The sequence below is a fragment of the Pristiophorus japonicus genome, unplaced genomic scaffold (assembly GCF_044704955.1).
Source record: "Pristiophorus japonicus isolate sPriJap1 unplaced genomic scaffold, sPriJap1.hap1 HAP1_SCAFFOLD_256, whole genome shotgun sequence".
Classification (NCBI taxonomy): Eukaryota; Metazoa; Chordata; class Chondrichthyes; family Pristiophoridae; genus Pristiophorus; species Pristiophorus japonicus.
In genome coordinates, this window is record NW_027252296.1 from 817,614 (window position 1) to 889,702 (window position 72,089).

General features: G+C 48.9%; 1 protein-coding gene across 1 annotated transcript; it reads right to left on the minus strand.

Moving 5' to 3' along the window:
- Window positions 1-26,294: 26,294 nt before the first annotated feature.
- Window positions 26,295-45,749, minus strand: LOC139247093 (uncharacterized). Its single transcript, XM_070871506.1, has 6 exons — window positions 45,585-45,749; window positions 43,846-44,273; window positions 42,094-42,432; window positions 39,709-39,907; window positions 31,004-31,271; window positions 26,295-27,199 (listed from the first exon to the last, which is right to left on the minus strand). Exons 1-6 carry the CDS (start codon window positions 45,747-45,749, stop codon window positions 26,295-26,297), a joined length of 2,304 nt encoding a protein of 767 aa, XP_070727607.1.
- Between the last annotated feature and the right edge of the window lie 26,340 nt (window positions 45,750-72,089).

The window sequence follows — 72,089 nt, forward strand, 5'->3', positions numbered from 1 at the left end:
TTGTATTTTCTCCTTGAATGAATTTTGTAAGGGATGCTTTATATAAAAAACACAGTTAGACTTCAAGGTATGCTGGCCTTGAGTTATGGAGATAGGAAAGTGAGATAATGAACACTGGAGAGTTAAGTGCTGGGTATGTTTGTTTATACCGGTGTCAAAAGCCTGCACTTGTTTATACTGCCCTGTCACAATGCAGGATGGTTTGTATCAAAAGCTTAGCCTTCGATAGTAAAAGCTTTGTAGTGCGAAAGCATGTGTTGTAAAGTGACGTAATTCGTAAGATAAATTAACCTCACTGAAGATACCAATTTGAGAAGCTGGTTAAAGACAGGGGTCTTAAACACTTCTCCCAAAGCTTTGTGTCCGATTTAATAAACCTCTCTTTATATATTAAACAGTCTCGGAAATATTTTTCCACAAAACCTGCAATTCCGACTCTGACCAGCACGTGCTACTGGTAGCAATCCTGAGATTTATACTCCGTTACACCCCACAACCCTCACTGTAACACTGATATAGGCCACAAACCTCACTGTAACACACTGGTATACCTCACACCTCTCACTGTAACACTGATATACCCCACACCCCTCACTGTAACACTGATATACCCCACACCCCTCACTGTAATACTAATATACACCACATCCCTCACTGTAACACTGATATACCCCACACCCCTCACTGTAACACTGATATACCCCACACCCCTCACTGTAACACTGATATACCCCACACCCCTCACTGTAACACTGATATACACTGCACCCCTCACTGTAACACTGATATACCCCACAACCCTCACTGTAACACTGATATAGGCCACAACCCTCACTGTAACACACTGGTATACCCCACACACATCACTGTAAAACTGATATACCCCACACCCCTCACTGTAACACTGATATACCCCACACCCCTCACTGTAACACTGATATACCCCACACCCCTCACTGTAACACTGATATACACTGCACCCCTCACTGTAACACTGATATACCCCACAACCCTCACTGTAACACTGATATAGGCCACAACCCTCACTGTAACACACTGGTATACCCCACACACATCACTGTAAAACTGATATACCCCACACCCCTCACTGTAACACTGATATACACCACGCCCCTCACTGTAATACTGATATACCCCACACCCCTCACTGTAACACTGACAGACATCACACCCCTCACTGTAACACTGATATACCCCACACCCCTCACTGTAACACTGATATACCCCACACACCTCACTGTAACACAGATATACCCTACACCTCTCACTGTAACACTGATATACCCCACACCCCTCACTTTAACACTGATATACCCCACACTCTCACTGTATCACTGACATACCGAACAACCCTCACTATAATACTGATATACCCCACACCCCTCACTTTAATACTGATATACCACAAACCCCTCACTGTAACACTGATGTACCCCACACCCCTCACTATAACACTGATATACCCCACACCCCACATTGTAACACTGATATACTCCACACCCCTCACTGTAACACTGATATACACCAAACCCCTCACTGTAACACTGATATACCCCAACGCCTCACTATAACACTGATATACCCCACACACATCACTGTAAAACTGATATACCCCACACCCCTCACTGTAACACTGAGATACACCACAACTCTCACTGTAACACTGATATACGCTGCACCCCTCACTGTAACACTGATAGACATTACACCCATCACTTTAACACTGATATACCCCACACCTCTCACTGTAACACTGATATACCCCAACCCTTCACTGTAACACTGATATACACTGCACCCCTCACTGTAACACTGATATACCCCACAACCCTCACTGTAACACTGATATAGGCCACAACCCTCACTGTAACACACTGGTATACCCCACACACATCACTGTAAAACTGATATACCCCACACCCCTCACTGTAACACTGATATACACCACGCCCCTCACTGTAATACTGATATACCCCACACCCCTCACTGTAACACTGACAGACATCACACCCCTCACTGTAACACTGATATACCCCACACCCCTCACTGTAACACTGATATACCCCACACACCTCACTGTAACACAGATATACCCTACACCTCTCACTGTAACACTGATATACCCCACACCCCTCACTTTAACACTGATATACCCCACACTCTCACTGTATCACTGACATACCGAACAACCCTCACTATAATACTGATATACCCCACACCCCTCACTTTAATACTGATATACCACAAACCCCTCACTGTAACACTGATGTACCCCACACCCCTCACTATAACACTGATATACCCCACACCCCACATTGTAACACTGATATACTCCACACCCCTCACTGTAACACTGATATACACCAAACCCCTCACTGTAACACTGATATACCCCAACGCCTCACTATAACACTGATATACCCCACACACATCACTGTAAAACTGATATACCCCACACCCCTCACTGTAACACTGAGATACACCACAACTCTCACTGTAACACTGATATACGCTGCACCCCTCACTGTAACACTGATAGACATTACACCCATCACTTTAACACTGATATACCCCACACCTCTCACTGTAACACTGACAGACATCGCACCCTTCACTGTAACACTGATATACCCCACACCCCTCACTGTAACACTGATATACCCCACACACCTCACTGTAACACTGATATACCCTACACCTCTCACTGTAACACTGATATACCCCACACCCCTCACTTTAACACTGATATACCCCACACCCCTCACTGTATCACTGACATACCGAACAACCCTCACTGTAATACTGATATACCCCACACCCCTCACTTTAATACTCATATACCACAAACCCCTCACTGTAACACTGATATACCCCAACCCCTCACTATAACACTGATATACCCCACACCCCATATTGTAACACTGATATACTCCACACCCCTCACTGTAACACTGATATACACCAAACCCCTCACTGTAACACTGATATACCCCAACCCCTCACTATAACACTGATATACCCCACACACATCACTGTAAAACTGATATACCCCACACCCCTCACTGTAACACTGAGATACACCACAACTCTCACTGTAACACTGATATACGCTGCACCCCTCACTGTAACACTGATAGACCTTACACCCATCACTTTAACACTGATATACCCCACACCTCTCACTGTAACACTGATATACCCCAACCCTTCACTGTAACACTGATATACCGCACACCCCTCACTGCAACACTGATATACCCCACACCCTTCACTGTAACACTGATATACCCCACACCGCTCACTGTAACACTGATATACCCCACACCCCTCACTGTAACACTGATATACCCCACACTCCTCACTGTAACACTGATATACCCCACACCGCTCACTGTAACACTGATATACCCCAACCCTTCACTGTAACACTGATATACCCCACACCGCTCACTGTAACACTGATATACCCCAACCCTTCACTGTAACACTGATATACCCCAACCCTTCACTGTAACACTGATATACCCCACACCCCTCACTGGAACACTGATATACCCCACACCCCTCACTGTAACACTGATATACCCCACACCCCTCACTGTAACACTGATATGCCCCACACCCCTCACTGTAACAATGATATGCCCCGCACCCCTCACTGTAACACTGATATACCCCACACCTCTCACTGTAACACTGATATACCCCACACCCCTCACTGTAACACTGATATACCCCACACCCCTCACTGTAACACTGATATACACCACACCTCTCACTGTAACACTGATATACCCCACACCCCTCACTGTAACACTGATATGCCCCACACCCCTCACTGTAACACTGATATACCCCACACCCCTCACTGTAACACTGATATACCCCACACCCCTCACTGTAACACTGATATGCCCCACACCCCTCACTGTAACAATGATATGCCCCGCACCCCTCACTGGAACACTGATATACCCCACACCCCTCACTGTAACACTGATATACCCCACACCCCTCACTGTAACACTGATATGCCCCACACCCTTCACTGTAACATGGATATACACCAAACGCCTCAATTTAACACTGATTGACCCCACAACCCTCACGAAAACACTGATATACCCCAACCCCTCACTGTAACACTGATATACCCCACACCCATCACTGTAACACACTGACATACCCAACACCCCTCACTGCAACACTGATATACCCCACGACCGTCACTGTAACACTGATATATGCCACACCTCTCACTGTAACACTGGTATACCCCACACCCCTCACTGTAATACTGATATACCCCACGCCCCTCACTGTAACACTGATATACCCCACGCCCCTCACTGTAACACTGATATACCCCACACACCTCACTGTAACACTGATATAGCCCACACCACTCACTGTAACACTGATATACCCCACACCCCTCACTTTAACACTGATATACCCCACACCCCTCACTGTATCACTGACATACCGAATAACCCTCACTGTAATACTGATATACCCCACACCCCTCACTTTAACACTGATATACCACAAACCCCTCACTGTAACACTGATATATCCCAACCCCTCACTGTAAAACTGATATACCCCACACTCCACATTGTAACACTGATATACCCCACACCCCTCACTGTAACACTGATATACCCCACACCCCTCACTGTAACACTGATATACCCCACACCCCTCACTGTAACACTGATATACACTGCACCCCTCACTGTAACACTGATATACCCCACAACCCTCACTGTAACACTGATATAGGCCACAACCCTCACTGTAACACACTGGTATACCCCACACACATCACTGTAAAACTGATATACCCCACACCCCTCACTGTAACACTGATATACCCCACACCCCTCACTGTAACACTGATATACCCCACACCCCTCACTGTAACACTGATATACACTGCACCCCTCACTGTAACACTGATATACCCCACAACCCTCACTGTAACACTGATATAGGCCACAACCCTCACTGTAACACACTGGTATACCCCACACACATCACTGTAAAACTGATATACCCCACACCCCTCACTGTAACACTGATATACACCACGCCCCTCACTGTAATACTGATATACCCCACACCCCTCACTGTAACACTGACAGACATCACACCCCTCACTGTAACACTGATATACCCCACACCCCTCACTGTAACACTGATATACCCCACACACCTCACTGTAACACAGATATACCCTACACCTCTCACTGTAACACTGATATACCCCACACCCCTCACTTTAACACTGATATACCCCACACTCTCACTGTATCACTGACATACCGAACAACCCTCACTATAATACTGATATACCCCACACCCCTCACTTTAATACTGATATACCACAAACCCCTCACTGTAACACTGATGTACCCCACACCCCTCACTATAACACTGATATACCCCACACCCCACATTGTAACACTGATATACTCCACACCCCTCACTGTAACACTGATATACACCAAACCCCTCACTGTAACACTGATATACCCCAACGCCTCACTATAACACTGATATACCCCACACACATCACTGTAAAACTGATATACCCCACACCCCTCACTGTAACACTGAGATACACCACAACTCTCACTGTAACACTGATATACGCTGCACCCCTCACTGTAACACTGATAGACATTACACCCATCACTTTAACACTGATATACCCCACACCTCTCACTGTAACACTGATATACCCCAACCCTTCACTGTAACACTGATATACACTGCACCCCTCACTGTAACACTGATATACCCCACAACCCTCACTGTAACACTGATATAGGCCACAACCCTCACTGTAACACACTGGTATACCCCACACACATCACTGTAAAACTGATATACCCCACACCCCTCACTGTAACACTGATATACACCACGCCCCTCACTGTAATACTGATATACCCCACACCCCTCACTGTAACACTGACAGACATCACACCCCTCACTGTAACACTGATATACCCCACACCCCTCACTGTAACACTGATATACCCCACACACCTCACTGTAACACAGATATACCCTACACCTCTCACTGTAACACTGATATACCCCACACCCCTCACTTTAACACTGATATACCCCACACTCTCACTGTATCACTGACATACCGAACAACCCTCACTATAATACTGATATACCCCACACCCCTCACTTTAATACTGATATACCACAAACCCCTCACTGTAACACTGATGTACCCCACACCCCTCACTATAACACTGATATACCCCACACCCCACATTGTAACACTGATATACTCCACACCCCTCACTGTAACACTGATATACACCAAACCCCTCACTGTAACACTGATATACCCCAACGCCTCACTATAACACTGATATACCCCACACACATCACTGTAAAACTGATATACCCCACACCCCTCACTGTAACACTGAGATACACCACAACTCTCACTGTAACACTGATATACGCTGCACCCCTCACTGTAACACTGATAGACATTACACCCATCACTTTAACACTGATATACCCCACACCTCTCACTGTAACACTGACAGACATCGCACCCTTCACTGTAACACTGATATACCCCACACCCCTCACTGTAACACTGATATACCCCACACACCTCACTGTAACACTGATATACCCTACACCTCTCACTGTAACACTGATATACCCCACACCCCTCACTTTAACACTGATATACCCCACACCCCTCACTGTATCACTGACATACCGAACAACCCTCACTGTAATACTGATATACCCCACACCCCTCACTTTAATACTCATATACCACAAACCCCTCACTGTAACACTGATATACCCCAACCCCTCACTATAACACTGATATACCCCACACCCCATATTGTAACACTGATATACTCCACACCCCTCACTGTAACACTGATATACACCAAACCCCTCACTGTAACACTGATATACCCCAACCCCTCACTATAACACTGATATACCCCACACACATCACTGTAAAACTGATATACCCCACACCCCTCACTGTAACACTGAGATACACCACAACTCTCACTGTAACACTGATATACGCTGCACCCCTCACTGTAACACTGATAGACCTTACACCCATCACTTTAACACTGATATACCCCACACCTCTCACTGTAACACTGATATACCCCAACCCTTCACTGTAACACTGATATACCCCACACCCCTCACTGTAACAATGATATACCCCACACCCATCACTTTAACACTGATATACCCCACACCTCTCACTGTAACACTGATATACCCCAACCCTTCACTGTAACACTGATATACCGCACACCCCTCACTGCAACACTGATATACCCCACACCCTTCACTGTAACACTGATATACCCCACACCGCTCACTGTAACACTGATATACCCCACACCCCTCACTGTAACACTGATATACCCCACACTCCTCACTGTAACACTGATATACCCCACACCGCTCACTGTAACACTGATATACCCCAACCCTTCACTGTAACACTGATATACCCCACACCGCTCACTGTAACACTGATATACCCCAACCCTTCACTGTAACACTGATATACCCCAACCCTTCACTGTAACACTGATATACCCCACACCCCTCACTGGAACACTGATATACCCCACACCCCTCACTGTAACACTGATATACCCCACACCCCTCACTGTAACACTGATATGCCCCACACCCCTCACTGTAACAATGATATGCCCCGCACCCCTCACTGTAACACTGATATACCCCACACCTCTCACTGTAACACTGATATACCCCACACCCCTCACTGTAACACTGATATACCCCACACCCCTCACTGTAACACTGATATACACCACACCTCTCACTGTAACACTGATATACCCCACACCCCTCACTGTAACACTGATATGCCCCACACCCCTCACTGTAACACTGATATACCCCACACCCCTCACTGTAACACTGATATACCCCACACCCCTCACTGTAACACTGATATGCCCCACACCCCTCACTGTAACAATGATATGCCCCGCACCCCTCACTGGAACACTGATATACCCCACACCCCTCACTGTAACACTGATATACCCCACACCCCTCACTGTAACACTGATATGCCCCACACCCTTCACTGTAACATGGATATACACCAAACGCCTCAATTTAACACTGATTGACCCCACAACCCTCACGAAAACACTGATATACCCCAACCCCTCACTGTAACACTGATATACCCCACACCCATCACTGTAACACACTGACATACCCAACACCCCTCACTGCAACACTGATATACCCCACGACCGTCACTGTAACACTGATATATGCCACACCTCTCACTGTAACACTGGTATACCCCACACCCCTCACTGTAATACTGATATACCCCACGCCCCTCACTGTAACACTGATATACCCCACGCCCCTCACTGTAACACTGATATACCCCACACACCTCACTGTAACACTGATATAGCCCACACCACTCACTGTAACACTGATATACCCCACACCCCTCACTTTAACACTGATATACCCCACACCCCTCACTGTATCACTGACATACCGAATAACCCTCACTGTAATACTGATATACCCCACACCCCTCACTTTAACACTGATATACCACAAACCCCTCACTGTAACACTGATATATCCCAACCCCTCACTGTAAAACTGATATACCCCACACTCCACATTGTAACACTGATATACCCCACACCCCTCACTGTAACACTGATATACACCAAACCCCTCACTGAAACACTGATATACCCCAACCCCTCACTATAACACTGATATACCCCACACACATCACTGTAAAACTGATATACCCCACACCCATCACAGTAACACTGAGATACACCACAACTCTCACTGTAACACTGATATACCCTGCACCCCTCACTGTAACACTGATATACCCCACACCTCTCACTGTAACACTGATATACCCTGCACCCCTCACTGTAACACTGACAGACCTCACACCCCTCACTGTAACAATGATATACGCCACACACCTCACTGTAACACAGATATACCCTGCACCTCTCACTGTAACACTGATATACCCCACACCCCTCACTTTAACACTGATATACCCCACACCCCTCACTTTAACACTGATATACCACAAACCCCTCACTGTAACACTGGTATAGCCCAACCCCTCACTATAACACTGATATACCCCACACCCCTCACTGTAACACTGAGATACACCACAACTCTCACTGTAACACTGATATACGCTGCACCCCTCACTGTAACACTGATAGACCTTACACCCATCACTTTAACACTGATATATCCCACACCTCTCACTGTAACACTGATATACCCTGCACCCCTCACTGGAACACTGATATACCACACACCTCTCACTGTAACACTGATATACCCCACACCCCTCACTGTAACACTGATATACCCCACACCCCTCACTGTAACACTGATATACCCCACACCCCTCACTGTAACACTGATATACCCTACACCCCTCACTGTAACACTGATATACCCCACACCCCTCACTGTAACACTGATATACCCCACACCCCTCACTGTAACACTGATATACCCCACACCCCTCACTGTAACACTGATATACCCTACACCCCTCACTGTAACACTGATATACCCCACACCCCTCACTGTAACACTGATATACCCCAACCCCTCACTGTAACACTGATATACCCCACACCCCTCACTGTAACACTGATATACCCCACAGCCCTCACTGTAACACTGATATACCCCACACACCTCACTGTAACACTGATATACGCCACGCCCCTCACTGTAACACTGATATACACCACACCCCTCACTGTATCACTGACATACCGAACAACCCTCACTGTAATACTGATATACCCCACACCCCTCACTTTAACACTGATATACCACAAACCCCTCACTGTAACACTGATATATCCCAACCCCTCCCGATAAAACTGATATACCCCACACTCCACATTGTAACACTGATATACCCCACACCCCTCACTGTAACACTGATATACACCAAACCCCTCACTGTAACACTGATATACCCCAACCCCTCACTATAACACTGATATACCCCACACACATCACTGTAAAACGGATATACCCCACACCGCTCACTGTAACACTGAGATACACCACAACTCTCACTGTAACACTGATATACCCTGCACCTCTCACTGTAACACTGATATACCCTGCACCCCTCACTGTAACACTGACAGACCTCACACCCCTCACTGTAACACTGATATACCCCACACCCCTCACTGTAACACTGATATACCCCACACACCTCACTGTAACACAGATATACCCCACACCTCTCACTGTAACACTGATATACTCCACACCCCTCACTTTAACACTGATATACACCACACCCCTCACTTTAACACTGATATACCCCACACCCCTCACTATAACACTGATATAACCCACACACATCACTGTAAAACTGATATACCCCACACCCCTCACAGTAACACTGAGATACACCACAACTCTCACTGTAATACTGATATACGCTGCATCCCTCACTGTAACACTGATAGACCTTACACCCATCACTGTAACACGAAAATATACCCCACGGTCCTCACTGTAAAACTGATTTACCCCACACTGTAACACTGATATACCCCACACCCCTCACTGTAACACTGATATACCGCACACCACTCACTGTAACACTGATATACCCCACACCACTCACTGTAACACTGATATATGCCACATCCCTCACTGTAACACTGATATACCCCACATACCTCACTGTAACACTGATATACATCTCCCCCTCACTGTAACAGTGATATACTCCACACCCCTCACTGTAACACTGATATACCCCACACCCCTCACTGTAACACTGATATACCCCATACCCCTCACTGTAACACTGATATACCCCACACCCCTCACGATAACACTGATATAGCCCCAACACCTCACAGTAACACTGATATACCCCACACACTTCACTGAAACACTGATATACCCCACGCCCCTCAATGTAACAGTGATACACCCCACACCCCTCACTATATCACTGATATACTCCACGCCACTCACTATAACACTGATATACCCCGCACACCTCACTGTAACATGGATATACCGCACACCCCTCACTGTAAAACTGATATACCGCACACCCCACAATGTAACACTGATATACGCCACACCCCTCACTGTAAAACACAAATAACCACCACACCACTCACTGTAACACTGATATACACCACGCCCCTCACTGTTACACTGATATACCCCACGCCCCTTACAGTAAAGCTGATATACCCCGCACACCTCACTGTAACACTGATATACCCCACACCCCTCACTGTAACACTGATATCTCCAACACTCCTCACTGTAGCACTGATATACCTCTCACCCCTCACTGTAACACGGATATACCGCGCACACCTCACTGTAACATTGATATGCCCCACACCTCTCACTATAACACTGATGTACCCCACACCCCTCACTGTAACACTGATATACCCCACACCCCTCACTGTAACAATGATATAACCCACGCCCCTCACTGTAACACTGATATACCCCACACCCCTCACTGTAACGCAGGTATATCCCACACCCCTCTCTGTAACACCAATATAACCCACGCCCTTCCTGTAACACTGAAATACCCCATGCCCTCACAATTAAACTGAGATACCCCACACCCCTCACTGTAACACTGATATACCCCACACCCCTCACTGTAACACTGATGTACCCCACACCCCTCACGATAACACTGATATAGCCCCAACACCTCACTGTAACACTGATATACCCCAAGCCCCTCACTGTGACACTGATATACCACACGCCGCTTACTGTTACGCTTTTATACCCCGCACACCTCACTGTAACATGGATATACCGCACACCCCTCACTGTAAAACTGATATACCGCACACCCCACACTGTAACACTGATATACGCCACACCCCTCACTGTAAAACACAAATAAACACCACACCACTCACTGTAACACTGATATACCCCGAACCTCTCACTGTAACACTGATATATCCCACGCCCCTCACTGTAAATCTGATATACCCCACACCCCTCACTGTAACAATGATATACCCAAAGCCTCTCAGTGTAACACTGATATACCCCACACCCATCACTGCAACACTGATATACCCCACACCCCTCACTGTAACACTGATATACCCCACACACCTCACAGTAACACTGTTATACCCCAAGCCCCTTACTGTAACACTGATATATCCCGCACACCTCACTGTAAAATAGATATACCGCACACCCCTCACTGTAAAACTGATATACCCCATACTGTAACATTGATATACCCCACACCCCTCACTGTAACACTGATATAGCCCCCACACCTCACAGTAACACTGATATACCCCACACACTTCACTGAAACACTGATATACCCCACGCCCCTCAATGTAACAGTGATACACCCCACACCCCTCACGATATCACTGATATACTCCACGCCACTCACTGTAACACTGATATACCCCACACCCCTCACTGTAACACTGATATACCCCACACCCCTCACTGTCACACTGATATATCCCGCACAACTCATGTTTGCACTGATATACCACACACCGCTCATTGTAACACTGATATACCCCACACCGCTCACTGTAAAACTGATATACACCACACCCCTCACTGTAACACTGATATACCCCGCACCCCCTCATTGTAACACTGATATACCCCACACCCTTCACTGGAAGACTGATATACCCGACACCCCTCAATGTTACACTGATATAGCACACATCCCTCACTGTAACCTTGATAGACCCCACGCCCCTCACTGTAACACTGATATACCCCACACACCTCACTGTAACACTGATATACCCCACACCCCTCACTGAAACACTGATATACCCCACGATCCTCACTGTAACACTGATATACCCAACGCTCCTCACTGTAACACTGATATACCCCACACCCCTCACTGTAACACTGATATACCCCACGCCCCTCACTGTAAAACTGATATACCCAACGCCCCTCAATGTAACACTGATATACCCCACACTCCTCACTGTAACACTGATATACCGCACACCTCTCACTGCAACACTGATATACCCAACGCCCCTCACTGTAACACTGATATACCCCACACCCCTCATTGTAACACTGATATACCGCACACCTCTCACTGTAACACTGATATACCCCACACCCCTCACTGTAAGACTGATATATCCCACACCCCTCACTGTAACACTGATATACCCCACACCCCTCACTGTAACACTGATATACCCCACACCCCCGCTGTAACACTGATATAACCCACGCCCCTTCCTGCAACGCTGAAATACCCCACGCCCCTCACAATTAAACTGAGATACCCCACGCCCCTCACTGTAACACTGATATACCCCACACACCTCACTGTAACACTGATATACTCCACACACCTCACTGTAACACTGAGATACCCCACACCCCTCAATGTAACACTGATATACCCCACACCCTACAATGTAAAACTGATATACCCCACACCCCTCATTGTAACACTGATATACCCCTCACCCCTCACTGTAACACTGATGTACCCCACGCCGCTAACTGTAACACTGATATACCCCACACCCCTCACTATGACACTGATATACGCCACACCCCTCACTGTAACACTGATATACCCCACACCCCTCACTGTAACACTGATATACCCCACACCCCTCACTGTAACACTGATACACCCCACACCCCTCACTGTAAAACTGATATACCCCACACCCCTCACTGCAACGCTGATATACCCCGCACACCTCACTGTAACACTGATATACCCCACACCCCACACTGTAACATTGATATACGCCACATCCCTCACTGTAACACTGATATACCCCACGCCCCTTACAGTAACGCTGATATACACCAAGCGCCTCACTGTAACACTGATATAACCCACACCCCTCACTATAACACTAATATACACCACATACCTCACCATAACACTGATATACCCCACACACTTCACTGTAACACTGATATACCCCACGACCCTCACTGTAATACTGATATACCCAACACCCCTCATTGTAATACTGATATACCCCACACGCCTCACTGTAACACTGATATACCCCACACCCCTCACTGTAACATGGATATAACGCACACCACTCACTGTAACACTGATATACCCCACACCCCATACTGTAACATTGATATACGCCACACCCCTCACTGTAACACTGATATACCCCAGGACCCTCACTGTAACATTGATATACACCACGCCCCTCACTGTTACACTGATATACCCCACGCCCCTTACAGTAAAGCTGATATACCCCGCACACCTCACTGTAACACTGATATACCCCACACCCCTCACAGTAACACTGATATCTCCAACACTCCTCACTGTAGCACTGATATACCTCTCACCCCTCACTGTAACACTGATATACCGCGCGCACCTCACTGTAACATTGATATACCCCACACCCCACACTGTAACACTGATATACCCCACACCCCACACTGTAACACTGATGTACCCCACACCCCTCACTGTAACACTGATATACCCCACACCCCACACTGTAACACTGATGTACCCCACACCCCTCACTGTAATATTGATAAACCCCACACCCCTCACTATGACACTGATATACCCCACACACGTCACTGTAATACCGATATATACCACAACCCTCACTGTATCACTGATATACCTAGTACCACTCACTGTAAAACTCAAATATACACCACACACCTCACTGTAACACTGATATACCCCACACCCCTCACTGTAACACTGATATACACCAAGCGCCTCACTGTAACATGGATATACCCCACACAAATCACTGTAACATTGATATACCCCACGACCCTCACTGTAACACTGATACACCACACATCCCTCACTGTAACACTGATATACCCAACGCCCCTCAATGTAACACTGATATACCCCACACCCCTCACTGTAACACTGATATACCGCACACCCCTCACTGTAACACTGATATACCCCACACCCCTCATTGTAACACTGATATACCCCACACCCCTCACTGCAACGCTGATATACCCCGCACACCTCACTGTAACATGGATATACCCCACACCACTCACTGTAACATTGATATAAGCACGCCCCTCACTGTTACACTGATATACCCCACGCCCCTTACAGTAACGCTGATATACCCCACACCCCTCACTGTAACACTGATATACTCCACAACCCTCACTGGAACACTGATATACCCAACACCCCTCATTGTAACACTGATCTACCCCGCACACCTCACTTTAACATTGATATGCCCCACACCTCTCACTATAACACCGATATACCACACACCCCACACTGTAACACTGATATACTCCACACCCCTCAATGTAACACTGATATACCCCACACCCCACACTGAATTCCTGATGTACCCCATGCCTCTAACTGTAATACTGATATACCCCACACCCCTCACTATGACACTGATATACCCCACACACCTCACTGTAACACCGATATATACCACAACCCTCATTGTATCACTGATATACCCCACAAACCCCGCTGTAACAATGATATACCCCGTACCACTCACTGTAAAACTTAAATATACATCACACCCCTCACTGTAACACTGATATACATAGTACCACTCACTGTAAAACTCAAATATACACCACACCCCTCACTGTAACATTGATATAACCCGCGACCCTCACTGTAACACTGATATACCCCACACCCCTCACTGTAACACTCATATACACCAAGTGCCTCACTGTAACACTGATATACCCCATACCCCCACTGTAACACTGATATACCCGACACCCCTCAATGTTACACTGATATACCCCAAGCGCCTCACTGAAACACTGATATACCCCACACCCATCACGGCAACACACTGACATACACTATATCCTTCACTTTAACACTGATATACCCCACGTCCCTCACTATAACACTGATATACCCAACGCCCCTCAATGTAACACTGATATACCCCACACCCCTCACTGTAACACTAATATACTGCACACCTCTCGCTGTAACACTGATATACCCAACGCCCCTCACTGTAACACTGATATACCCAACGCCCCTCAATGTAACACTGATATACCCCACACCCCTCACTGTAACACTGATATACCCCACACCGCTCACTGTAACACTGATTTACCCCACACGCCTCACTGTAACGCTGGTATATCCCACACCCCCCCTGTAACACTGATATAACCCACGCCCCTTCCTGTAACGCTGAAATACCCCACGCCCCTCACAATTAAACTGAGATACCCCACACCCCTCACTGTAACACTGATATACCCCATACCCCTCACTGTAACACTGATATACCCCACACCCCTCACTGTAACACTGAGATACCCCACACCCCTCAATGTAACACTGATATACCCCACACCCCACAATGTAACACTGATATACAGCATACACCTCACCGTAACACTGATATACCCCACGACCCTCACTGTAATACTGATATACTCAACACACATCACAGTAACACTGAGATACCCCACACCCCTCAATGTAACACTGATGTACCCCAAACCCCTCACTGTAACACTGATATACCCCACACCCCATACTGTAACATTGATATACGCCACACCCCTCACTGTAACACTGATATACCCCAGGACCCTCACTGTAACATTGATATACACCACGCCCCTCACTGTTACACTGATATACCCCACGCCCCTTACAGTAAAGCTGATATACCCCGCACACCTCACTGTAACACTGATATACCCCACACCCCTCACAGTAACACTGATATCTCCAACACTCCTCACTGTAGCACTGATATACCTCTCACCCCTCACTGTAACACTGATATACCGCGCGCACCTCACTGTAACATTGATATACCCCACACCCCACACTGTAACACTGATATACCCCACACCCCACACTGTAACACTGATGTACCCCACACCCCTCACTGTAACACTGATATACCCCACACCCCACACTGTAACACTGATGTACCCCACACCCCTCACTGTAATATTGATAAACCCCACACCCCTCACTATGACACTGATATACCCCACACACGTCACTGTAATACCGATATATACCACAACCCTCACTGTATCACTGATATACCTAGTACCACTCACTGTAAAACTCAAATATACACCACACACCTCACTGTAACACTGATATACCCCACACCCCTCACTGTAACACTGATATACACCAAGCGCCTCACTGTAACATGGATATACCCCACACAAATCACTGTAACATTGATATACCCCACGACCCTCACTGTAACACTGATACACCACACATCCCTCACTGTAACACTGATATACCCAACGCCCCTCAATGTAACACTGATATACCCCACACCCCTCACTGTAACACTGATATACCGCACACCCCTCACTGTAACACTGATATACCCCACACCCCTCATTGTAACACTGATATACCCCACACCCCTCACTGCAACGCTGATATACCCCGCACACCTCACTGTAACATGGATATACCCCACACCACTCACTGTAACATTGATATAAGCACGCCCCTCACTGTTACACTGATATACCCCACGCCCCTTACAGTAACGCTGATATACCCCACACCCCTCACTGTAACACTGATATACTCCACAACCCTCACTGGAACACTGATATACCCAACACCCCTCATTGTAACACTGATCTACCCCGCACACCTCACTTTAACATTGATATGCCCCACACCTCTCACTATAACACCGATATACCACACACCCCACACTGTAACACTGATATACTCCACACCCCTCAATGTAACACTGATATACCCCACACCCCACACTGAATTCCTGATGTACCCCATGCCTCTAACTGTAATACTGATATACCCCACACCCCTCACTATGACACTGATATACCCCACACACCTCACTGTAACACCGATATATACCACAACCCTCACTGTATCACTGATATACCCCACAAACCCCGCTGTAACAATGATATACCCCGTACCACTCACTGTAAAACTTAAATATACATCACACCCCTCACTGTAACACTGATATACATAGTACCACTCACTGTAAAACTCAAATATACACCACACCCCTCACTGTAACATTGATATAACCCGCGACCCTCACTGTAACACTGATATACCCCACACCCCTCACTGTAACACTCATATACACCAAGTGCCTCACTGTAACACTGATATACCCCATACCCCCACTGTAACACTGATATACCCGACACCCCTCAATGTTACACTGATATACCCCAAGCGCCTCACTGAAACACTGATATACCCCACACCCATCACGGCAACACACTGACATACACTATATCCTTCACTTTAACACTGATATACCCCACGTCCCTCACTATAACACTGATATACCCAACGCCCCTCAATGTAACACTGATATACCCCACACCCCTCACTGTAACACTAATATACTGCACACCTCTCGCTGTAACACTGATATACCCAACGCCCCTCACTGTAACACTGATATACCCAACGCCCCTCAATGTAACACTGATATACCCCACACCCCTCACTGTAACACTGATATACCCCACACCGCTCACTGTAACACTGATTTACCCCACACGCCTCACTGTAACGCTGGTATATCCCACACCCCCCCTGTAACACTGATATAACCCACGCCCCTTCCTGTAACGCTGAAATACCCCACGCCCCTCACAATTAAACTGAGATACCCCACACCCCTCACTGTAACACTGATATACCCCATACCCCTCACTGTAACACTGATATACCCCACACCCCTCACTGTAACACTGAGATACCCCACACCCCTCAATGTAACACTGATATACCCCACACCCCACAATGTAACACTGATATACAGCATACACCTCACCGTAACACTGATATACCCCACGACCCTCACTGTAATACTGATATACTCAACACACATCACAGTAACACTGAGATACCCCACACCCCTCAATGTAACACTGATGTACCCCAAACCCCTCACTGTAACACTGATATACCCCACACACCTCACTGTAACACTGATATACCCCACACCCCTCACTGTAACACTGATATACCTCACACCCCTCACTGTAACACTGATATACCTCACACACCTCACTGTAACACTGAAATACCCCACGCCCCTCACTGTAACACTGATATACGGCACACCCCTCACTGCAACGCTGATATACCTCACACACCTCACTGTAACACTGATATACCCCACACCCCTCACTGTAACACTGATATACCCCACACCCCTCACTGTAACACTGATATACCCCACACCTCTCACTATAACACTGATATACCCCACACCCCTCACTTTAACACTGATATACCCCACACCCCTCACTGTAACATGGATATAACGCACACCACTCACTGTAACACTGATATACCCCACACCCCTCACTGTAACACTGATATACCCCACACCCCTCACTGTAACATGGATATAACGCACACCACTCACTGTAACACTGATATACCCCACACCCCACACTGTAACACTTATATACCCCACACCCCTCACTGGAACACTGATATACCCCACACCCCTCACTGTAACATGGATATAACGCACACCACTCACTGTAACACTGATATACCCCACACCCCACACTGTAACACTGATATACCCCACACCCCTCACTGTAACACTGATATACCGCACAACCCTCACTGTAACACTGATATACCCCACACCCCTCACTGTAACACTGATATACCCCACACCCCTCACTGTAACATGGATATAACGCACACCACTCACTGTAACACTGATATACCCCACACCCCTCACTGTAACACTGATGTACCCCACACCCCTCACTATGACACTGATATACCCCACACACCTCACTGTAACACCGATATATACCACAACCCTCACTGTATCACTGATATACCCCACAAACCCCGCTGTAACAATGATATACCCCGTACCACTCACTGTAAAACTTAAATATACATCACACCCATCACTGTAACACTGATATACATAGTACCACTCACTGTAAAACTCAAATATACACCACACCCCTCACTGTAACACTGATATACCCCACACCCTCACTGTAACACACTCACATATCCCACACCCATCACGGCAACACACTGACATACACTATATCCTTCACTGTAACACTGATATACCCCACGTCCCTCACTATAACACTAATATACTGCACACCTCTCGCTGTAACACTGATATACCCAACGCCCCTCACTGTAACACTGATATACCCAACGCCCCTCAATGTAACACTGATTTACCCCACACGCCTCACTGTAACGCTGGTATATCCCACACCCCCCCTGTAACACTGATATAACCCACGCCCCTTCCTGTAACGCTGAAATACCCCACGCCCCTCACAATTAAACTGAGATACCCCACACCCCTCACTGTAACACTGATATACCCCATACCCCTCACTGTAACACTGATATACTCCACACACCTCACTGTAACACTGAGATACCCCACACCCCTCAATGTAACACTGATGTACCCCAAACCCCTCACTGTAACACTGATATACCCCACACACCTCACTGTAACACTGATATACCCCACACCCCTCACTGTAACACTGATATACCTCACACCCCTCACTGTAACACTGATATACCTCACACACCTCACTGTAACACTGATATACCCCACACCCCTCACTGTAACACTGATATACCCCACGCCCCTCACTGTAACACTGATATACGGCACACCCCTCACTGCAACGCTGATATACCTCACACACCTCACTGTAACACTGATATACCCCACACCCCTCACTGTAACACTGATATACCCCACACCCCTCACTGTAACACTGATATACCCCACACCACTCACTGTAACATTGATATAACCACGCCCCTCACTGTAACACTGATATACCCCACGCCCCTTACAGTAACGCTGATATACCCCGCACACCTCACTGCAACACGGACATACTGCACACCCCTCACTGTAATACTGATATACCCCACACCCCTCACTGTAACACTGATACACCCCACACCCCTCACTGTAACACTGATATACGCCACACCCCTCATTGTAACACTGATCTACCCCGCAAACCTCACTTTAACATTGATATACCCCACACCTCTCACTATAACACTGATATACCACACACCCCACACTGTAACACTGATATACTCCACACCCCTCAATGTAGCACTGATATACCCCACACCCCACACTGAATTCCTGATGTATCCCACGCCTCTAACTGTAATACTGATATACCCCACACACCTCAGTGTAACACCGATATATACCACAACCCTCACTGTATCACTGATATACCCCACAAACCCCGCTGTAACAATGATATACCCCGTACCACTCACTGTAAAACTCAAATATACACCACACCCCTCACTGTAACACTGATATACCCCACACACTTCACTGTAACATTGATATACCCCGCGACCCTCACTGTAACACTGATATACCCCGTACCCCCACTGTAACACTGATATACCCGACACCCCTCAATGTTACACTGATATAGCACACATCCCTCACTTTAACATTGGTATACCCCACGATCCTCACTGTAACACTGATATACCACAAGCGCCTCACTGTAACACTGATATACCTCACACCCATCACTGTAACACACTCACATACCCCACACCCATCACGGCAACACACTGACATACCCCATATCCATCACTGTAACACTGAAATACCCCACGCCCCTCACTGTAACACTGATATACCCAACGCCCCTCAATGTAACACTGATATACCCCACACCCTCACTGTAACACTGATATACCCCACACCCCTCACTGTAACGCTAAAATAGCCCACGCCCCTCACAATTAAACTGAGATACACCACACCCCTCACTGTAACACTGATATACTCCACACACCTCACTGTAACACTGAGATACCCCACACCCCTCAATGTAACACTGATATACCCCACACCCCTCACTGTAACACTGATATACTCCACACACCTCACTGTAACACTGAGATACCCCACACCCTTCAATGTAACACTGATATACCCCACACACCTCAATGTAAAACTGATATACCCCACACCCCTCATTGTAACACTGATATACCCCACACCCCTCATTGTAACACTGATATACCCCACACCCCTCATTGTAACACTGAGATACACCACAACTCTCACTGTAACACTGATATACCCAACGCCCCTCACTGTAACACTGATATACCCAACGCCCCTCAATGTAACACTGATATACCCCACACCTCTCACTGTAACACTGATATGCCCCACACCACTCACTGTAACACTGATATACCCAACGCCCCTCAATGTAACACTGATTTACCCCACACCCCTCACTGTAACGCTGGTATATCCCACAACCCCCGCTGTAACACTGATATAACCCACGCCCCTTCCTGTAACGCTGAAATACCCCACGCCCCTCACAATTAAACTGAGATACCCCACACCCCTCACTGTAACACTGATATACCCCACACCCCTCACTGTAACACTGATATACTCCACACACCTCACTGTAACACTGAGATACCCCACACCCCTCAATGTAACACTGATATACCCCACACCGCACAATGTAAAACTGATATACCACACACCCCTCATTGTAACACTGATATACCCCACACCCCTCACTCTAACACTGATATACCCCACACCCCTCACTGTAACACTGATATACCCCACACCCTTCACTGCAATGCTGATATAGGCCGCACACCTCACTGTAACATGGATATACCGCACACCATTCACTGTAAAACTGATATACCCCACACCCCACACTGTAACATTGGTATACGCCACACCCCTCACTGTAACACTGATATACCCCAGGACCCTCACTACAACACTGATATACATCACGCCCCTCACTGTAACACTGATATACCCCACACCTCACTTTAACATTGATATGCCCCACACCTCTCACTATGACACTGATATACCCCACACACCTCACTGTAACACCGATATATACCACAACCCTCACTGTATCACTGATATACCTAGTACCACTCACTGTAAAACTCAAATATACACCACACCCCTCACTGTAACACTGATAGACCTAGTACCACTTACTGTAAAACTCAAATATACACCACACCCCTCACTGTAACACTGATATACCCCACACCCCTCACTATAACACGGATATTCCCTCCACACCTCACTGTAACACTGATATATCCCACACCCCTCACTGTAACACTGATATACCCCACACCCCTCACTATAACACTGATATATCCCACACCCCTCACTGTAACACTGAGATACCCCACACCCCTCACTGTAACACTGATATACCCCACACCCCTCACTGTAACACTGATATACAGCAAGCGCCTCACTGTAACACTGATATACCCCACACCCCTCACTGTAACACTGATATACCCCACACCCCTCACTGTAACACTGATATACATCAAGCGCCTCACTGTAACACTGATATACACCACACCCCTCACTATAACACTAATATACACCACACACCTCACTGTAACACTGATATACCCCACACCCCTCACTATAACACTAATATACACCACACACTTCACTGTAACACTGATAAACCCCACGACCCTCACTGTAATACTGATATACCCAACACCCCTCATTGTAACACTGATGACCCCCACACCCCTCACTGTAACACTGATATTGCACACATCCCTCACTGCAACATTGATATACCCCAAGCGCCTCACTGTAACACTGATACACCCAACGCCCCTGAATGTAACACTGATATACCGCACACCTCTCACTGTAACACTGATATACACCACACACCTCACTGTAACACTGATATACCCAACGCCCCTCACTGTAACACTGATATACCCCACATCCCACACTGTAACAATGATATAACCCACGCCCCTCACTGTAACACTGATATACCCCACACCCCTCACTGTAACGCAGGTATATCCCACACCCCTCACTGTAACACCAATATAACCCACGCCCCTTCCTGTAACGCTGAAATACCCCACGCCCTCACAATTAAACTGAGATACCCCACACCCCTCACTGTAACACTGACATACTCCACACACCTCACTGTAACACTGAGATACCCCACATCCCTCAATGTAACACTGATATACCCCACACCCCACACTGTAATACTGATGTACCCCAAGCCGCTAACTGTAACACTGATATACCCCATACCCCTCATTATGAGACTGATATACCCGACACCCCTCACTGTAACACTGATATACCGCACAACCCTCACTGTAACACTGATATACCCCACACCCCTCACTGTAACACTGATATACCCCACACCCCTCACTGTAACATGGATATAACGCACACCACTCACTGTAACACTGATATACCCCACACCCCACACTGTAACACTGATATACCCCACACCCCTCACTGGAACACTGATATACCCCACACCCCTCACTGTAACATGGATATAACGCACACCACTCACTGTAACACTGATATACCCCACACCCCACACTGTAACACTGATATACCCCACACCCCTCACTGTAACACTGATATACCGCACAACCCTCACTGTAACACTGATATACCCCACACCCCTCACTGTAACACTGATATACCCCACACCCCTCACTGTAACATGGATATAACGCACACCACTCACTGTAACACTGATATACCCCACACCCCACACTGTAACACTGATGTACCCCACACCCCTCACTGTAACACTGACATACCCCACACCCCTCACTGTAACATGGATATAACGCACACCACTCACTGTAACACTGATATACCCCACACCCCTCACTGTAACACTGATATACCCCACACCCCTCACTGTAACATGGATATACCCCACGCCCCTCACTGTAACACTGATATACCCCACACACCTCACTGTAACACTGATATACCCCACACCCCTCACTGTAACGCAGGTATATCCCACACCCCTCTCTGTAACACCAATATAACCCACGCCCTTCCTGTAACACTGAAATACCCCATGCCCTCACAATTAAACTGAGATACCCCACACCCCTCACTGTAACACTGATATACCCCACACACCTCACTGTAACACTGACATACTCCACACACCTCGCTGTAACACTGAGATACCCCACACCCCTCAATGTAACACTGATATACCCCACACCCCACACCCCACACTGTAATACTGATGTACCCCACGCCGCTAACTGTAACACTGATTTAGCCCACAACCCTCACTGCAACATTGATATTCCCTACACACCTCACTGTAACACTGATATACCCCACACCCCTCACTGTAACACTGATATACACCAAGCGCCTCACTGTAACACTGATATACCCCACACACCTCACTGTAACACTGATTTAGCCCACACCCCTCACTGTAACACTGATATACCCCACGCCCCTCACTGTAACACTGATATACCCCACACACCTCACTGTAACACTGATATACCCCACACCCCTCACTGTAACACTGATATACCCCACACCCCTCACTGTAACACTGATATACCCCACACACCTCACTGTAACACTGATATACCCCACACCCCTCACTGTAACACTGATATACCACACACCTCACTGTAACACTGATATACCCCACACACCTCACTGTAACACTGATATACCCCACACACCTCACTGTAACACTGATATACCCCACACACCCCTTACTGTAATACTCTGATATACCCCACACCCCTCACTGTAACACTGATATACCCCACACACCTCACTGTAACACTGATATACCCCACACCCCTCACTGTAACACTGATATACCCCACACACCTCACTGTAACACTGATATACCCCACACACCTCACTGTAACACTGATATACCCACACCCCTCACTGTAACACTGATATATCCGACACCCCTCACTGTAACACTGATATATCCCAACCCCTCACTATAAGACTGATATACCCCACACACATCACTGTAAAACTGATATACCCCACACCCCTCACTGTAACACTGATATACCCCACACCCCTCACTGTAACACTGATATACCCCACACACCTCACTGTAACACTGATATACCCCACACCCCATTGAAAATGCCCCGAGCCAAGTCGCCATCTTAGCGCAGTGCAGAGCAGCTCGTACACAAATTCAGACTGAGTCTCTGCTTCTTCTCAATATTTAATGCATTTCACAATCAGAATAAAGGGATATTTCACCAAATTCTTCAACTGCTCTCTGAACTTACTCTGGGTCACGGCATAAATCGCCGTGTTTGTGCAGCAACTCAGGAGTTGCAGCATGAATCCCAGATTCATGATACAAAGAGGTAGATATATATATATCACATGGCGCAGTGAAAACAGCAGTACATGAATAAAATACAACATATACATTGACCATAACAGGATGAAATTGCCCGAGATAAGAAACAGTAAAATGATGGATTTCCTACGACTCTCCATCTCAGGGTCTTTGTGACTCCCCCCACTGCTGGGACCCTGGAGTCTCCTGCGGGCCCTGCTGGCCACTAAAATGTGTCTGATGGTGAAAGTGTTGAGCAGCAGGATCAGAACAAATGGGACACATGGGTTGAGGATCTGATGAAGGATCGCGATTGATGCCCAGACCAGTGAATTGGGAATATAGTCTGATTCAAAACAAAACCAGGGGATGTTGGTGAGTCTGTACGAACCTGTATAGAAAAAATACCAGGTGATGTCCTTTAAACCACTCAGCACAGTCACTGTTCCCAGAACCACAGTCGCCGTTCTCTCGGTGCAATATTTAGTTTTCAGCTTCTGGCAACAAATGGCCACCAATCGATCGAAGGTGAATGTGACGGTGAACCAGACAGAGCAGTCTGTGACTGTACAAAGCAGGACAGCGTGGATATTACACACGGGGAGGGACAACACGAATTGAAACTGTTCCTTATAAACAGTGGGAATGTGCCTCAGTATCAAGTCGATGATAATGACCAGAAGATCCGCCGTTGCCATGGCCACCAGGTAGCGAGTGACACATTTGGAGAGCCCGCACTTTCCCCGGGACAGGATCACAATCGTCACTGAGTTAACTGTGAGTAAGGGGAATAAACAGGTAAATTATACATCAGGCTGGCAGCAAGAGCAGCAGTTCAATGGGATTTGGGGTGAAATAGAATCAGACAGATTTACAGCACGGAAAGAGGCCACTTTGGCCCATCGTGTCCGTACCAGCCGACCAAGAGCTATCCAGCCTAATCCCACTTTCCAGCTCTTGGTCTGTAGCCCTGTAGGTTACGGCACTCTAAGTGCACATCCAAGTATATTAGATCTGGTACTGTGAAATGAGGCAGGATTAATAAACGATCTCATTAGGAATGAGTGAACATAACATGGTTGAATTTCAAATTCAGTTGGAGGGTGAGAAAGTTGGTTCCCAAGCCAGGGTCCTAAACTTAAATGAAGGAAACTACAAAGGTATGAAGGCAGAGTTGGCTAAAGTGGACTGTGAAAATAGACTAAAGTATGGGACGGTTGATGAACAGTGGCAGACATTTAAGGAGATATTTCAGAACTCACAACAAGAATATATCCCAATGTAAGAGAAGGGATAACCATCCGTGGCTAACTAAGGAAATAAGGGATAATATCAAATTAAACACAAGGGCTTACAAAGTGGCCAAGACTACTGGAAGGCCAGAGGATTGGGAAACTTGTAAACGTCGGCAAAGAACAACTAAAAACTGATAGAGAGTGAAGAGATTATGAAAGTAAACTAGCACAAAATATAAAAACAGAGAGTAAGAGTTTCTACAGGTACATAAAAAGGAAAAGATTGGCTGAAGTAAATATTGGTCACCTGGAGGATGAGACTGGGTAATAAATAATGGAGAACAGGGAAATGGCAGAGACGTTGAATAAATATTTTTTATCGGTCTTCATGGTAGAAGACACTAAAAACATCCCAGTTGTGGATAATAAAATGGCTATCGGGAGGGAGGAACTTAATACAATCACTATCACTGATGAAGTTGTAATTGGTAAAATATTGGGACTAAAGTTGGACATGTCCCCTGGACCTGATGGCTTACATCGTAGGATTTTAAAAGAAATGACTGCAGAGATAGTGGATGCATTGGTTGCAATTTACCAAAATTCCCTGGATTCTGGGGAGGTTCCAGCGGATTGGAAAACTGCAAATGTAACACATTTATTTAAAAAAGGAGGCAGACAAAAAGCAGGAAACTATAGACCAGTTAGCCTAACATCTGTCGTTGGGAAAATGCTGGAGTCCATTATTAAGGAAGCAGTAGCAGTGCATTTGGAAAAGCAAAATTCAATCAGGCAGAGTCAGCATGGATTTATGAAAGGGAAATCATGTTTGACAAATTTGCTGGAGTTTTTTGAGGATGTAAGGAGTGGCTGGATAACGGGGACCAGTGGATGTGGTGTTTTTGGATTGACAGAAGGCTTTCAATAAGATGCCACATGAAAGGTTACAGCACATTATAAAATTAATGGGGTTGGGGGTAATATATTAGCATGGATAGACGATTGGCTAACTAACATAAAACAGAGATTCGGGATAAATGGGTCATTTTCCGGTTGGCAAACAGTAACTAGTGGGGTGCCACAAATACTTACAATCTATATTAACAGTGTGGAACAAGGGACCGAGTGTAATGTAACCAAGTTTGCTGATGATACAGAGATGGGTGGGAAAGCAAATTGTGAGGAGGACACAAAAAATTTGCAAGTGGATATCGACAGACTAAGTGAGTGGGCATAAATTTGGCAGATGGAGTATAATGTGGGAAAATGTGAGGTTAGCCACTTTGGCAGAAACAAGAGACAAGCAAATTATAATTGAAATGGAGAATAATTGCAGATGGAATATAATGTGGGAAAATATGAGCTTATCCACATTGGCAGAAACAATAGAAAAGAAAATAATTTAAATGGAGAATAATTGCAACTACTGAAGTACAGCGGGACCTGGGGGTCCTTGTGCATCAATAATCCAGACTTGAATATAGTGGGTATGAATAAGAAGTTTGCAGATGATACTAAAACCGGCTGTGTGGTTGATAATGAAGAAGAAAGCTGCGGACTGCAGGAAGATACCAATCAAGTGGTCAGGTGGACAGAACAGTGGCGAATGGAATTTAATCTGGAGAAGTGTGAGGTAATGTATTTGGGCAGGGCTAACAAGGAAAGGGAATACACAGTAAATGGTAGAATACTGAGCTGTAGATGAACAGAGGGACCTTGGAGTGCATGTCCACAGATCCCTGAAAGTAGCAGACCAGGTAGATGATGAGCTTAAGAAGGGATACAGAATACTTGCCTTTGTTAGCTGAAGCATAGAATACAAGAGCAGGGAGGTAATGCTTGAACTGTATAAAACACCGATTAGGATATAGCTGGAGTATGGCATGCAGTTCTGGTCACCGGATAAAAAGGAAGGACATGATTGCACTGAAGAGTGTACTGAGGAGATTTACGAGGATGTTGCTGGGAGTGGAGAATCTAAGCTAGGAGGACAGATTAGATACGCTGGATTTGGTTTCATTGGAACAGAGGAGGCTGAGGGAAGACCTCATAGAAGTGTATAAAGTTATGAGGGGCCGAGATATAGTGGATAGAAAGGGCCTATTTCCCTTAGCAGATGGGCCAACAACCAGGGGCATAGATTTAAAGTAATTGGTAGAAGGTTTAGAGGGGGTTTGAGTGGGAATTTCTTCATGCAAACGGTGGAGGGGGTCTGGACCTCGCTCCCTGCAAGGATGTTAGAGGCAGAAACCCACATCACATTGAAAAAGTACTTGGATTTGCAATTGAAGTGCTTTAACCTGCAGGGCTACAGAACTAGAGCTGGAAGGTAGGATTAGGCTGGATAGGTCTTGGTCGGCTTGGACACGATGGACCAAAATGACTTCCTTCAGTGCTGTAAATGTCTATGATTCTATGAAATACTAAAAGTTATAATGTAGGTACAGCAAGTAATCAGGAAGACAAATGGAACGTTGGCCTTTATTGTAAGGGGGATAGAGTATAAATGCAGAGAAGTTCTGCTACACCTTTGCAAGTGTTGATAAGGCTACACCGAGAGTAATGCGTACAATTTTGGTCTCCATATTTAAGGAAGGACATATTTGCGTTGGAGGCAGTTCAGAGAAGGTTCAATAGGTTTATTCCAGAGATGAGAGGGTTGACTTATGGTGTTTGCTTGAGTAGGTTGAACTGATACACCTTGGAGTTGAGAAGAATTAGAGATGATCTTATTGAAACATATAAGATAATGAGGGGGCTTGACAATATGGACACAGAGAGGATGTTCCCACTGATTGGGGAGACAAGAATAAGGGAGCATAATCTTAGAATAAGCGGCCATCCATTTAAAACTGAGATGAGAAGGAATTTCTTCTCTCAGAAGTTATGGATCTGTGGAATTCTCTGCCCCAGAGAGCTGTGGAAGCTGGGTCATTTAATATATTTAAGGTGGAGAAACACAGATTTTTGAGTGAGAAGGGAACAAATCATTACGGGTAGCGGGCAGGGAAGTGGAGCTGTCCATGATCGGATCAGCCATGATCTTATTGATTGGCAGAGCAGGTGCGAGCGGCCAGGTGACCTACTCCTGCTCCTATTTCTTATGTTCTTTTATTCTAAGAGAGAACGGAATTTGTAACTGGGGCTGAGGATATTGGCTTCAGTCATTCCAAAATGTTAATGACAAAATAGTAATAAAGTAAAATGTAGTTCACAGATCTAATTGCTGCAGATAGATACCTACCTGTATCACCAACAGCAGCAAAGATGAGAGAGTAAATTACAAGAATAGTAATGCAGTTAGTAAAGGTTTGTAGAGTTAATAGCTGGATACAGAGACTTACATGGAACACCCACAGCAGCAAGGAGAGGGTAGTAAAAGTATTGGAGAATCTGAAGAGCAAAGTAGATCCGCCATTTTAATGATCGCCTTTCATAACGTACGTAAAATTGTTCAATCGAGATCATGAGACCCCTGTCCATTGTTGGTACATTCCAATCCAATGTTCTCAGATTCCGATCCATTGTTGTAATATTCCAATCCAATGTTCTCAGATTCCGATCCATTGTTGTAATATTCCAATCCAATGTTCTCAGATTCCGTCTCCCGCTCTATGGAACAGCGCGCTGATCACAGTTAATGCCGGAGGCGATGCTCTCACTGACAGTATGGAAGAAAACATTGAAAGGAATCCCTTATTAATAGAAAAGAGAAACCCGTCACTGATACAATTCGGGTCCATGGAGATTGACATTAATTACAGTCACTGAACAAACAACTTCAGTTAACCCGTGGAGACTGACATTACTTACAGTCACTGAACATACAACTTCAATTATCCCGTGGAGACTGACATTACTTACAGTCACTGAACATACAACTTCAGTTAACCCCTTTCAATCCAACACTTTATGTACCACAGTAAAATAGAACATTTACCCGGTGAGGATGAGAAGTCTGATGGTTGCTGAGGGAAGGAATGATGGAAATACTGCAGGCTCTGGCCAGAATCTTTCAATCCTCCTTGGATATGGGAATGGTGGCAGTGACCTAGAGGGTTACAAATGTTGCACCGTTTACAAACAGAGAGAGGAATGTACCTGAAACTACAGACCAGTCAGCGTAAAGTCTGTGCTGGGGAAACTTCTACTGGCCATATTCCAGGAAAAAATGTTCTTGCATTTGCAAAAACATGGATTGATACATGAAAACCTGCAGAAATTGTTTTAATGTCAAAGTGTGTCTGACAAACTTGATTGAGTTATTGATGAAGTATCTGAGAGGGTTGATGAGCATAGTGTGGTTGATGTTGTGTATATGGACTTTCAAAGGGGTTTGATAAAGTGCTGCTTCATACATATTTTTCTTCATTCTATCTTTTGCTTCTGCCCCATTCTACTTCCCTCTGTCTCCCTGCATAGGTTCCCATCCCCCTGCCATATTAGTTTAACTCCTCCCCAACAGCACTAGCAAACACTCCCCCTAGGACATTGGTTCCGGTCCTGCCCAGGTGCAGACCGTCCGGTTTGTACTGGTCCCACCTCCCCCAGAACTGGTTCCAATGTCCCAGGAATTTGAATCTCACCCTGCTGCACCACTGCTCAAGCCACTTATTCATCTGAGCTATCCTGCGATTCCTACTCTGACTAGCACGTGGCATTGGTAGCAATCCTGAGATTACTAACTTTTGAGGTCCTATCTTTTAATTTAGCTCCTAGCTCCCTAAACTCGTCCCTTTTTTACCTATATCGTTGGTACCTATATGCACCACGACAACTGACTGTTCACCCTCCCTTTTTCAGAATGCCCTGCACCCGCTCCGAGACATCCTTGACTCTTGCACCAAGGAGGTAACATAGCATCCTGGAGTCTCGGTTACAGCTGCAGAAACATCTATCTCATCCTCTGACAATTGCATCCCTTATCGCGAAAGCTCTCCCACTCTTTTTCCTGCTCTCCTGTGCAGCAGAGCCACCCACGGTGCCATGAATGTGGCTGCTACTGCTCTCCCCTGGTGAGTCATCCTGCCCAACAGTACCTAAAGTGGTGTATCAGTTCTGCAGTGGGATGACCGCAGGGGACCCCTGCACTATCTTCCTTGCACTGCTCTTCCTGTGGGTCATTTCTATCTGGCTGTGTACCCTTTTTCTCCGGTAAGACCAACTCACTAAACGTGCTATTCACATCATTCTCAGCATTGAGCATGCTCCAGAGTGAATCCACCTGCAGCTCCAGTGCCTCAATGCGGTCCGTCAGGAGCTGCAGGTGGATACACTTCCCGCACACGTAGCCGTCAGGGATATTGGAAGTGTCCCTGACTTCCCACATAGTACAGGAGGAGCATTACATGGCTCTGAGCTCTCCTGCCATGAATTAAACCCTAGATAACCTTAATCTGGCAACAACAAGGCTGTAAAGTTAATTACTGATAAAGAAAACAAAAAGAAAAAGAAAAACTGCTTACCGATCACCAGCCAATCACTTAACCCTTTGGCTGTGGCGTCACCTTTCGATTTATTTCTACTTCGTGTTTGCCTGCTCTCCCTGCTGCAGCTGCACAAGCCAAGCCTTAGTGACCAGGGACTCCTGCTGTGCCTTTATAGGCCTCTCCTCCGACCTCCCGGTGAAGCTATTCCCCACTGGCCTTAGTGACCAGGGACTCCTGCTGTGCCTTTATAGGCCTCTCCTCCAACCTCCCGGTGAAGCTATTCCCCACTGGCCTTAGTGACCACGGACTCCTGCTGTGCCTTTATAGGCCTCTCCTCCAACCTCCCGGTGAAGCTATTCCCCACTGGCCTTAGTGACCACGGACTCCTGCTGTGCCTTTATAGGCCCATCCTCCAACCTCCCGGTGAAGCTATTCCCCACTGGCCTGTGACCAGGGACTCCTGCTGTGCCTTTATAGGCCCATCCTCCAACCTCCCGGTGAAGCTATTCCCCACTGGCCTGTGACCACGGACTCCTTCTGTGCCTTTATAGGCCCCTCCTCCAACCTCCCGGTGAAGCTATTCCCCACTGGCCTTAGTGACCACGGACTCCTGCTGGGTCTTTATAGGCCCCTCCTCCAACCTCCCGGTGAAGCTATTCCCCACTGGCCTTAGTGACCACGGACTCCTGCTGTGCCTTTATAGACCTCTCCTCCAACCTCCCGGTGAAGCTATTCCCCACTGGCCTTAGTGACCACGGACTCCTGCTGGGTCTTTATAGGCCCCTCCTCCAACCTCCCGGTGAAGCTATTCCCCACTGGCCTTAGTGACCACGGACTCCTGCTGTGCCTTTATAGGCCTCTCCTCCAACCTCCCGGTGAAGCTATTCCCCACTGGCCTTAGTGACCACGGACTCCTGCTGTGCCTTTATAGGCCTCTCCTCCAACCTCCCGGTGAAGCTATTCCCCACTGGCCTGTGACCACGGACTCCTGCTGTGCATTTATAGGCCCCTCCTCCAACCTCCCGGTGAAGCTATTCCCCACTGGCCTTAGTGACCACGGACTCCTGCTGTGCCTTTATAGGCCCCTCCTCCAACCTCCCGGTGAAGCTATTCCCCACTGGCCTTAGTGACCAGGGATTCCTGCTGTGCCTTCATAGGCCTCTCCTCCAACCTCCCGGTGAAGCTATTCCCCACTGGCCTTAGTGACCACGGACTCCTGCTGTGCCTTTATAGGCCCATCCTCCAACCTCCCGGTGAAGCTATTCCCCACTGGCCTGTGACCAGGGACTCCTGCTGTGCCTTTATAGGCCCATCCTCCAACCTCCCGGTGAAGCTATTCCCCACTGGCCTTAGTGACCACGGACTCCTGCTGTGCCTTTATAGGCCCCTCCTCCAACCTCCCGGTGAAGCTATTCCCCACTGGCCTTAGTGACCACGGACTCCTGCTGTGCCTTTATAGGCCCCTCCTCCAACCTCCCGGTGAAGCTATTCCCCACTGGCCTTAGTGACCACGGACTCCTGCTGTGCCTTTATAGGCCCCTCCTCCAACCTCCCGGTGAAGCTATTCCCCACTGGCCTGTGACCACGGACTCCTGCTGGGTCTTTATAGGCCCCTCCTCCAACCTCCCGGTGAAGCTATTCCCCACTGGCCTTAGTGACCACGGACTCCTGCTGTGCCTTTATAGGCCTCTCCTCCAACCTCCCGGTGAAGCTATTCCCCACTGGCCTTAGTGACCACGGACTCCTGCTGTGCATTTATAGGCCCCTCCTCCAACCTCCCGGTGAAGCTATTCCCCACTTGCCTTAGTGACCACGGACTCCTGCTGTGCCTTTATAGGCCCCTCCTCCAACCTCCCAGTGAAGCTATTCCCCACTGGCCTTAGTGACCAGGGATTCCTGCTGTGCCTTTATAGGCCTCTCCTCCAACCTCCCGGTGAAGCTATTCCCCGCTGGCCTTAGTGACCACGGACTCCTGCTGTGCCTTTATAGGCCCCTCCTCCAAACTCCCGGTGAAGCTATTCCCCACTGGCCTCAGTGACCACGGACTCCTGCTGTGCCTTTATAGGCCCCTCCTCCAACCTCCCGGTGAAGCTATTCCCCACTGGCCTGTGACCAGGGACTCCTGGGCCTTTATAGGCCCCTCCTCCAACCTCCCGGTGAAGCTATTCCCCACTGGCCTCAGTGACCACGGACTCCTGCTGTGCCTTTATAGGCCCCTCCTCCAACCTCCCGGTGAAGCTATTCCCCACTGGCCTGTGACCAGGGACTCCTGGGCCTTTATAGGCCCCTCCTCCAACCTCCCGGTGAAGCTATTCCCCGTTGTCCCCCATGGCTTAAATGGCCTACCCTTATCCTTCGACTGTGACCCCTGGATCTGGACTTCCCCAACATTCTTCCTGCATCTATCCTGTCTAAACCCGTCAGAATTTTATATGTTTCTATGAGTTCCCCTCTCATTCGTCTAAACTCCAGTCAATACAGGCTCAGTCTACCCAGTCTCTCCTCATATGCCAGTCCTGCCATCCCGGGAATCAATCTGGTGAGCCTTCGCTGCACTCCCTCAATAGCAAGAACGTCCTTTCCCAGATTAGGAGACCAAATCTGAACACAATATTCCAGGTGAGGCATCATCACAGCACTGCACAGCTGCAGTAAGACCCCGCTGCTCCTATACTCAAATCCCCTAGCTATGACATTTGCATTCTTCACCGCCTGCTGTACCTGCATGCCAACTTTCAATGACTGATGTACCATGACACCCAGGTCTTGTTGCCCCTCCCCTTTTCCTAATCTGTCGCCATTCAGATAATATTCTGCCTTCCTGTTCTTGCAGCAAAGTGGATAACCTCACATTTATCCACATTATACTGCATCTGCCATGCATTGCCCACTCACCTAACCTGCCCAAGTTACCCTGCAGCCACTTAGTATCCTCCTCACAGCTCACACCGCCACCCAGCTTAGTGTCATCTGCAAACTTGGAGATATTACACTCAATTCCTTTGTCTAAATCATTGATGTATATTGTAAATAGCTGGGGGCCCAACACTGAGCCCTGCGGCAACCCACTAGTCACTGCCTGCCGTTTATCCCGACTCTCTGTTTCCTGTCTGCCAACCAGTTCTCTATACTCTATACATTACCCCTAATACCATGTGCTTTGATTTTGCACACCAATTTCTTGTCTGGGACCTTGTGAAAAGCCTGTTGAAAGTCCAAATACACCACATCCACTGGTTCTCCCTTGACCACTCTACTCGTTAAATCCTCAAAATTTCTGGAAGATTTTGTCAAGGTTGATTTGCCTTTCATAAATCCATGCTGACTTGGACCGATCCTGTCACTGCTTTCTAAATGCGCTACTATTTCATCTTTAATAATTGATTCCATCATTTTCCCCACCACTGATGTCAGGCTAACCGGTCTATAATTCCCCATTTTCTCTATCCCTCCTTTCTAAAAAAGTGGTGTTACATTAGCTATCCCCAGTCCACAGGAACCGAGTCAGAGCCGATCGATTGTTGGAAAATGATCACCAATGCATCCACTATTTCTAGGCCCACTTCCTTAATTACACTGGGATGCAGACTATCAGGCCATGGGGATTTATCGGTCTTCAATCCCATCAATTTCCATTGCACACTTTCCTGACTTATAAGGATTTCCTTCAGTTCCTCCTTCTCGCTAGACCCTAAGTCCCGGAGCATTTTTGAAACGTTATTTGTGTCTTCCTTTGTGAAGATGTAACCAAAGTATTTGTTCAAATGGTCTGCCATTTCTTTGTTCCCCATTATAAATTTACCTGAATCTGACTGCAAGACTCTGTCTTCACTAATCTTTTTCTCTTCACATATCTATAGAAGCTTTTGCAGTCAGTTTTTATGTTCCCGTCAAGCTTCCTCTCATACTCTATTTTCCCTCTCTTAATTAAACCCTTTGTCCTCCTCTGCTGAATTATAAAATTCTCCCAGTCCTCAGGTTTGCTGCTTTTTCTGGCCAATTCATATGCCTCTTCCTTGGTTTTAACACTCTCCTTAATTTCCCTTGTTATCCATGGTTGAGTCACCTTCCCCATTTTATTTTTTACTCCAGACAGGGATGTACAATTGTTGAAGTTTATCCATGTGATCATTAAATGTTTGCCATTGGCGATCCACCGTCAATCCTTTTGCCCATCTATTTTTGCCAATTCATGGCCGTATACCATCGAAGTTACCTTTCCTTAAGTTCAGGACCCTAGTTTCTGAATTAACGGTGTCACTCTCCATCTTAATAAAGAATTCTATCATATTATGATCACTCCTCCCCAAGGAGCCTCGTACAACAAGATTGCTAATTAGTCCTTTCTCATTACACATCACCCAGTCCAGGATGACCAGCCCTCTAGTTGGTTCCTCGACATATCGGTCTAGAAAACCATCCTTAATATACACCAGCAAATCTTCTTCCACCAAATTGCGACCAGTTTGGTTAGTCCAATCAATATGTAGATTAAAGTCACCCACGATAACTGCTGTACCTTTATTGCACACATCCCTTATTTCTTGTTTGGTGCTGTCCCCAACATCACTACTACTGTTTGTTGGTCTGTACACATCTCCCACCAGCGTTTTCTGCCTGTTGGTATTCTGCAGCTCCACCCATACCGATTCCGCATCATCCAAGCTAATATCCTTCCTTACTATTGCATTAATTTCCTCTTTAACCAGCAATGCCATCCCGCCTCCCTTTCCATTCTGTTTATCCTTCCCAAAATGTTGACTACACCTGGATGTTGAGTTCCCAGCCTTGGTCACCCTGGAGCCATGTCTCCCTGATACCAATTACATCATATCCATTAACTGCTATCTGCACAGTTAATTCGTCCATCTTATTCCGAATACTCCTCACATTGAGGCACAGAGCTTTCAGGCTTGTCTATCTCACACACTTTGCCCCTTTAGATGTTTGCTGTAATGTGCCCCTTTTTCCTTTTTGCCTTAGGTTTCTCTGCCCTCCACTTTTACTTTTCTTCTTTCTATCTTTTGCTTGTGCCCCCATTCTACTTCCCTCTGTCTCCCTGCATAGGTTCCCATCCCCCTGCCATATTAGTTTAACCCCTCCCCAACAGCACTAGCAAACACTCCCCCTAGGACATTGGTTCCGGTCCTGCCCAGGTACAGACCGTCCGGTTTGTACTGGTCCCACCTCCCCCAGAACCGGTTCCAATGTCCCAGGAATTTGAATCCCTCCCTTCTGCACCACTCCTCAAGCCACATATTCATCTGAGCTATCCTGCGATTCCTACTCTGACTAGCACGTGGCACTGGTAGCAATCCTGAGATTACTACTTTTGAGTTCCTACTTTTTAATTTAGCTCCTAGCTCTCTAAATTCGACTTTTAGGACCTCATCCAGTTTTTTACCTATAGAGTTGGTACCTATGTGCACCACATCAACTGGTTCTTCACCCTCCCTGTTCAAAATGTCCTGCCCCCACTCCGAGACATCCTTGACCCTTGCACCACGGAGGCAACATACCGTCCTGGAGTCTCGGTTGCGGCCACAGAAACGTCTACCTATTCCCCTTACAATAGAATCCCCTATCACTATCGCTATCCCACTATTTTTCCTGCCGTCCTGTGCAGCAGAGCCATCCACAGTGCCATGAACTTGACTATTGCTGCCCTTCCCTGATGAGTCATCCCCCTCAACAGTACCCAAAGCAGTGTATCTGTTTTGCAGTGGGATGTACACAGGGGACCCCTGCACTACCTTCCTTCCACTGCTCTTCCTGTTGGTCACCCATCCCCTATCTGGCTGTGTACCCTTTACCTGCGATAAGACCAACTCGCTAAACGTGCTAGTCATGTCATCCTGAGCATCGCGAATGCTCTAGAGTGAATCCACCCACTGCTCCCGTGCCATAATGCAGTCTGTCAGGTGCTGCAGGTGGATGCACTTCCCACACACGTAGTCGTCAGGGACACTGGTAGCGTCCCTGAGTTCCCACAAAGCACAGGAGGAGCATAACACGTGTCCGAGCCCTCCTGTCATGATTTCACCCTTAGATTAACTTAATTTGGCAACAACAATGCGAAAGGATTACTTACCGATAAAGAAAAGAAAAAGAAAAACTGCTTACCAATCACTAGCCAATCACTTACCCCCTTGGCTATGATGTCACCCTTCTATTTCTTTGTCCTTTTTTGCCTTCTCTCCCTGCTGCAGCTGCAACAACTGGCCTCTTGTAGGCCTCTTAACTCGACTCTGCCACTCCACCTCTGACCTTCTGAGCGGTTCGAATCACTCCCACTCCCTTGGGTTCTGGACTCGGGATTTATTTGGGGACGTGATAAAGTGCAAGAGACAACGGGTTTGGTGCAAAAGAACTTTGATTTTATTCAAGACAAGGAAATACAATGTAAGCCTTATAATCACTTAAATAAAGAACAGTACATCACACAATCAAAGGGGTTACAGTGAATAATACACCTCCCACCTCCCAATCTCTAACACTGACTAAATTAGACTCCAGGGCAGGCAGGGACTATGCTTACCAATCCTTTACAGTCAGTTGTCAGTAGTTCGCGATTTCGGGGTTCCTTGGATTCTGTAGGTTCTGCTTGCTGTACCCCAAACCTCGTAGAAGACTTCTAACTGTGCAATCTTCAGTTGGGTGGTGCCCGTTGATGTGATAGGCGGAGTTCTGGACTTATGGGATAAGTAGCCACTTTCCTTCACTAGAAATACGCTCAAAGTCTCTTTAGGTAATGTTTTCACCTGTTGGTCGTCAGGACTGAGATTGCAGAGTGGAAACATTCCATTCTTCACTTTCTTCCTTGTGGAGTTTTAGTTCAAAGTTGGTCGATCGCGGTGGTTTTGGTGGTACCACATTGTCTGTGGTCGATTGCTGCCGCGATGGTGATATTCCTCCTTCTGTTTCCGATTTCAGGACGTCGAGACTGGAGAAGTTAGTTACAACTGCTGTGGTGGTCCCTCTCCCTTCCTGATCTGAGGCTGCTGTGTGCATACCTTCTGCTAAGTGTCCCTAGTAGTGTCTTCTGAGGCAGTAGCAAACCCTTTATTAAAGCAGGGCCCAGTTATACGTTTTGAGCTGTTCTAATCTTCGCGCCAAATCAGTCCAAAATTAGTTTTTTAATTTTGGCGGGCCCCATAATTTTTTGTCATATTTTGGCGGGCTCTTCAAAAGTTAATCTGTCTCGGATGTGTCGGTCTTTCAAATCTGTTTCTTGATGGAAATATTAGCTTTGGTATTTGCAATGTCTGTCTGTGCTTGGGTTGCTTCATGCGGGCTGGATGGGACTTTTTTGTTGTGCATAGGCTGAGATGGCTTTCCAGATTCAGGTTGATGGTGCGCTATCTCTGGGATAATTGTTGCTATGTAAATATCTCCTGTGGAGAAGCGTTTTTCGAGTATTCTCCCAGACAATTTGTTTTAGCTTCAATACCCAGACAGTTTCAAACCTCAAAACAGGATCGGTCCTTTTGTTCTTTAGCCCTGCTCACACAGGTTCAATCTGCTTTGTAAAATCCCAAATTCGATTAAAGTTCACAGTTTCTTCCATGTCAACATTAGGATTTCAAACTTTCTGGTAAATAATTCCAAATTAAATGTCCTTTCCAATGAATCCAAACACTGGGGTGGGGGAGGGGGCCGGGGGGGTTCCCATGAATTTTGCCCCCTTCAGTCCCCCCTGTGACACTCTACATTCTTGAGTGCCATGCCAGGTGAGCAAAATTCCTGATTTCCCGAGAGTCAACCTTCTGTGTATTTACCGAGCTAAAACTTTAATGTGCATCCCCCTTTGAAATGCAATGTAGTTTACAGGCAGGTAGTTATTGCAATCCGGTTCCAGCATAGAGAGGGTACGACACCCCTCCATCACTCTGTTTTCACAGTCAAATAACGGTATATAGACAAACACAATTTTAGGTGCAGTAAAATAAAGGTACATAGTCAAACAGGTTTTTAAGTAACATTCTTACAACACTCAATTTCTGTGCTTTTACAGCAGGTAAAAGTAAAACAAATTAAACACAGTAATATGGTGTTACCCCTCCCTGCACGATTCCCACATTCAGCCAGGGAGTGTGCAGCACCCTTTGGTGCTGGACCTGAAGGCCTCTGCGTTTCACTCGGCAAGTGAGACACTATAAGTAAGGAATAATCGCGAGCTGGCAGACAACCAAAATATTCTGATCCCGGCTGGGACTTTGATATTTCTGAAAATGTCCCACCCAGGTGGAATTGTGATCTCTCGAATCTTTCTCCCCATCTCAATTGTTTTCTGTTCTGGAGTATAGAAATGTTTCTATGAGATTACTACAGCTGCTCGCAGAGTGGTAAGATGTTTGGGTAGAGGGGCAATTTCATAGCCAAAATGTGTAATATAATCCTGCAGGTTTGTGATGTTTTCCTTCTCAGTGAGGTGGACAGTGGAGGGTTCAGGAATGGGGACAATCCGTTCCTGGACCAGTGGAACTGATGCCTCAGGTTTAAAACAAAACCTGCTGTCACTGACCGGACACCAGAAGTGTCCATGTTGGTAGTGGGGCACACTGGTGGTGAACAATGTCTCACCCTCTATGTATGCTACTTGTGGAGGGACATGGTCTTGTGACATTACCTCCATGGTACAGTTAATAGGTTGTGTGCCAGCAGCTGTAAACACACACTGTGAGTTAGAATAGGCCCTCAAGTGCTGGGGAAAATGTATTACGTGTGCACCCCGGCTCCGACACCCGGAGAGGTCAGTACCTGTCATAGCATTCTCCCACTTTATCACATAGGGTGGGACCGCTGCTAAACGAACGTGTGCACATCCTTGAAACACTCCAATGTTCACCACCGTGTATACCGGTGTGGGTCGGGCTGTCCCACCCATGACCAGCATCCTGAGTACTATCCCCATGATGGTGTGGTTAGATTTCCCACAATCTACTGGGACAGGGTAGGCTTCAGAGGCTAGGCGGTGCTGACACGGGCTTAGTGAATTGCTGTACGGGTGGAGGGCTGCGAGGTGTGTGTTGCTGATCCAGGAGGGGTCTAAAACTTGTTTCAAATCCTCCAGGTTGTTGCGGCCCCCACACGATAACCAGGCCCCATACAGCACGCACACCTCGTTCTGTGTAGCCTGGTCTGAAACATTCCTATTCTCCCGTATAAGTGCACTCACTGTATGTGCATGTTTTTCCAGCTCAGCCACAATTTCTTTGAAATGGACCGACATAGCCTGGTCCTCGTGTAGCTCTGAGCCTACTGCTGAGTTTTCTTGTTTCAGGATCTTTCTCACTTTGCTCTTGAGACCATTTGTCTGCATTTGCAGTTCTTTCTCATCCAGGCTATTTATCACAGAGGATCCTGTATTATATGCTGTACAAATGTCGTTCAATGTTCCCCTTTTTGGTCTCCTCGTGCCCATGGTGTCCCTAGCATATAGGGTGTATAAATCTGCTTTGTCTATGTTCCTAAAGTCTAACTCGTAAAATTTCTTGAACATTTCTCTAAGTATAGCTGCTCTGTTTCCTTCGGGCACCATGCAGGTCAGTGCACCTCGCTAAGGTCTGAGATAACTGAGGCTACTGCATCGTGTACCCCCTGATATAACACCTTTTCAGTCGGTACCAATACTAATCCGTTCCCTGGACCCTTGGTGGTGGTAAGACACCTTTCTATTATTGTTTGTATTGGTGGGGTCGTGGGCAGGGGTTCCTTAATGTGTGCTCTAAGTTCGGTGGTGTTAATTGGGAGAGGGGAGTGTGGGACCGTACACACGTGTAGGCTGGAATCCCTTCCCCCTCATCTTGCCTGGCGAAGGCGATTGATATGTCTGCGGGACAGATCTCCTCTGACCCCCACATACAGACGTAAATTACCTGTTCAGACTCCCACCACTTGTTCCAACACACCTTTACTCCTCCCCGTGTCCCCGTGATGGTACGGTATGTGTCATTACCCAGTTTTTCCCAGTTAGATTCCTCATCCCCCGTGTCCTTGCTCATCTTCCTGAGCCAGCACCATCTACCCAGGGGGATCTGTCCTTTACAAGTCAAACACACACGTTTTCACTCCGTAACACTGACCCAGGCAGCAACGACCCATATCCTGGGGCATGGAACTGAGACCTCCCCGCAGGTAAACCCTTCCTGGGTGGAGTTAGATCCCACCCACCCCGGCCACCTTCCCTCGTGGGTGTAAACGGTGAGCTCTTCCACACCCGGTGTGTCACTCCCAGCAGTCACAATCGGTGCTCTCTCTCCTGAGCATCCATAGCTGACGGATTCTTCCATGTCTCCTCGGCCGCTACTGCTCATCGTTATCAGGACAAGCAGAAACAGGACCCTTCTCATGTTGTTCTCCTTCCTGTCGGGGCACATAGAACAGATTGTACAGCCCTGAGAAGAGCTCTCTGGCTTGACAAAGATGAGCGAGTTCCAATATGGGCTCATTTCTCCTCAGGCACTTTAAGTCTATAATCGACTGGCTATCTTATTCACTTCCTCATGGAACTGATGTCTGCTTTTAACTTTTGTCTCAAATCCGTTTTACTCTCATCTTCCTTTAATAGCTATACCGGTAGATTCTTCCTCGTCCCGGGTGTTACCCAGCCTGTGCCTCTTTTAATAGCTGCACAGGTGGATTCTTTCTCTTACCCCACTAACTAATACATATGTCACTATCATTACATAGAAAATCCCACACTACACTGGATCCTTACCAACCATAGTTCAATTCATATCATGCTATATGTTCACCTGCCACCTGTCTCCGGGTGGCCAGGTTCATTCCTGTTCTCCTTTCTTCTCTGGCCTCTGGGTTTCCAGCGAGGCCGGTCGTAAGTCGGCCTGTAGCGCAGGACCCGGAGTGTCCTGACCAGAGGTGGGCCTGAGTTCCACACTACTGATGGAACGTCCCCTCCAGTGCTACAGGACACCGCTCCTTTGGGGGTGGCTGCCCCGTTCATTCCATCCCCTGGGGGCTCTGCCTGGTCGAGGGCCGTGGGCTGGGGATTCCCAATTGTTGCCTGGTCCACCGCTATCTCTTCTGGGGGTCCCTCATTGTCCGAGGCTATTGGCTGGGGGTCCCTGCTCACAGGCTGGTCCCTGATTTTAGGTACCCTTTCGCGGCTGGTCCCTCTCCCGGGCCTGAACCTCTTGAACTGAGGCGCTGGTGACCATGGTGCCTTAAGCCGTGGAGTGAGGAGAGTTCTTCTTCAGGCTCTGGCTACTGGGGGTGCGTCCAAGTCTCAAATGATTGGGGGGACAGCCCCTCCAGTAACACAGTCTACAGCCCCTCTAGGTACAGTCTGACACGTCCCCTGTGGGATCTCCACAGTCGGGGGCTGCTGGCTGGAGGTCCCTGCCTTTAGTACGGTCCCCTGTTTCTGGCTGTCCCTTGTGTTTAGCTGTTATCACGGGGTTGAAAAGTTTGCACTGTTTTATGTGGAACCACTTTGTACGGTGGGGCATTTTCAGGGCTTAGACCATGGGGCTTGCCTTGTCAACAATGTGGTACGGTCCCATGTACAGTGCCACAAAAACCCCTACTCGAGCGTAGTTCCTGACCATAACCTGGCCCCTATCTCCCATTCCTGGTGTTTGCGGGGCTCTAGCAGCAGTCGGTTGCTCCGATGCTGTTTTCCCATGTTGTTAGCAGCCTGCCAGTGAATCTGTTTAAGGTGTTCAAACAGATTCCTGACAAAGCTGTCCCGGTTCGCTTCCCTAACCTGACCTTCCGTGAGTCCCGGGGCTAACACATGGGTGAGGGTTCGCATGGCTCTGCCTGTAATGAGCTCGTACGGGGAGTACCCCATGCTCTTTGACTGGCTGGCCCGGATCTCCATGAGGACCAGTGGTGGGACCTCTACCCACCTCTTGGGTGAGTCCCCGGTCTCTTTACGTAACGTTTCTTTTGTAGTGTGGTTTAAACGCTCCACAGGCCCGGATGATTGCGGGTTGTGGGCGACATGCCATTTCCCTTTGAATACATCCACCAATACTAGGCAGTACTTGTAGCCTCCCTGGGCGGTGGGTAGCGGCCCAGTGTAGTCGATCTGGATCGACTGCCAGGGTCCCTTGACCCTCTGGATATGTCCCATAGACAGCTTACCTTTCTGGGGTCAGGGTTGTTGGCCGTGCACACCAGACAGCTAGCACAGAAATCGCAGACATCTTCCCTGAGTCCCGGCCACCACCCTGCCTGTTCCACTCGTTGCCAAGTGGTCTCAGGTCCGGGGTGTCCTGCTCCTGGATCCCCGTGGGCCAGCTGGAGGAATTCTCTCCGGTGTTGTTGTGGTACTACCCTTTGCTCCCCCCTGAACAGCATGCCTTCTTTAATGGTAATCGCTGTGGTGCCGTACGGGCCATCTACCCTTTCCCCTTTTAGCTCGCGTGTTCAGGACAGGTTTGAGGACGGGGTCCTGGCTCCGAACCGTTTTCAGGTCCGGGGGCAATGCTACCCCAGCCCTACCTGTCGATCCAATCCTGCCCCTAACCGCTACAATGGGTCCTGGGGTGTACGGGTCCCAGAGCTTGCCCGTGCGGGCCTCCTGCTTGGCCAATATGTCAGCCTGCTGGTTTCCCTCGCTACTGGGTTCAGTAGTGGAGTGTGCCTTCACTTTATGTATATAGACCTTTCCTTCCTCCCCGATGGCTTTCATGATCTTTTCCAGTAAGGGTTTAATTGCCAGGGGTCTCCTGTCTGCAGATGTGTATCCGCGACGGGACCAGATAGCCAGGTACTCCGTACATGAATTACATGTGAACATACTGTTGGAGCAAATCGTGTACGGGGTAGGGAATTCTTCGGGGTGTGTGACTACATACACCATCGCAGACAGTTCAGCTTGCTGGGCGCTCAGAGTACTGGGGAGTTTAATCGGCAGGGCAATGCCTGCCTCTGTGTCATAAACTCCACAGTCTGTGAGTCGTTCACCCACAGATACTGTGCTTGACCAGCCCGAAAGCCGATGTTAATTTCCCATACCCCTTCTACAGAACACCGGTGGGCTGTCCCTGGATAAATCATGTTGGCTGTGAGTCTTGGCTCACAGAGACCCTTTATCCTTAGGTCCATTTGGGAGAGGAGCAGGGTCCAGCGAGCAATGTGGGCACTGCTCACTGTCCCGTCCTTGATTCTTCCGTCCAGGAACATTTGGGTGGGTGTATGGGTGGTAAGGAGTGTGATAGGGGACCCCCCTGTGAAGATCAGTGATCTTTTCACAGCCCAGTGAGTGGCTAGGAGGTGCCGCTCACAGTTGGAGTATCCCTTCTCCATGTCCGTGAGTATCCTGGAGGAGTAGACCACTGGTCTCAGCCGGCCATGCCACTCTTGGAGCAGTACTGCACTCAGACTGTCCCCACTGGCTGCTACCTCCAGGAAAAACTCTTTACCCCCATCGATGGCCCCTAGAGCTGGCACGGTCTGTAGGTCTTTCTTGAGCTGGATAAATGCTGCCTTACAACCTTTGTCCCATTCCCACTCCACTCCCTTGTGTAGGAGTCGGAGCAGAGGGACTGCGGTGGCTGTATAATCCTCAATGTAATCTCTGCAGTACCCGGTTAGCCCGAGAAAAGATCTTACTCCTGTCACTGTGTTGGGGGCGGGTAACTTCTGCACTGCTTCCCTTCTCGCCTTGTCAATGGCTCTCTCCCCAGCGCGCTCACAGTCCCAGGAATTTGACTTCCTTCAGGCCGATCTGTGCCTTCTTGGGGTTTATTTTAAATCCTTCTTCTTTCAGCAGCTCCAGTAGCTCAGCCAGCAGTGGGCCATGCTCCTCCCCCTGATCGGTGAACAGGAGCAGGTCATCCACATACTGCACCAACTGCTGGGGTCTGCTAAAGCCCTTTAAACAGTTGGTCATACACTGGTGGAAAACACTGGGGCTGTTGTGGAAACCCTGAGGGAGACAGTTCCAAGTGTATTGCTGCCCTTTAAAGGTAAAAGCAAACTTGTTCTGATCTTCCCTTCTTAAAGGTATGGACCAGAACCCGTTGGAAATATCCAGCACCGTGAAGGTGGTCGCGGAGGCTGGGATACTTCCAGTGAGGTCAGCGACAGCAGCAACAGTGGGTGCACAGGCGGGGATGTTACGGTCGAGTACTCGATAGTCCACCGTGGCTCTCCAGGAGTTGTCCGGTTTCTTAACCGGCCACAATGGAGAGTTCACATGGGTCGCTATTGGTCTCAATACCCCCTGTTTAACCAGAGAACCCAAGGCTGTTTCCATGTCTGTCTCCACCTCCCTGGGGAAGTTGTACTGTTTCTGTGGTCGGGTCATGGGGTCCCCATCTATGCTAACCTCGACCCCATTTATTCTCCCACTGTCGTGTTTGTGAGTGGCAAACTGATATATCCAATGGAGTGGAGGGTAGCTAATGTAACCCCACTTTTTAAAAAAGGAGGGAGAGAGAAAACAGGGAATTATAGACCGGTCAGCCTGACCTCAGTAGTGCATAAAATGATGGAATCAATTATTAAGGATGTCATAGCAGCGCATTTGGAAAGAGGTGACATGATAGGTCCAAGTCAGCATGGATTTGTGAAAGGGAAATCATGCTTCACAAATCTTCTGGAATTTTATGAGGATGTTTCCAGTAAAGTGGACAAGGGAGAACCAGTTGATGTGGTATATTTGGACTTTCAGAAGGCTTTCGACAAGGTCCCACACAAGAGAATAATGTGCAAAGTTAAAGCACATGGGATTGGGGGTAGTGTGCTGACGTGTATTGAGAACTGGTTGTCAGACAGGAAGCAAAGAGTAGGAGTAAATGGGTACTTTTCAGAACGGCAGGCAGTGACTGGTGGGGTACCGCAAGGTTCTGTGCTGGGGCCCCAGCTGTTTACACTGTACATTAATGATTTAGACGAGGGAATTAAATGTAGTATATCCAAATTTGCGGATGACACTAAGTTGGGTGGCAGTGTGAGCTGCGAGGAGGATGCTATGAGGCTGCAGAGTGACTTGGATAGGTTATGTGAGTGGGCAATTGCATGGCAGATGAAGTATAATGTGGATAAATGTGAGGTTATCCACTTTGGTGGTAAAAACAGAGAGACAGACTATTATCTGAATGGTGACAGATTAGGAAAAGGGAAGGTGCAACGAGACCTGGGTGTCATGGGACATCAGCCATTGAAGGTTGGCATGCAGGTACAGCAGGCGGTTAAGAAAGCAAATGGCATGTTGTCCTTCATAGCGAGGGGATTTGAATACAGGGGCAGGGAGGTGTTGCTACAGTTGTACAGGGCCTTGGTGAGGCCACACCTGGAGTATTGTGTACAGTTTTGGTCTCCTAACTTGAGGAAGGACATTCTTGCTATTGAGGGAGTGCAGCGAAGGTTCACCAAACTGATTCCCGGGATGGCGGGACTGACCTATCAAGAAAGACTGGATCAACTGGGCTTGTATTCACTGGAGTTCAGAAGAATGAGAGGGGACCTCATAGAAACGTTTAAAATTCTGACGGGTTTAGACAGGTTAGATGCAGAAAGAATGTTCCCAATGTTGGGGAAGTCCAGAACCAGGGGTCACAGTCTGAGGATAAGGGGTAAGCCATTTAGGACCGAGATGAGGAGAAACTTCTTCACCCAGAGAGTGGTGAACCTGTGGAATTCTCTACCACAGAAAGTAGTTGAGGCCAATTCACTAAATATATTCAAAAGGGAGTCAGATGAAGTCCTTACTACTCGGGGGATCAAGGGTTATGGCGAGAAAGCAGGAAGGAGGTACTGAAGTTTCATGTTCAGCCATGAACTCATTGAATGGCAGTGCAGGCTAGAAGGGCTGAATGGCCTGCTCCTGCACCTAGTTTCTATGTTTCTATGTTTCTATGTTTTTATGACCCTGACCCTAATGTACCGTCCCTGACTGTAATGCACTGACCCTAATGCACTGACCCTGACCCTAATGTACTGATCCTGAACCTAACACACTGTCCCTGACCCTCATGCACCGTCCCTGAGCCTAACGCACTGTCCCTGACCCTAATGCACTGACCCTGACCCTAATGCACTGACCCTAATGCACTGACCCTGACCCTAATGCACTGTCCCTGATCCTAATGCACTGTCCCTGTCCCGAATGCACTGACCCTGACACTAATGCACTGACCCTGACCCTAATGCACTGACCCTGACCCTAATGCTCTGACCCTGACCCTAATGCTCTGACCCTGACCCTAATGCTCTGACCCTGACTGTAATGCAATGTCCCTGACCCTAATGTACCCTCTCCTACCCTAATGCACCGTCACTGACCCTAATGCACCGTCACTGACCCTAATGTGCTGTCCCTGAACCTAATGCACTGACCCTGACCCTAAAGCACTGACCCTGACTGTAATGCACTGACCCTGACCCTAATGCACCGACCCTGGCCCTAAAGCACCGACCCTGACCCTAAAGCACCGACCCTGAACCTAATGCACAGATCCTGGCCCGAATGCTCTGACCCTGGCCCTAATGCACAGATCCTGGCCCGAATGCACCGACCCTGACCCTAATGAACTGACCCTGACCCTAATGCAATGTCACTGACCCTAACGCACTTTCCCTGACCCTAATGCACAGACCCTGACCTGAATGCACCGTCCCTGGAAAATGGTGACATGATAGGTCCAAGTCAGCATGGATTTGTGAAAGGGAAATCATGCTTGACAAATCTTCTGGAATTTTTTGAGGATGTTTCCAGTAGAGTGGACAAGGGAGAACCAGTTGATGTGGTATATTTGGACTTTCAGAAGGCTTTCGACAAGGTCCCACACAAGAGATTAATGTGCAAAGTTAAAGCACATGGGATTGGGGGTAGTGTGCTGACGTGGATTGAGAACTGGTTGTCAGACAGGAAGCAAAGAGTAGGAGTAAACGGGTACTTTTCAGAATGGCAGGCAGTGACTAGTGGAGTGCCGCAAGGTTCTGTGCTGGGGCCCCAGCTGTTTACATTGTACATTAATGATTTAGACGAGGGGATTAAATGCAGTATCTCCAAATTTGCGGATGATACTAAGTTGGGTGGCAGTGTGAGCTGCGAGGAGGATGCTATTAGGCTGCAGAGTGACTTGGATAGGTTAGGTGAGTGGGCAAATGCATGGCAGATGAAGTATAATGTGGATAAATGTGAGGTTATCCACTTTGGTGGTAAAAACAGAGAGACAGACTATTATCTGAATGGTGACAGATTAGGAAAAGGGAAGGTGCAACGAGACCTGGGTGTCATGGGACATCAGCCATTGAAGGTTGGCATGCAGTACAGCAGGCGGTTAAGAAAGCAAATGGCATGTTGGCCTTCATAGCGAGGGGATTTGAATACAGGGGCAGGGAGGTGTTGCTACAGTTGTACAGGGCCTTGGTGAGGCCACACCTGGAGTATTGTGTACAGTTTTGGTCTCCTAACTTGAGGAAGGACATTCTTGCTATTGAGGGAGTGCAGCGAAGGTTCACCAAACTGATTCCCGGGATGGCGGGACTGACCTATCAAGAAAGACTGGATCAACTGGGCTTGTATTCACTGGAGTTCAGAAGAATGAGAGGAGACCTCATAGAAACGTTTAAAATTCTGACGGGTTTAGACAGGTTAGATGCAGAAAGAATGTTCCCAATGTTGGGGAAGTCCAGAACCAGGGGTCACAGTCTGAGGATAAGGGGTAAGCCATTTAGGACCGAGATGAGGAGAAACTTCTTCACCCAGAGAGTGGTGAACCTGTGGAATTCTCTACCACAGAAAGTAGTTGAGGCCAATTCACTAAATATATTCAAAAGGGAGTCAGATGAAGTCCTTACTACTCGGGGGATCAAGGGTTATGGCGAGAAAGCAGGAAGGAGGTACTGAAGTTTCATGTTCAGCCATGAACTCATTGAATGGCGGTGCAGGCTAGAAGGGCTGAATGGCCTGCTCCTGCACCTAGTTTCTATGTTTCTATGTTTCTATGTTTTTATGACCCTGACCCTAATGTACCGTCCCTGACTGTAATGCACTGACCCTAATGCACTGACCCTGACCCTAATGCACTGACCCTGATGCACTGACCGTGACCCTAATGTACTGATCCTGAACCTAACACACTGTCCCTGACCCTCATGCACCGTCCCTGAGCCTAACGCACTGTCCCTGACCCTAATGCATTGACCCTGACCCTAATGCACTGTCCTTGACACTAATGCACTGTCCCTGACCCTAATGCACTGACCCTAACCCGAATGCACTGACCCTGACCCGAATGCACTGACCCTGACCCGAATGCACTGACCCTGACCTGAATGCACTGACCCTGACCCGAATGCAGACCTTGAACCTAATGCACTGACCTTGAACGTAATGCACTGAACCTTACACTAATGCACTGACCCTGACCCTAATACACTGACCCTGACGCATTGACCCTGACCCTAATGCATTGACCCTGACCCTAATGCACTGTCCATGACTCTAATGCACCGCAGCTGACCCTAACGTACTGTCCCTGACTGTAATGCAATGTTCCTGACCCTAATACTAATGCACTGACCCTGACCCTAATGCACTGACCCTGACCCTAATGCACTGACCCTGACCCAAATGCACAGATCCTGGGCATAATGCACCGACCCTGATCCTAATGCACCGACCCTGACCCTAATGCATCGACCCTGACCCTAATGCACCGACCTTGACCCGAATGCACCGACCCTGACCCTAATGCACCGACCCTGACCCTAATGCACTGACCCTGACCCTAATGCACTGACCCTAACGCACTTTCCCTGACCCTAATGCACAGACCCTGACCTGAATGCACCGTCCCTCACCCTAATGCACTGAATCTGATGTTAGTGCACTGAACCTAACGCAGTGATTCTGAACCTAATGCACCGATCCTGACCCGAATGCAGTGACCCTAATGCACTGACCCTGACCCTAATGCACTGTCCCTAATGCACTGTTCCTGACCCTAATGCTCTGTCCTTGACACTAATGCACTGACCGTGACGCACTATCCCTGACCCTAATGCACTCTCCCTGACCCTAATGCACTGACCCTGACACTAATGCACTGACCCTGACACTAATGCACTGACCCTGACCCTAATGCACTGTCCCTGACCCTGATGCACTGACCCTGACCCTGATGCACTGACCCTGAACCTAATGCACTGTCCCTGATCTGAATGCACTGTCCCTGACCCTAATGCACTGACCCTGACCCTAATGCACTGACCCTGACGCACTGACCCTGACCCTAATGCACTGTCCCTGATCCTAATGCACTGACCCTGACCCTAATGCTCTGACCCTGACCCTAATGCTCTGACCCTGACCCTAATGCTCTGACCCTGACCCTAATGCTCTGACCCTGACCCTAATGCTCTGACCCTGACCCTAATGCACTATCCCTGACCCTATTGCACTGTCCCTGACCCTAACGCACTGACCCTGACTGTAATGCAATGTCCCTGACCCTAATGCACCGTCACTGACCCTAATGCACCGTCACTGACCCTAATGCACCGTCACTGACCCTAATGTACTGTCCCTGAACCTAATGCACTGACCCTGACCCTAATGCACTGACCCTGATGCACTGATCCTGAGCCTAACGCACATTCCCTGACCATAATGCATTGACCCTGACCCTAATGTACCGTCCCTGACTGTGATGCACTGACCATGACCCTAATGCACCGTCCCTGACCCTAATGCACTGTCCCTGACCCGAATGCACTGACCCTGACCCTAATTCACCGTCCCTGACCCTAATGCACCGTCCCTGACCCTAATGCACCGTCCCTGACCCTAATGCACCGTCCCTGACCCTAATGCTCTGTCCTTGACCCTAATGCACTGACCGTGACGCACTATCCCTGACCCGAATGCACTCTCCCTGACCCTAATGCACTGACCCTGACCCTGATGCACCGGCCCTGACCCTAATGCACCGGCCCTGACCCGAATGCACTGACCCTAATGCACAGATCCTGGCCCTAATGCACCGACCCTGATCCTAATGCACCGTCCCTGACCCGAATGCACTGACCCTAATGCACCGACCCTGACCCTAATGCATCGACCCTGACCCTAATGCACCGACCTTGACCCTAATGCACCGACCCTGACCCTAAAGCACCGACCCTGAACCTAATGCACCGACCCTGACCCTAATGCACTGACCCTGACCCTAATGCAATGTCACTGACCCTAACACACTTTCCCTGACCCTAATGCACAGACCCTGACCTGAATGCACCGTCCCTCACCCTAATGCACTGAATCTGATGTTAGTGCACTGAACCTAACGCAGTGATCCTGAACCTAATGCACCGATCCTGACCCGAATGCACTGAGCCTAATGCACTGACCCTGACCCTAATGCACTGTCCCTAATGCACTGTTCCTGACCCTAATGCTCTGTCCTTGACCTTAATGCACTGACCGTGATGCACTATCCCTGACCCTAATGCACTGTCCCTAATGCACTGACCCTGACACTAATGCACTGACCCTGACCCTAATGCACTGACCCTGACCCTAATGCACTGACCCTGACCCTAATGCTCTGACCCTGACCCTAATGTACTGACCCTGTACTGTAATGCAATGTCCCTGACCCTAATGTACCCTCTCCTACCCTAATGCACCATCACTGACCCTAATGCACCGTCACTGACCCTAATGTGCTGTCCCTGAACCTAATGCACTGACCCTGACCCTAATGCACTGACCCTGATGCACTGATCCTGAGCCTAACGCACATTCCCTGACCATAATGCATTGACCCTGACCCTAATGTACCGTCCCTGACTGTAATGCACTGACCCTGACCCTAATGCACTGACCCTGACCCTAATGCACTGACCCTGACCCTAATGTACTGTCCCTGAACCTAATGCACTGATCCTGACCCGAATGCACTGACCTTGAACGTAATGCACTGAACCTTACGCTAATACACTGACCCTGACCCTAACACATTGACCCTGACCCTAACACATTGACCCTGACCCTAATGCACTGTCCCTGACTCTAATGCACTGTCCCTGACCCTAATGCACCGCAGCTGACCCTAACGGACTGTCCCTGACCGTAATGCAATGTTCCTGACCCGAATGAACTGACCCTGACACTAATGCACTGACCCTGACCCTAATGCACCGTCCCTGACCCTAACGCACTGACCCTAACGCACTGACCCTGACCCTAATGCACCGTCCCTGACGCACTGACCCTGACGCACTGACCCTGACCCTAATGCACCGTCCCTGACGCACTGACCCTGACCCTAAAGCACTGACCCTGACCGTAATGCAATGTCCCTGACCGTAATGCACTGTCCCTGACCGTAATGCACTGTCCCTGACCGTAATGCACTGTCCCTGGCCCTAATGCACCGACCCTGACCCTAATGCACCGATCCTGGCCCTAATGCACCGATCCTGGCCCTAATGCACCGACCCTGGCCCTAATGCACCGGCCCTGGCCCTAATGCACCGATCCTGGCCCTAATGCACCGACCCTGGCCCTAATGCACCGACCCTGGCCCTAATGCACCGACCCTGGCCCTAATGCACCGACCCTGGCCCTAATGCACAGATCCTGACCCTAATGCACAGATCCTGACCCTAATGCACAGATCCTGACCCTAATGCACAGATCCTGACCCTAATGCACCGACCCTGACCCTAATGCACCGACCCTGAACCTAATGCACCGACCCTGAACCTAATGCACCGGCCCTAATACACCGACCCTGACCCTAATGCACCAACCCTGAACCTAATGCACCGGCCCTAATACACCGACCCTGACCCTAATGCAATGACCCTGACACTAATGCACCGACCCTGACCCTAATGCACCGACCCTGACCCTAATGCACCGACCCTGACCCGAATACACCGACCCTGACCCGAATGCACCGACCCTGAACCTAATGCACCGACCCTGAACCGAATGCACCGACCCTGAACCTAATGCACTGACCCTGGACCTAATGCACAGATCCTGGCTCTAATGCACAGACCCTGGCCTTAATGCACCGACCCTGACCCTAATGCACCGACCCTGACCCTAATGCATCGACCCTGACCCTAATGCAGAGATCCTGGACCTAATGCACCGACCCTGACCCTAATGCACCGACCCTGACCCTAATGCAGAGATCCTGGACCTAATGCACCGGCCCTGACCCTAATGCACCGACCCTGACCCGAATGCACTGACCCTGACCCGAATGCACCGACCCTAATGCACCGGCCCTGACACTAATGCACCGGCCCTGACCCTAATGCACCGGCCCTGACCCTAATGCACCGGCCCTGACCCTAATGCACCGGCCCTGACCCTAATGCACCGGCCCTGACCCTAATGCACAGATCCTGGCCCTAATGCACCGACCCTGAACCTAATGCACCGACCCTGACCCTAATGCATCGACCCTGACCATAATGCACCGACCTTGACCCTAATGCACCGACGCTGAACCTAATGCACCGGCCCTGACCCTAATGCACCGGCCCTGACCCTAATGCACCGGCCCTGACCCTAATGCACCGGCCCTGACCCTAATGCACCGGCCCTGACCCTAATGCTCTGACCCTGGCCCTAATGCATCGACCCTGGCCCTAATGCACAGATCCTGGCCCTAATGCACCGACCCTGACCCTAATGCACTGACCCTGACCCTAATGCACTGACCCTAACGCACTTTCCCTGACCCTAATGCACAGACCCTGACCTGAATGCACCGTCCCTCACCCTAATGCACTGAATCTGATGTTAGTGCACTGAACCTAACGCAGTGATCCTGAACCTAATGCACCGATCCTGACCCGAATGCACCGACCCTAATGCACTGACCCTGACCCTAATGCACTGTCCCTAATGCACTGTTCCTGACCCTAATGCTCTGTCCTTGACCCTAATGCACTGACCGTGACGCACTATCCCTGACCCGAATGCACTCTCCCTGACCCTAATGCACTGACCCTGACACTAATGCACTGACCCTGACCCTAATGCACTGACCCTAATGCACTGACCCTGACCCTAATGCACTGTCCCTGATCCTAATGCACTGTCCCTGTCCCGAATACACTGACCCTGACCCTAATGCACTGACCCTGACCCTAATGCACTGACCCTGACCCTAATGCTCTGACCCTGACCCTAATGCTCTGACCCTGACCCTAATGCTCTGACCCTGACTGTAATGCAATGTCCCTGACCCTAATGTACCCTCTCCTACCCTAATGCACCGTCACTGACCCTAATGCACCGTCACTGACCCTAATGTGCTGTCCCTGAACCTAATGCTCTGACCCTGACCCTAATGCACTGACCCTGATGCACTGATCCTGAGCCTAACGCACATTCCCTGACCATAATGCATTGACCCTGACCCTAATGCACCGGCCCTGACCCTAATGCACCGACGCTGAACCTAATGCACCGGCCCTGACCCTAATGCACCGGCACTGAACCTAATGCACCGGCCCTGACCCTAATGCACCGGCCCTGACCCTAATGCACCGACCCTGACCCTAATGCACCGACCCTGACCCTAAAGCACCGACCCTGAACCTAATGCACCGACCCTGACCCTAATGCTCTGACCCTGGCCCTAATGCACAGATCCTGGCCCGAATGCACCGACCCTGACCCTAATGAACTGACCCTGACCCTAATGCACTGACCCTGACCCTAATGCAATGTCACTGACCCTAACGCACTTTCCCTGACCCTAATGCACAGACCCTGACCTGAATGCACCGTCCCTGGAAAATGGTGACATGATAGGTCCAAGTCAGCATGGATTTGTGAAAGGGAAATCATGCTTGACAAATCTTCTGGAATTTTTTGAGGATGTTTCCAGTAAAGTGGACAAGGGAGAACCAGTTGATGTGGTATATTTGGACTTTCAGAAGGCTTTCGACAAGGTCCCACACAAGAGATTAATGTGCAAAGTTAAAGCACATGGGATTGGGGGTAGTGTGCTGACGTGGATTGAGAACTGGTTGGCAGACAGGAAGCAAAGAGTAGGAGTAAACGGGTACTTTTCAGAATGGCAGGCAGTGACTAGTGGAGTGCCGCAAGGTTCTGTGCTGGGGCCCCAGCTGTTTACATTGTACATTAATGATTTAGACGAGGGGATTAAATGCAGTATCTCCAAATTTGCGGATGATACTAAGTTGGGTGGCAGTGTGAGCTGCGAGGAGGATGCTATTAGGCTGCAGAGTGTCTTGGATAGGTTAGGTGAGTGGGCAAATGCATGGCAGATGAAGTATAATGTGGATAAATGTGAGGTTATCCACTTTGGTGGTAAAAACAGAGAGACAGACTATTATCTGAATGGTGACAGATTAGGAAAAGGGAAGGTGCAACGAGACCTGGGTGTCATGGTACATCAGTCATTGAAGGTTAGCATGCAGGTACAGCAGGCGGTTAAGAAAGCAAATGGCATGTTGGCCTTCATAGCGAGGGGATTTGAATACAGGGGCAGGGAGGTGTTGCTACAGTTGTACAGGGCCTTGGTGAGGCCACACCTGGAGTATTGTGTACAGTTTTGGTCTCCTAACTTGAGGAAGGACATTCTTGCTATTGAGGGAGTGCAGCGAAGGTTCACCAAACTGATTCCCGGGATGGCGGGACTGACCTATCAAGAAAGACTGGATCAACTGGGCTTGTATTCACTGGAGTTCAGAAGAATGAGAGGGGACCTCATAGAAACGTTTAAAATTCTGACGGGTTTAGACAGGTTAGATGCAGGAAGAATGTTCCCAATGTTGGGGAAGTCCAGAACCAGGGGTCACAGTCTAAGGATAAGGGGTAAGCCATTTAGGACCGAGATGAGGAGAAACTTCTTCACCCAGAGAGTGGTGAACCTGTGGAATTCTCTACCACAGAAAGTAGTTGAGGCCAATTCACTAAATATATTCAAAAGGGAGTCAGATGAAGTCCTTACTACTCGGGGGATCAAGGGTTATGGCGAGAAAGCAGGAAGGAGGTACTGAAGTTTCATGTTCAGCCATGAACTCATTGAATGGCGGTGCAGGCTAGAAGGGCTGAATGGCCTGCTCCTGCACCTATTTTCTATGTTTCTATGTTTCTATGTTTTTATGACCCTGACCCTAATGTACCGTCCCTGACTGTAATGCACTGACCCTAATGCACTGACCCTGACCCTAATGCACTGACCGTGACCCTAATGTACTGATCCTGAACCTAACACACTGTCCCTGACCCTCATGCACCGTCCCTGAGCCTAACGCACTGTCCCTGACCCTAATGCATTGACCCTGACCCTAATGCACTGTCCTTGACACTAATGCACTGTCCCTGACCCTAATGCACTGACCCTGACCCGAATGCACTGACCCTGACCCGAATGCACTGACCCTGACCCGAATGCACTGACCCTGACCCGAATGCACTGACCCTGACCCAAATGCATCGACCCTGACCCTAATGCACCGACCCTGACCCTAATGCACCGACCCTGACCCTAAAGCACCGACCCTGAACCTAATGCACCGACCCTGACCCTAATGCTCTGACCCTGGCCCTAATGCACAGATCCTGGCCCGAATGCACCGACCCTGACCCTAATGAACTGACCCTGACCCTAATGCACTGACCCTGACCCTAATGCAATGTCACTGACCCTAACGCACTTTCCCTGACCCTAATGCACAGACCCTGACCTGAATGCACCGTCCCTGGAAAATGGTGACATGATAGGTCCAAGTCAGCATGGATTTGTGAAAGGGAAATCATGCTTGACAAATCTTCTGGAATTTTTTGAGGATGTTTCCAGTAGAGTGGACAAGGGAGAACCAGTTGATAGAAACATAGAAACATAGAAAATAGGTGCAGGAGTAGGCCATTCGGCCCTTCTAGCCTGCACCGCCATTCAATGAGTTCATGGCTGAACATTCAACTTCAGTACCCCATTCCTGCTTTCTCGCCATACCCCTTGATCCCCCTAGCAGTAAGGACCTCATTAAGGATGTGGTATATTTGGACTTTCAGAAGGCTTTCGACAAGGTCCCACACAAGAGATTAATGTGCAAAGTTAAAGCACATGGGATTGGGGGTAGTGTGCTGACGTGGATTGAGAACTGGTTGTCAGACAGGAAGCAAAGAGTAGGAGTAAACGGGTACTTTTCGGAATGGCAGGCAGTGACTAGTGGGGTACCGCAAGGTTCTGTGCTGGGGCCCCAGCTGTTTACATTGTACATTAATGATTTAGACGAGGGGATTAAATGCAGTATCTCCAAATTTGCGGATGATACTAAGTTGGGTGGCAGTGTGAGCTGCGAGGAGGATGCTATTAGGCTGCAGAGTGACTTGGATAGGTTAGGTGAGTGGGCAAATGCATGGCAGATGAAGTATAATGTGGATAAATGTGAGGTTATCCACTTTGGTGGTAAAAACAGAGAGACAGACTATTATCTGAATGGTGACAGATTAGGAAAAGGGAAGGTGCAACGAGACCTGGGTGTCATGGGACATCAGCCATTGAAGGTTGGCATGCAGGTACAGCAGGCGGTTAAGAAAGCAAATGGCATGTTGGCCTTCATAGCGAGGGGATTTGAATACAGGGGCAGGGAGGTGTTGCTACAGTTGTACAGGGCCTTGGTGAGGCCACACCTGGAGTATTGTGTACAGTTTTGGTCTCCTAACTTGAGGAAGGACATTCTTGCTATTGAGGGAGTGCAGCGAAGGTTCACCAAACTGATTCCCGGGATGGCGGGACTGACCTATCAAGAAAGACTGGATCAACTGGGCTTGTATTCACTGGAGTTCAGAAGAATGAGAGGAGACCTCATAGAAACGTTTAAAATTCTGACGGGTTTAGACAGGTTAGATGCAGAAAGAATGTTCCCAATGTTGGGGAAGTCCAGAACCAGGGGTCACAGTCTGAGGATAAGGGGTAAGCCATTTAGGACCGAGATGAGGAGAAACTTCTTCACCCAGAGAGTGGTGAACCTGTGGAATTCTCTACCACAGAAAGTAGTTGAGGCCAATTCACTAAATATATTCAAAAGGGAGTCAGATGAAGTCCTTACTACTCGGGGGATCAAGGGTTATGGCGAGAAAGCAGGAAGGAGGTACTGAAGTTTCATGTTCAGCCATGAACTCATTGAATGGCGGTGCAGGCTAGAAGGGCTGAATGGCCTGCTCCTGCACCTAGTTTCTATGTTTCTATGTTTCTATGTTTTTATGACCCTGACCCTAATGTACCGTCCCTGACTGTAATGCACTGACCCTAATGCACTGACCCTGACCCTAATGTACTGATCCTGAACCTAACACACTGTCCCTGACCCTCATGCACCGTCCCTGAGCCTAACGCACTGTCCCTGACCCTAATGCATTGACCCTGACCCTAATGCACTGTCCTTGACACTAATGCACTGTCCCTGACCCTAATGCACTGACCCTAACCCGAATGCACTGACCCTGACCCGAATGCACTGACCCTGACCCGAATGCACTGACCCTGACCTGAATGCACTGACCCTGACCCGAATGCAGACCTTGAACCTAATGCACTGACCTTGAACGTAATGCACTGAACCTTACACTAATGCACTGACCCTGACCCTAATACACTGACCCTGACGCATTGACCCTGACCCTAATGCATTGACCCTGACCCTAATGCACTGTCCATGACTCTAATGCACCGCAGCTGACCCTAACGTACTGTCCCTGACTGTAATGCAATGTTCCTGACCCTAATACTAATGCACTGACCCTGACCCTAATGCACCGTCCCTGACGCACTGACCCTGAACCTAATGCACTGACCCTGACCCTAATGCACTGACCCTGACCCTAATGCACTGACCCTGACCCAAATGCACAGATCCTGGGCATAATGCACCGACCCTGATCCTAATGCACCGACCCTGACCCTAATGCATCGACCCTGACCCTAATGCACCGACCTTGACCCGAATGCACCGACCCTGACCCTAAAGCACCGACCCTGACCCTAATGCAATGTCACTGACCCTAACGCACTTTCCCTGACCCTAATGCACAGACCCTGACCTGAATGCACCGTCCCTCACCCTAATGCACTGAATCTGATGTTAGTGCACTGAACCTAACGCAGTGATCCTGAACCTAATGCACCGATCCTGACCCGAATGCAGTGACCCTAATGCACTGACCCTGACCCTAATGCACTGTCCCTAATGCACTGTTCCTGACCCTAATGCTCTGTCCTTGACACTAATGCACTGACCGTGACGCACTATCCCTGACCCTAATGCACTCTCCCTGACCCTAATGCACTGACCCTGACACTAATGCACTGACCCTGACACTAATGCACTGACCCTGACCCTAATGCACTGTCCCTGACCCTGATGCACTGACCCTGACCCTGATGCACTGACCCTGACCCTAATGCACTGTCCCTGATCTGAATGCACTGTCCCTGACCCTAATGCACTGACCCTGACCCTAATGCACTGACCCTGACCCTGATGCACTGACCCTGACCCTGATGCACTGACCCTGACGCACTGACCCTGACCCTAATGCACTGTCCCTGATCCTAATGCACTGACCCTGACCCTAATGCTCTGACCCTGACCCTAATGCTCTGACCCTGACCCTAATGCTCTGACCCTGACCCGAATGCTCTGACCCTGACCCTAATGCACTATCCCTGACCCTATTGCACTGTCCCTGACCCTAACGCACTGACCCTGACTGTAATGCAATGTCCCTGACCCTAATGCACCCTCTCCTACCCTAATGCACCGTCACTGACCCTAATGCACCGTCACTGACCCTAATGCACCGTCACTGACCCTAATGTACTGTCCCTGAACCTAATGCACTGACCCTGACCCTAATGCACTGACCCTGATGCACTGATCCTGAGCCTAACGCACATTCCCTGACCATAATGCATTGACCCTGACCCTAATGTACCGTCCCTGACTGTGATGCACTGACCCTGGCCCTAATGCACCGTCCCTGACCCTAATGCACCGTCCCTGATGCACTGTTCCTGACCCTAATGCTCTGTCCTTGACCCTAATGCACTGACCGTGACGCACTATCCCTGACCCGAATGCACTCTCCCTGACCCTAATGCACTGACCCTGAACCTAATGCACTGACCCTGACCCTAATGCACTGACCCTGACACTAATGCACTGACCCTGACACTAATGCACCGGCCCTGACCCTGATGCACCGGCCCTGACCCTAATGCACCGGCCCTGACCCTAATGCACCGACCCTGACCCTAATGCACCGAACCTGACACTAATGCACCGTCCCTGACCCGAATGCACTGACCCTAATGCACAGATCCTGGCCCTAATGCACCGACCCTGATCCTAATGCACCGTCCCTGACCCGAATGCACTGACCCTAATGCACCGACCCTGACCCTAATGCACCGACCTTGACCCTAATGCACCGACCCTGACCCTAAAGCACCGACCCTGAACCTAATGCACCGACCCTGACCCTAATGCACTGACCCTGACCCTAATGCAATGTCACTGACCCTAACACACTTTCCCTGACCCTAATGCACAGACCCTGACCTGAATGCACCGTCCCTCACCCTAATGCACTGAATCTGATGTTAGTGCACTGAACCTAACGCAGTGATCCTGAACCTAATGCACCGATCCTGACCCGAATGCAGTGACCCTAATGCACTGACCCTGACCCTAATGCACTGTCCCTAATGCACTGTTCCTGACCCTAATGCTCTGTCCTTGACCTTAATGCACTGACCGTGATGCACTATCCCTGACCCTAATGCACTGTCCCTAATGCACTGACCCTGACCCTAATGCACTGACCCTGACCCTAATGCACTGACCCTGACCCTAATGCTCTGACCCTGACCCTAATGCTCTGACCCTGACCCTAATGCTCTGACCCTGACCCTAATGTACTGACCCTGACTGTAATGCAATGTCCCTGACCCTAATGTACCCTCTCCTACCCTAATGCACCATCACTGACCCTAATGCACCGTCACTGACCCTAATGTGCTGTCCCTGAACCTAATGCACTGACCCTGACCCTAATGCACTGACCCTGATGCACTGATCCTGAGCCTAACGCACATTCCCTGACCACAATGCATTGACCCTGACCCTAATGTACCGTCCCTGACTGTAATGCACTGACCCTGACCCTAATGCACTGACCCTGACCCTAATGCACTGACCCTGACCCTAATGTACTGTCCCTGAACCTAATGCACTGATCCTGACCCGAATGCACTGACCTTGAACGTAATGCACTGAACCTTACGCTAATACACTGACCCTGACCCTAACACATTGACCCTGACCCTAACACATTGACCCTGACCCTAATGCACTGTCCCTGACTCTAATGCACTGTCCCTGACCCTAATGCACCGCAGCTGACCCTAACGGACTGTCCCTGACCGTAATGCAATGTTCCTGACCCGAATGAACTGACCCTGACACTAATGCACTGACCCTGACCCTAATGCACCGTCCCTGACCCTAACGCACTGACCCTAACGCACTGACCCTGACCCTAATGCACCGTCCCTGACGCACTGACCCTGACGCACTGACCCTGACCCTAATGCACCGTCCCTGACGCACTGACCCTGACCCTAAAGCACTGACCCTGACCGTAATGCAATGTCCCTGACCGTAATGCACTGTCCCTGACCGTAATGCACTGACCCTGACCCTAATGCACTGACCCTGACCCTAATGCACTGACCCTGACCTTAATGCTCTGACCCAGACCCTAATGCTCTGACCCAGACCCTAATCCGAATGCACTGATCCTGTTCCTAATGCACTGTCCCTGACCCTAATGCACTATCCCTGACGCACTGACCCTGACCCTAAAGCACTGACCCTGACCGTAATGCAATGTCCCTGACCGTAATGCACTGTCCCTGACCGTAATGCACTGTCCCTGACCCTAATGCACTGACCCTGACCGTAATGCACTGTCCCTGACCCTAATGCACTATCCCTGACCCTAATGCACTGACCCTGACCCTAATGTACTGATCCTGACCCTAACGCACTGACACTGACTGTAATGCACTGTCCCTGACCCTAATGCACCGACCCTGACCCTAATGCACCCTCTCCTACCCTAATGCACCGACCCTGGCCCTAATGCACCGACCCTGGCCCTAATGCACGGACCCTGGCCCTAATGCACCAACCCTGGCCCTAATGCACAGATCCTGACCCTAATTCACAGATCCTGACCCTAATGCACAGATCCTGACCCTAATGCACCGACCCTGGCCCTAATGCACAGATCCTGACCCTAATGCACAGATCCTGGCCCTAATGCACCGACCCTGACCCTAATGCACCGACCCTGACCCTAATGCACCGACCCTGGACCTAATGCACCAACCCTGAACCTAATGCACCAACCCTGAACCTAATGCACCGACCCTGAACCTAATGCACCGGCCCTAATACACCGACCCTGACCCTAATGCAATGACCCTGACACTAATGCACCGACCCTGACCCTAATGCACCGACCCTGACCCTAATGCACCGACCCTGAACCTAATGCACCGACCCTGAACCTAATGCACTGACCCTGGACCTAATGCACCAACCCTGAACCTAATGCACTGGCCCTAATGCACTGACCCTGACCCTAATGCAATGACCCTGACCCTAATGCACCGACCCTGACCCTAATGCAATGACCCTGACCCTAATGCACCGACCCTGACCCTAATGCACAGATCCTGGCTCTAATGCACAGACCCTGGCCTTAATGCACCGACCCTGACCCTAATGCACTGACCCTGACCCTAATGCAATGACCCTGACCCTAATGCACCGACCCTGACCCTAATGCACAGATCCTGGCTCTAATGCACAGACCCTGGCCTTAATGCACCGACCCTGACCCTAATACACCGACCCTGACCCTAATGCACCGACCCTGACCCTAATGCAGAGATCCTGGACCTAATGCACCGGCCCTGACCCTAATGCACCGACCCTGACCCGAATGCACCGACCCTAATGCACCGGCCCTGACCCTAATGCACCGGCCCTGACCCTAATGCACCGGCCCTGACCCTAATGCACCGGCCCTGACCCTAATGCACAGATCCTGGCCCTAATGCACCGACCCTGAACCTAATGCACCGACCCTGACCCTAATGCATCGACCCTGACCCTAATGCACCGACCTTGACCCTAATGCACCGACGCTGAACCTAATGCACCGACCCTGACCCTAATGCACCGGCCCTGACCCGAATGCACAGATCCTGGCCCTAATGCACCGACCCTGACCCTAATGCATCGACCCTGACCCTAATGCACCGACCCTGAACCTAATGCACCGACCCTGACCCTAATGCTCTGACCCTGGCCCTAATGCATCGACCCTGGCCCTAATGCACAGATCCTGGCCCTAATGCACCGACCCTGACCCTAATGCACTGACCCTGACCCTAATGCACTGACCCTAACGCACTTTCCCTGACCCTAATGCACAGACCCTGACCTGAATGCACCGTCCCTCACCCTAATGCACTGAATCTGATGTTAGTGCACTGAACCTAATGCAGTGATCCTGAACCTAATGCACCGATCCTGACCCGAATGCACCGACCCTAATGCACTGACCCTGACCCTAATGCACTGTCCCTAATGCACTGTTCCTGACCCTAATGCTCTGTCCTTGACCCTAATGCACTGACCGTGACGCACTATCCCTGACCCGAATGCACTCTCCCTGACCCTAATGCACTGACCCTGACACTAATGCACTGACCCTGACCCTAATGCACTGACCCTAATGCACTGACCCTGACCCTAATGCACTGTCCCTGATCCTAATGCACTGTCCCTGTCCCGAATGCACTGACCCTGACCCTAATGCACTGACCCTGACCCTAATGCACTGACCCTGACCCTAATGCTCTGACCCTGACCCTAATGCTCTGACCCTGACCCTAATGTACTGACCCTGACTGTAATGCAATGTCCCTGACCCTAATGTACCCTCTCCTACCCTAATGCACCGTCACTGACCCTAATGCACCGTCACTGACCCTAATGTGCTGTCCCTGAACCGAATGCTCTGACCCTAATGCACTGACCCTGATGCACTGATCCTGAGCCTAACGCACATTCCCTGACCATAATGCATTGACCCTGACCCTAATGTACCGTCCCTGACTGTAATGCACTGACCATGACCCGAATGCACTGACCCTGACCCTAATGCACTGACCCTGATGCACTGATCCTGAGCCTCATGCACAGACCCTGACCTGAATGCACCGTCCCTGGAAAATGGTGACATGATAGGTCCAAGTCAGCATGGATTTGTGAAAGGGAAATCATGCTTGACAAATCTTCTGGAATTTTTTGAGGATGTTTCCAGTAGAGTGGACAAGGGAGAACCAGTTGATGTGGTATATTTGGACTTTCAGAAGGCTTTCGACAAGGTCCCACACAAGAGATTAATGTGCAAAGTTAAAGCACATGGGATTGGGGGTAGTGTACTGACATGGATTGAGAACTGGTTGTCAGACAGGAAGCAAAGAGTAGGAGTAAACGGGTACTTTTCAGAATGGCAGGCAGTGACTAGTGGAGTGCCGCAAGGTTCTGTGCTGGGGCCCCAGCTGTTTACATTGTACATTAATGATTTAGACGAGGGGATTAAATGCAGTATCTCCAAATTTGCGGATGATACTAAGTTGGGTGGCAGTGTGAGCTGCGAGGAGGATGCTATTAGGCTGCAGAGTGTCTTGGATAGGTTAGGTGAGTGGGCAAATGCATGGCAGATGAAGTATAATGTGGATAAATGTGAGGTTATCCACTTTGGTGGTAAAAACAGAGAGACAGACTATTATCTGAATGGTGACAGATTAGGAAAAGGGAAGGTGCAACGAGACCTGGGTGTCATGGTACATCAGTCATTGAAGGTTAGCATGCATGTACAGCAGGCGGTTAAGAAAGCAAATGGCATGTTGGCCTTCATAGCGAGGGGATTTGAATACAGGGGCAGGGAGGTGTTGCTACAGTTGTACAGGGCCTTGGTGAGGCCACACCTGGAGTATTGTGTACAGTTTTGGTCTCCTAACTTGAGGAAGGACATTCTTGCTATTGAGGGAGTGCAGCGAAGGTTCACCAAACTGATTCCCGGGATGGCGGGACTGACCTATCAAGAAAGACTGGATCAACTGGGCTTGTATTCACTGGAGTTCAGAAGAATGAGAGGGGACCTCATAGAAACGTTTAAAATTCTGACGGGTTTAGACAGGTTAGATGCAGAAAGAATGTTCCCAATGTTGGGGAAGTCCAGAACCAGGGGTCACAGTCTGAGGATAAGGGGTAAGCCATTTAGGACCGAGATGAGGAGAAACTTCTTCACCCAGAGAGTGGTGAACCTGTGGAATTCTCTACCACAGAAAGTAGTTGAGGCCAATTCACTAAATATATTCAAAAGGGAGTCAGATGAAGTCCTTACTACTCGGGGGATCAAGGGTTATGGCGAGAAAGCAGGAAGGGGGTACTGAAGTTTCATGTTCAGCCATGAACTCATTGAATGGCGGTGCAGGCTAGAAGGGCTGAATGGCCTGCTCCTGCACCTATTTTCTATGTTTCTATGTTTCTATGTTTTTATGACCCTGACCCTAATGTACCGTCCCTGACTGTAATGCACTGACCCTAATGCACTGACCCTGACCCTAATGCACTGACCCTGACCCTAATGTACTGATCCTGAACCTAACACACTGTCCCTGACCCTCATGCACCGTCCCTGAGCCTAACGCACTGTCCCTGACCCTAATGCATTGACCCTGACCCTAATGCACTGTCCTTGACACTAATGCACTGTCCCTGACCCTAATGCACTGACCCTGACCCGAATGCACTGACCCTGACACGAATGCACTGACCCTGACCCGAATGCACTGACCCTGACCCAAATGCATCGACCCTGACCCTAATGCACCGACCCTGACCCTAAAGCACCGACCCTGACCCTAATGCACTGACCCTGACCCGAATGCTCTGACCCTGGCCCTAATGCACCGACCCTGACCCAAATGCATCGACCCTGACCCTAATGCACCGACCCTGACCCTAAAGCACCGACCCTGAACCTAATGCACTGACCCTGACCCTAATGCTCTGACCCTGGCCCGAATGCACAGATCCTGGCCCGAATGCACCGACCCTGACCCTAATGAACTGACCCTGACCCTAATGCACTGACCCTGACCCTAATGCAATGTCACTGACCCTAACGCACTTTCCCTGACCCTAATGCACAGACCCTGACCTGAATGCACCGTCCCTGGAAAATGGTGACATGATAGGTCCAAGTCAGCATGGATTTGTGAAAGGGAAATCATGCTTGACAAATCTTCTGGAATTTTTTGAGGATGTTTCCAGTAGAGTGGACAAGGGAGAACCAGTTGATGTGGTATATTTGGACTTTCAGAAGGCTTTCGACAAGGTCCCACACAAGAGATTAATGTGCAAAGTTAAAGCACATGGGATTGGGGGTAGTGTGCTGACGTGGATTGAGAACTGGTTGTCAGACAGGAAGCAAAGAGTAGGAGTAAACGGGTACTTTTCGGAATGGCAGGCAGTGACTAGTGGGGTACCGCAAGGTTCTGTGCTGGGGCCCCAGCTGTTTACATTGTACATTAATGATTTAGACGAGGGGATTAAATGCAGTATCTCCAAATTTGCGGATGATACTAAGTTGGGTGGCAGTGTGAGCTGCGAGGAGGATGCTATTAGGCTGCAGAGTGACTTGGATAGGTTAGGTGAGTGGGCAAATGCATGGCAGATGAAGTATAATGTGGATAAATGTGAGGTTATCCACTTTGGTGGTAAAAACAGAGAGACAGACTATTATCTGAATGGTGACAGATTAGGAAAAGGGAAGGTGCAACGAGACCTGGGTGTCATGGGACATCAGCCATTGAAGGTTGGCATGCAGGTACAGCAGGCGGTTAAGAAAGCAAATGGCATGTTGGCCTTCATAGCGAGGGGATTTGAATACAGGGGCAGGGAGGTGTTGCTACAGTTGTACAGGGCCTTGGTGAGGCCACACCTGGAGTATTGTGTACAGTTTTGGTCTCCTAACTTGAGGAAGGACATTCTTGCTATTGAGGGAGTGCAGCGAAGGTTCACCAAACTGATTCCCGGGATGGCGGGACTGACCTATCAAGAAAGACTGGATCAACTGGGCTTGTATTCACTGGAGTTCAGAAGAATGAGAGGGGACCTCATAGAAACGTTTAAAATTCTGACGGGTTTAGACAGGTTAGATGCAGAAAGAATGTTCCCAATGTTGGGGAAGTCCAGAACCAGGGGTCACAGTCTGAGGATAAGGGGTAAGCCATTTAGGACCGAGATGAGGAGAAACTTCTTCACCCAGAGAGTGGTGAACCTGTGGAATTCTCTACCACAGAAAGTAGTTGAGGCCAATTCACTAAATATATTCAAAAGGGAGTCAGATGAAGTCCTTACTACTCGGGGGATCAAGGGTTATGGCGAGAAAGCAGGAAGGAGGTACTGAAGTTTCATGTTCAGCCATGAACTCATTGAATGGCGGTGCAGGCTAGAAGGGCTGAATGGCCTGCTCCTGCACCTATTTTCTATGTTTCTATATTTCTATGTTTTTATGACCCTGACCCTAATGTACCGTCCCTGACTGTAATGCACTGACCCTAATGCACTGACCCTGACCCTAATGCACTGACCCTGACCCTAATGCATTGATCCTGACCCTAATGTACTGATCCTGAACCTAACGCACTGTCCGTGACCCTCATGCACCGTCCCTGAGTCTAACGCACTGTCCCTGACCCTAATGCATTGACCCTGACCCTAATGCACTGTCCTTGACACTAATGCACTGTCCCTGACCCTAATGCACTGACCCTGACCCGAATGCACTGACCCTGACCCGAATGCACTGACCCTGACCCGAATGCACTGACCCTGACCTGAATGCACTGACCCTGACCCGAATGCAGACCTTGAACCTAATGCACTGACCTTGAACGTAATGCACTGAACCTTACACTAATGCACTGACCCTGACCCTAATACACTGACCCTGACGCATTGACCCTGACCCTAATGCATTGACCCTGACCCTAATGCACTGTCCATGACCCTAATGCACCGCAGCTGACCCTAACGTACTGTCCCTGACTGTAATGCAATGTTCCTGACCCTAATACTAATGCACTGACCCTGACCCTAATGCACCGTCCCTGACGCTCTGACCCTGAACCTAATGCACTGACCCTGACCCTAATGCACTGACCCTGACCCTAATGCACTGACCCTGACCCTAATGCACAGATCCTGGGCCTAATGCACCGACCCTGACCCTAATGCATCGACCCTGACCCTAATGCACCGTCCCTGACCCTAATGCACAGATCCTGGGCCTAATGCACCGACCCTGATCCTAATGCACCGACCCTGACCCTAATGCATCGACCCTGACCCTAATGCACCGTCCCTGACCCTAATGCACAGATCCTGGGCCTAATGCACCGACCCTGATCCTAATGCACTGACCCTGACCCTAATGCACCGTCCCTGACCCTAATGCACAGATCCTGGGCCTAATGCACCGACCCTGATCCTAATGCACCGACCCTGATCCTAATGCATCGACCCTGACCCTAATGCACCGACCTTGACCCGAATGCACCGACCCTGACCCGAATGCACTGACCCTGACCCTAATGCACCGTCCCTGACCCTAATGCACCGTCCCTGACCCTAATGCACCGTCCCTGACCCTAATGCACTGTCCCTAATGCACTGTTCCTGACCCTAATGCTCTGTCCTTGACCCTAATGCACTGACCGTGACGCACTATCCCTGACCCGAATGCACTCTCCCTGACCCTAATGCACTGACCCTGAACCTAATGCACTGACCCTGACACTAATGCACTGTCCCTGATCCTAATGCACTGTCCCTGACCCTAATGCTCTGACCCTGACCCTAATGCACCGACCCTGACACTAATGCACCGGCCTGACCCTAATGCACCGGCCCTGACCCTAATGCACCGGCCCTGACCCTAATGCACAGATCCTGGCCCTAATGCACCGACCCTGACCCTAATGCACCGACCCTGACCCAAATGCATCGACCCTGACCCTAATGCACCGACCTTGACCCTAATGCACCGACCCTGACCCTAATGCTCTGACCCTGAACCTAATGCACCGACCCTGACCCTAATGCTCTGACCCTGGCCCTAATGCACAGATCCTGGCCCGAATGCACCGACCCTGACCCTAATGAACTGACCCTGACCCTAATGCACTGACCCTGACCCTAATGCAATGTCACTGACCCTAACGCACTTTCCCTGACCCTAATGCACAGACCCTGACCTGAATGCACCGTCCCTGGAAAATGGTGACATGATAGGTCCAAGTCAGCATGGATTTGTGAAAGGGAAATCATGCTTGACAAATCTTCTGGAATTTTTTGAGGATGTTTCCAGTAGAGTGGACAAGGGAGAACCAGTTGATGTGGTATATTTGGACTTTCAGAAGGCTTTCGACAAGGTCCCACACAAGAGATTAATGTGCAAAGTTAAAGCACATGGGATTGGGGGTAGTGTGCTGACGTGGATTGAGAACTGGTTGTCAGACAGGAAGCAAAGAGTAGGAGTAAACGGGTACTTTTCGGAATGGCAGGCAGTGACTAGTGGGGTACCGCAAGGTTCTGTGCTGGGGCCCCAGCTGTTTACATTGTACATTAATGATTTAGACGAGGGGATTAAATGCAGTATCTCCAAATTTGCGGATGACACTAAGTTGGGTGGCAGTGTGAGCTGCGAGGAGGATGCTATTAGGCTGCAGAGTGACTTGGATAGGTTAGGTGAGTGGGCAAATGCATGGCAGATGAAGTATAATGTGGATAAATGTGAGGTTATCCACTTTGGTGGTAAAAACAGAGAGACAGACTATTATCTGAATGGTGACAG

Bases quoted from the DNA above. Each gene is read 5' to 3' on its own strand.
- LOC139247093 (XM_070871506.1), bottom strand. From the start codon at position 45,749: ATGAAAGCCATCGGGGAGGAAGGAAAGGTCTATATACATAAAGTGAAG. The intron at 44,274-45,584 runs GTTAGGGGCAGG...CCACGGCTTAAG, and splicing joins CCCCAGGACCCATTGTAGCG to GCACCATGGTCACCAGCGCC. The intron at 39,908-42,093 runs GTACAGCAATTC...AAACTCCACAAG, and splicing joins CACCTCGCAGCCCTCCACCC to GAAGAAAGTGAAGAATGGAA.